At 38.6% G+C, this 72089-nt stretch overlaps 1 long non-coding RNA gene across 1 annotated transcript; it reads right to left on the bottom strand.

The window, feature by feature from the left end:
* Positions 1 to 15849: 15849 nt before the first annotated feature.
* On the bottom strand, positions 15850 to 51198 carry LOC102554462 (uncharacterized). The gene is made up of 3 exons (XR_360488.4): positions 50865 to 51198; positions 38156 to 38255; positions 15850 to 16847 (listed from the first exon to the last, which is right to left on the bottom strand). It is a non-coding gene; the product is annotated as an uncharacterized LOC102554462 (long non-coding RNA).
* Positions 51199 to 72089: the final 20891 nt, after the last annotated feature.

Raw genomic sequence — 72089 nt, 5'->3', positions numbered from 1 at the left:
ATAAAATTTCAAATCCAAGAAAGTGACATTGGTACAATCCACAGAGCATATGGCGCGGTGATTTCTGCTGAGGTTTAGTTTCTGTAGGAAACTTGGGACTCTGACTCCACAGTGATAGTTGACTGCTAAAACTCATAGAAGAATCCACTTGACATTATTTTCCCAGGGCGAGCTTGGTTACTCAAACTTGCCATCAGACTGTGCTGATATCAACCACTCCCACATTGTATTCCAAGCTCATCTTTCTCCTCCTCCTTTTCTATCACTTTCTTTTCATTTTTTTTGCCTCAATATAATTTCAGAATCACATAAAATTCACAAGAACTTTACTATAGAAATTCATATGTGTGTATGAATACATATATGTATGCACTTAGTGAAAGAAGAGACCAGGACGTCAAAGGAGAGAGGGGATGGGTATGTAAAAGGGTTTGAATAATGGTAAGGTAAGGGAGAAATATTGTAATTAAATTATAATCTCAGAAATGACAAAAACGACAAAAAGGTTGTAAGAAATTTACAGTGGGATTCTCATAAGGAATCCAGATTCTCCAAATAGTGACTTATTTTCATGTCTATTTTTCTCCTACCTCTTCTTCTCTATCACCATCTATGAACATATATACACAAATAGAAACACGTGCACGTAACAAGTCATAAATACTTCCCCTTCCTTCTTATTTTATAGCACAGAACTTTAAAAAAGCCTGGTTATTTCTTAAGTAAAGGGAATATTTACTATATACAAACATTGCATTCTCCTAGAAGAATACCTTTTTATTCTAACATAATGATACTCCGGTGAAATTACTACTAGAATTGGTAGGGTGACCCTGGATCCTGTCCGTCCTCATCAGTTAGTCCTGCCTTTCCTCCTCAACAGGACAATTAAAAACACAGTTCCTGGTGAAAAGGGGCACATTAGGAAGAGGATCTTCATTCAGTCCTATGCCCATGGTCTTAGTGTTGGCATTTGCTTCAGGTTATTGGGAGAACTATAGGTTGTCAATACTGTGTGAAGTTTCTTTTGGGGAGATCACTTCCTCTGGTGACTGGTGAGTATCTCTGGTATAGGTCTTCAGCCTTTTCCTTCTAGGAGGAAATGTTGGGGAAAATCCAATTTCCTGGCAGGAGGAAGTTGGGGGGAAATGTCACCTTTGCAGTAGCCAGTGGAATTTAAGAACCTCTCCTTCACCTGCCAGGAGGGTTATTCAGATAGCTATGAGGGAAATCAACAGCTGATTAGAAGGTTGGGATACTCAGTCTCAGCTCTGCTATTCAGGAATGAAAGAAAGGCTGGAGATTCCATAACTGTTTGTCATGCATACATGAAGAATACTTTGAATGGTCACTTGTAGCAGAAATGACAAGGCCACCTCTATCCAGGGGCCACACAACTGCAAAAGCAATCCCTGCAGGAGGACCTAACTGAAGACTGCCTGAGAGACCAAGGATTGCTGGCATAGACAATGCCAGCCATTTGAGAACTGCTGTTTAGAAGAGATGCTTTCTTGAGACCAATGGCACGTGGGTGGAGGGTATTAAAGGAACTTGCAGCAATGTTCAGATGAGCTTTTCTCACCTGCTCCCAGAGTCTGTGTCATTGACTCTGTAACTCCTCACCTCCAATCCCTCAGGGCAGGTAGAGTCTAGTCCAGGGCACAGGTATCAGTCACTGAATCACAAGGTTCAGGGAGCTCCTGAAGTACCTGACACATGGTATTTCCTGGAGTTTTGTGATCTCATGAGACACAGACCTTTAACAAAATTTCCCATCCCTCTGGCCTTATGTGGTTACTCACCTAATTGCTGTATGGGAAACAGATGAACACACATGTAGTGTTTCCTTGAGTTGTGTCCTAGACTAAACATTAAAATCAAAGTGGAGGTGGGAGCACCTGCAGTGATAGATGGCCAGTCTGAAGTATGGGCCCCAATCTGGGCCTGTAACAAGTCCCTGAAGTAGAGAGACAGTATGGTGGGACCGAGACCTCAGTTGATGACATCCACACTGACTCTCGTTAGCATCAGAACTGAGTGAAAAGTGAAATGCCCTGCCAGCCTTTCCCAGAAAACCAGATGACGGGAAGACAAGTCATGAGTGCAGACTTCCCTCAAATACTACAGTGTTTACCACTAAACAACAATGCTCTTTTGCTAAATCAAAAACAGTTCTAAACTGAGGATGCCAGCATTGAGACAATGCTATCATACACTCCATGGACTATTCAATTCTATCCTTTATAGCAAACATATTCAGTTATCGTGGTTATCATACCTATTTAATCTGCAGCAATTCTCAATGTTCCTTTTTCTTCCATGGCACTGACATTGTTTAAGAGAACAGGCTAGATAGTCTTTCAAATATCTATCACTTTAGTTTTGTCTGTTCCTTCCTGGTGTGTAGATTGAAGATACGCATTGTTAGCAAAAGATACTACCATAGAAATGATCCAGAGTTCTCAGAGCTTCATATAAGGAGAAGAAATTCCATTTGCTCCAGTTACTGGACATATTAACTTTGATCTACAGGAAAATATTGCTTAGAAAGATTAATGTAAAGTTATTTTTATTTATATTTGTTAGATGCAGAGCACCGAGCTCCTAACGGTAAATGCTCATCTGTTTCCTTCATTCCCTCCAATCTTTTAAGCATCGAATATTTTTTCTTGTACTTATTTATAACTGCACTACTAAGAACTGACCCTTATTATACTCTTCATTATATTGAAAAGTATTGTCCAATTTTTTCTTTGTATTCAAGTAAATTAATAGCCTTTGTCAGCAAGGATTTTTATCAGGTCCATCCTTGTACAATCTAGAAAAATAGAAGTTTCTCAATAGCTATTAATTGAGCAAGCCAGTCAATGAACAAATGAATTTTATGAGTAATAATGAAGAGTTATTATCGTCTCCATTTGATAAAGAATAATGAGGAACAGTAGTATGATTAAATTAGGACAGCAAGTTCCAAGCAGAGCAAACAATGAACACGATCAAGCTAATTTTATTTGAATCTAAGAGCCTGCTTCAGGTTAATAGAGCCCAAGAATGAAGACAGGGAAAAAACTCTTTATTATATCTAGATGTATTTATAAAGTATATGACAAGGTTCTCAAGACCCAATGGGGTTGACATTAGCCAAAATACCCAACAAAGGGCAGAGAGAATCTGTAGAGACCACCTCCAGTAGATATACATGGCCTCCAGTTAAGGGATGGGGCCACCCACTCATCTCAAACTTTTTAACACAGAATTTTTCCTGTCTAAAGGAAACAGGGACAAAAACTGGAGTAAAGACTGAAGGAAAGGCCTGCCAGAGACTGCCCCATCTAGGAATTCGTCCCATCTGCGGACACCAAATCCTGACTCGAAAGCTGATACCAAGAAGCGCTTGCTGACAGGAGCCTGGTATAGCTGTCTCTGAGAGGCAATGCCAGTACTTGACTAATACAGATGCAGATACTCACAGTCAACCATCAACTGAGCCCCAGGACCTCAGAAGAAGAGCTAGGGGAAAGAGCTGAAGGGAATTGCACCACCATAGGAAGAACAACCGTGTCAACTAACCCCACAGAGTTCCCAGGGACTAAAACATCAACCAAAGTTTACCCATGGCTCCAGCTACATATGTAGCAGAAGATTGCCTCATCTGGGATCAAAGAGAGGGGAGACCCCTGATCCTATGGAGCCTTGATGCCCCAGCGTAGGGGGGTGTTAGAGTGGTGAGAAGGGGGTGGGTGGGTGAAGGAGCATCCTCATAAAGGCAAAGGAGAAAGGGAATGGGATGGGCAGATCGCAGAGGGGAGACCAGGAAGGGGGACAACATTTGATATGTAAATAAATAAAACAGCCAATAAAAATTAATTAAGAAACTGAAAGTATGACAGCAGCGAGGTCTTACAATGTCAGCTAGTGAAACAATAATCTATGAATCTGCCTCAAATTAAAGTTCTCCGCAGTAATGGGTACTGTCTCCCACACAGCCATAGTCAGCTGAGGTCTGCTGATCTACTTTGGGCTCTGTTGATCTGGCTCTCAGCCTCGGACTGGATCAAGATATCCACTGCTTGTCTATTAGTCTTTGTATCAGCAAGCATTCTAAGACCAAAGTAACAAGAGTGACGTGCCATGCCACGCAAATCCTTCTCAAGGTTAATGCACACTGGACCTCTCTTCTCTCCACTATCCAGTGTGAAGTACTTGGCTAAACCTAGCTTGATTAGAAAAAGCAAAGCCAACTCCTGTAGGTACAAGAAGGCCATAGAACCTGAAAAAAGTAATAATGAGGTCAACTCCAGCAATACAAATGGGAATGGATATATGGGAATTTCAAGGGATAGAGTCAGTCTGAAAATGCAGGAGAGACCCCTTGGGACGCTGTGTGCCTGCCTATCAGCACGTAACTTTTCTTGGTCTCCTCCTCTTCACTCTCCATAACCTATGTAGTTCTTACTCCAAGTTAGTTGGCCTGGATATTCTACTGGATATTCACAGATGCACAATCTCAGGCTTTTAAACATTTTAAATCTCACCATTTATCCAACTTTGTAATTCTAAGAGTAAACACTAGAAAATATCGAATATACCAGGTGATTTTCCTACCACTTGAGATGGAGAGAGAATGGAGCACAGAGAGAGAGAGAGAGAGAGAGAGAGAGAGAGAGAGAGAGAGAGAGAGAGAGAGAGAGATTGATTTTATAAAAAAACAAAGTGGTATAAATTATATCTTAAGTGTTGACCAAAAGACTACATATTGATGTATTACCCCAACTGGGTGCTATTTGTAGCTGATTTAATCTCTAAGAAGTGGGGGTGTCCAGAAGCCATGGCAAAGGGGTGCCTGGAAGGATTAGAGGCCCAGAACTGGTTCCTCTTCCGTCTTTAGTTTCATGGCCGTGAGGTAAGTATCTTTTATGCTGTTAGTTATCCTGAGATATTCTTCCCACAACCTGAGACGTGAAAGCCTTGCTTTTACCCAATCATAAACCAAAGTCTCTAACACTGCTATACAGAATAAACCATTTTTAAAAGTTGGTTGTGCTGGGTATTAATTTATTATAATGACAACAAACTGATCAACCGCAAAACAGCCTCTATATAGTGATGCTTATTTCGCCGTGTATTTTGGGAATGAATTACCAACATATATTTAATGAGACAAATATGAAATACAAATGATATTTTCAATGACAAAACAGTCAAGTAAAACATGCAATAAATCCAAGCAAAGTTCATGAAAACCATAGATGTAAAAAATGGATAAAATATTTTTCCTCAGATATGGCCATGATTTAATATTTTGGCTCCCTTAACTACTAAAGCTATGGGCTGTTTTTATAGAAGTATGGATAGTCTGGCAACCAAAACCAAATGTTTAAGTCTTTAATGAGTTTATGTAATGAAGACTTTGCTTTCTCAAGTAGGCAGAGCAGGTCTTTAGGTCAAAGTGAAAACCAACCAAACCAACATTTGACTGTATTGGGATTTTTTAATTTTTATTTATTTAATGTATACGAGTGCTCTATCTACATGTCTGCATGTACACCTGCAGGCCAGAAGAGTCCTCATTACAGATGGCTGTGAGCCACCATGTGGTCGGTTTGCTGAGAGTTGAACTCAGGACCTCTGGAAGACCAGGCAGTGCTCTTAACCACTGAGCCACCTCTCCAGCCCAACAGTTTTTGTTTTTAACAAAGAGAAAATATTATTTCTACATCTGACAGGATAACATTTGAAAGGATAACAAAATTATTTACTGAATTATGAAACAAACACAAAGAGCTGAAGATTGCTTCTACAGATCATAAACTCCCCCAGGAAAGTGTTTTTTAACCCTCTGATCTCAGCATCCACCATAAGATTTGCTTTCAATTTAAAGATCTGCTTTCTGCTGGGATAACATTCTGTTACACCTATTATTACCAACCAACTTTTTTGTGGCCAACTTTATTATCGATGCTCTTTTTCTCAGTGGAATAAAGAATAGTGGTTTCAAAGCGGTTTTCATAGATAAGATTGGTCACCAGGGGAACTAAATGTGTCTGAGCATGTCAGATATTCACAGTCATACTTTTGGACCAGGTCCCTTAAATTCTCTTCATTCTTATTCTAAAGTGTTTCCAACTGATACCATAGCGTATGTTCACAGATTGACGTGAGACATTTCCCTAGGTTTCATGCTAGCAATTTGCATTCCAAACCAAACGTATCTCACCTAAATGTAATGGCAAATATTATGCTTGGTGTGTGAGGCAGGACACTTCTCCCCTATTGCTTCTCCAGCTTCTTTGCCTGTCTGAAAGTTAACACTAATACCAATCCTCTTCACCATATACTATAGATATTCTTTGGAGCCAAAAAAATCTCTGGGGAGAGTGTGGCATGAATCAGAATCGTCTGGTTCTCATTTGTAGGGAAAGAAATACATGGGCTTCTGGAGCCAAGCTTCAGACCTCAGAAAGTTTGTTTCTTGCTCTATCGTCTTAAGTTGCACGTCATTTGCAGGACGGGTTTTTCAGGTGCCAGGCTGCTCGAGAGTAACAAGAACTTTGACAGGCTGACTTCAAGAACTGGGCTGTGTATTGAGACTTGATTTCCACATTCATTCCTACCCTGCCTTCTCTCCCCTTGGTATTTTTCCTCTTCCTTCATTTCTCTCCCAGATATAATTACAAGATGTGATTTATTGAATAAGAGATTTTCCTATGCCTTGCTGAGCTTATGTTTTCTTTAAAATAGGATTTCAAAGTATTTTTTAATCACAGAAAGAGAATGTCTTGAGAGTTCTGCCATTTTCCAGGTCAGGATAAAGTTATTATATTGGATCTGTTTGCACTGTCTTTTCTGTATATCAGTTTAAGGTTGCGTAGTGAGATTATGTTCAAGGCACCATTATTTGATAGTCTGATTCTCCCGAGGCAAATCTACATATATGATGAATTCTTCTAGGTGAGACTTCTCATATAATGATGTTTTAAAATGAAAAAAGAAAACAGTAAATTTACTATTTTCGCCCTTTCATGGTGAAAATCATGTAGTATAAAATTGATTATCTCCACTCTTTTTAAAAGCTCAGTTGAGTAGTGTTAAGTATAGTCATGAGTCTATAAAAATTGATGTCCTGGACAATTTTATCTTGTAAAAACATTCAGCAACTACTCTCTTTGCCTCACCTCCAGTGTCTGGTAGCTTTTTCTGCTTTCTACCCCTCTGAACTAATTAATGACTTCAGAGAGGTCAGATATGAATAAGCATAGAATATTTGTATTTTCAGGGCTGATTACTTCATGTAGCTGAATGTATTCAAATTCTATTCGTTTTACAGTACATGACAGGACATGCCCACTTTATGGGCCAAGTAATGCTACACTGAATGCATAAAACATATTTCGTTTCCAAATTAATTAATTATTGGACTCCTGCTACCTCTTACCTATTAGAAACAATGCATCAGTGAATGGGTCTATAGAAGGATAAGCTCATAAAAAGAATGGAATTCATTACAGGAACTTAGAAATGTCATCGGCACTAAGTCTGGGGTAGAGCTTATCAACTTCTCAATAGGACAGAACACTGAGGACTGACTGGAGAGTTATATGTACCTTCGGTTATAAGTGTGACTATTCACATGGCTCAAGGCCATTCTTGTGGTTTAATCGGAAGTTGATGTCACTGAGGTACATATGAATCGTTAGTCTTGAGTCTTCTTTATCCACAGCAGCAGAAAGCTGACCTTTTGTTTCTAGGCCCATTGCCTACAGAGGGTATCTGAGTGTTTTACATGGACTCTGACAATATATACACAGTATATATAATGCACAATATATTAAATATTACATGTCACATATATATCATATCTATATTTACGTGTTTATGTGTATATATGCATATATATTTATAATATATATGTGTGTGTGTATATAGGTATATATTATATGTATATATGAGTGTATGCATGTATATATATATACATGTATTTATAATACGTATATATGTGTGTATATATATGTATATATTATATGTGTATGTGCATATGTGTATATGTGTGTATGTGTGTATATATGTATGTGTGTATATGTACGTGTATATGTGTGTATATATGTATGTGCATATGCATATGTGTGTATATGTATATATGTATACATGTGTGTTCGTTTATATATTATATGCATGTATTGTATTATACATATATAGTGAGAATGCCCAGATCACTCAGTCAAGTAATGTAATGACAAATGTTCAGAGAGTGATTATACAACTGTATTGCTCAAATCTGTTCTGTTGGTATGCTTCTCTGGACTATATACTACATTGAAACAGTCTGTGCCTTACCCAAGGAATGTCACACATATGTGACATCATCAAAACCAAAATCTGGCCTCTGTCATCTTTAAATTTTATTTTGACCCTGGTAAGTAATGTGCATGTCTAATTATACAACCTATGTAGCTTAAAATGGTTCAAATGGTATAGAAAATTGACATTACCAGGAAACATTTCTCTTCATGTCTCCTGATTAATTTCAAACTATAAACCACAAGTCAGTATGTTATCAAGAATGTCCATTTTTGTGTCTAGATAATACAAAATTGTCAAAGTTCTTTTCCGACCATGCATGTAGTAATAACCCATTGCTATTTGGAATCACGTTTTCTTTCATAGGGTAGCTGCACGAGGGAGCCACATATTTGAACAGGAAAAAAAAATATCATTACTGAGAATGCTACAATTTCTGTAACATAAATCAAGAAGCTGTAATGGGCTGAGGGAAGGGAGGCTTCTCTAAGAAAACAAAATTAAAGCACACTTTGAAGGCAGCTTGTGAAGGTAACCAAATCTGTTTATCCCTTCCATGAACCTCACTCGTCTGCTTGTGAGCTCTCTTTTTATCAGAAAACTAATTCCAGGTGTAACTTCTGCAGTTTGCTTGCTATCGCTGAACAGCAGGTAATGTCCTGTAAATACTACCTCTGTTATCTCGCTAATTGAAGGCACACTGCTCAAAAAGGAGCTGTGCTTACTTTCAAAGTAATTAAAAGAATCGTCTGAAAGGATGGAGATGGATAGCAACCCATCTGCTGTTCAGAAACACTGAATGACCTCAGGTTTCTGTTTCGTGCTTATGTATATAAATCCCAGAAAGCTCTGGACACAACAAATGCAATTTGTTTAGCTTATTAGTTATAAACACACACACACATTAGTTATAAATACACACAGAAAAACACTAGCTCATACACACGTATCTTCAATTTCCAAACTCCTTTTAAGTATGTATTTAAAGAAATGTCTCAAAGAGAAAATGTTTATATCTTTAGATGAAAGAACTTAAATCAATCACTAAAAATATACGTATTTTTATTGCTTGTCTTTGTTTTGAGATAGGGTCTCAGCTTGTAGGCTGGACTGCAGTTCAACTCATAGCTAACCTGTTGCCTTGGTCTCCCAGGTATGAGGCATAAGTCATGGATGGTAAGTGTGCTATGCTTAAAAGGGAAACTCCTGAGCAGTCCAGGACAGAGCAGGATGGAGGGGGAGAGGGGGAGAGGGGGAGGGGGAGAGGGGTAGAGAACAAAAATCCCAACCCAAAACAAAATAACAAAAACAAACCAAAAAACCCAAATCCATCAGCAATGACCTCAGAAATCCTTTCTGTCAAGTTACTAGAACTTTGGGGTTGATCATGGTATTTGAATTGGTTATCTGAATGCCCTACTCCCTTTATTTTAGAAAACTCAGTGTTTAAGAACTTTACATTGGGGGCTGGAGAGATGTCTCTGTGGTTACAAGCACTGCTGTTCTTCAGCAGAGTACCTGAATTCGGTTCCCAGCACCTTCATGGCAGCTCTGAACACTCCACAACTTTAGTTCTAGGAGATCCATCCATCACCATCTTCTGGTCTCTGCAGACGCTGTCCACATGGTACACAGACATCTGTGCACGAAACACAGTCAGATACATAAAATAGATATAAACAAATCATGAAAAATTCTTTAAATTACACAGAGAAATTCTTAGGAAACACACGTTGAAAATCACCCAGCCGATTTTTCAGGGCAGCTCTAATGAACTTTGGAGGGTCTGTGAACAGTCCGAATACTTTTCTGAGGGAAGGAAGGCATGCAGAGCAAATAGGGTTTGTACAGCTCAAAGTGTCTGTGGTGTAAATTACCAACAGCCAGAATGTGGTCTGTTATTACAGTTTCTTTAATGATCCTTTCAGCATCTGTACTGAAACATATATAAGGAACCTTCCGCATCAAATTTCCTTAAAATCCCAAGCTCATTAAGGACACTGCAAATCTGTCCTTTCAGATGATTTTAATGAGTTGTTTACAAATTCAAGAAATAAACAATAGCTACTGTGTCCACTGTTCCTGTAGTATATGCAGAAACTCTGAACAATGAATTAAATGCTGAGAGAGACCTTGTGAACGGAGAGTTCATGTGGGCATTAATGTATTCTTTCCTCTAACAAAGACTATCTTTGCCATCATTTTGATATAAACTAGAGGGTTTGAAAGCCTTCTCTGGACAACAAAAATACATAATAAAAAGCTAAATAAAAAAATAGGATTTTAATTATCAAGTTGTAACAACAAAACCAGCTATGCAGCATCCTTGTAGTTGTAAATAAGTGTTGCTGAGAATCTAGCCTGCTGCAGCCCCACTAGTATAATTCACCAAAGTCAAGGGTTCTGCTTTAGAACATTATCAAAACGCTGAGTGATTATATGAGCAGGACATGATATATTCCTAGGATAAAATACCTTTAATTAATTCTTGGTGTTATATAAAAAAATCAAGAAGGACAGACAGTAATATTGGGATTGGCCTTGTTTTCTGCGATCTAAACTTTATTGGTTCTTTTGACCTAAAATAGTCATTCCCCTGTCACCCGAAAGAAAATCATGAAAAAGAACCTCTTGGACTGTGTTCAATTAAGCCAGGTGTCAGAGTTATTTGGTAGAGAAATATAGTCCAACAAAACATATGTTGGCTTTCATACAATTAGAATCTCAAATTACATAAAAATAATTTGCAGGGAAATCACGTGCTTACCTGTGGAATAAGGCATGGGGCAGCTGGAATAAGACCCCACTCTTTGAATTATTTCTTTATTGTGAAGCATTGGGAGGTCTCAAATTTCTCTTCTAAATACAAATCCTTCTTGGATTGAGGTTTGTGTCAGTACATGAAAGCCTTTGATCTGCACCAAAGTTTTATATAGAACTCCAGCCCTCTTCTCACAGACTCAGAGATGCCTTCCTCTGTTGACCACTGACATTTACAGTCCTTGCCTCACTTCCAAGAATAGGATTTTAGCACTATGTCTGCCTGAGGACCTAATGGGAAGCATTAAGAAAATGCAAATTGAAATGACAGAGTGACATGATAGGTTGGGACTTTCTATTATCCTCATCTTCCACCAGAACAAAAACAACAGTCCCAGTCAATCCAACTAAGACTCACAGCACATTTCCTGTGCTATGGGCCTTGTGTTCAGAGCTTTACAATGGTTGCAGATAAATGAAAAGAGTTAATCCCTGGAATCTGCTTCTATCTAGAGCAGAAAATGCATCATGGAGATCTGACCAGCCGAGACAAATACTGTGCCTTCTCAGTATGTTTCTTATTAGAGAAGCATGAAATGATGTGGGGCTTGGAACCAAACAATCAAGACAAAAAAAAATCCTTCAGGTCCCAACAAAGGACGATACCTAGGTAGACGCCAGAAGAGACACTGAGAAGGAGAGAGTTGTGATGCACACATGTGGAGGGCTATTGTGACCTGACTTTTGCACACAGTGGTTCCTTTTTTAAAATTTTTTATTAGATATATTTCTTTACTTGCATTTCAAATGTTATTCCCCCTCCCGGTTTCCTGTCCATAAGCCCCCATCCCCTCCTCTCTCCCTCCCCCATACGGGTATTCCCCCCATACATCCCCCTTGCTGACCCCCCTCCCATATTCCCCTGCACTGGGGGCCAACCTTGGCAGGCCCAAGGGCTTCCCCTTCCACTGGTGCCTCAACAAGGCTAGTCTCTGCTACATGTGCAGTTGGAGCCCTGGGTCAGTCCATGTATAGTCTTTTGATAGTGGTTTAGTCCCTGGAAGCTCATACACAGTGTTTCTTAAAAGAAGTAAAATTCTTCCTTTGTTGTATCTATTTCTTCAGTAAGAAAGCTTTGGAAGGCTCCACCCAGCAGCTGACTCAGACAGGTACAAACACCCACAGCCTGACAGTGAATGGGGCTTGGTTATTCTTACAGAAGGAAAGGAGGAAGAATTGTGTGTCTTGAAGAGGATAGGAACAGCACAGGAATATCAACGCAGTCAACTAACCTGGAAATTTGGGGCTCTCAGAGTCTGAACCACCAACCAAAGAACATGCCAAGGGTGGACCTAGGCCTCCTGTTCATATATAGAAGATGTGCGGCTTGACCATCATGTAGGTCCTGAACAACTGGAGCAGTGGCTATATTCAAAAGCTGTTGACTGTTCATGGGATATGTTCTCCTAACTGGGCTGCCTTGTCTGTCCTCAGTGAGAGAGGAAATGCCTAGCCTCAAAGAGACTTGAAGTACCAGGGTGGAGGGGGATACCCAGGGGGCCCCACCCATCCAGAGGAAAGTGGGGAGAAGAGTGGAGGGAAGAATTGTGGGAGTAGATGACCAAGAGGGGGCAGTAAGTGGGATGTAAAAAGAATATGTAAAAAGAAGAGGAAGAGGAAAGAGACTGCCTCACATGGAAATTAATCCCACATGCAGTCATCATACCCAGACACTACTGGGGAAGTCAGGAGGTGCATGCTGACAGGAGCCTGATATAGCTGTCTCCTGAGAGGCTCTGCCAGAGCCTGACAAATACAAAGGTGGATGCTCACAGCCAACCATTGGACTGAGAACGGTGTCCCCAATGGAGGAGTAAGAGGAAGGACTGGAGTAGCTGAGGGGGTTTGCATCCCATAGGAAGAACAACAACATTAACCAACCAGATACCCCAAAACTCTCAGGGACTAAACCAACAACCAAAGACTACACATGGAGAGACCTATGACTCCAGCCACATATGTAGCAGAGGATGGCCTTGCCGGGCATCAATGGAGGAGAGACCCTTGGTCCTGTGAAGGCTCAATGGTCCAGTATAGGGAAATGCCAGGGCAGGGAGACGGGAGGGAGTGGGTGAGTGAGTAGGGGAACCCACTCATGGAGGCAACAGGTAGGGGATGAAATAGGGGGTTTCCAGAGGGGAAAGCAGGAAGGGAGATAATATTTGAAATGTAGATAAAGAAAATATCCAATAAAAAATGAAAAATAAAAAGTAAAAGGAAGAAAAAATTAAATTTTTAAAAAGAGGCTTTGGATTTCAAAGTCAAGATTAGACATTTGGACAAACAAAGAAAATAAACTGGAGAGTGTGGGACTGCTGAATGAAGTACTCAGTCGGCAGCTAGAACCAAGGAAGCAAGAGGCCAACATCCTTAATGTACAGAGGGAGGAAAAAGCCCTGGCTGGTTCCATTCCCTGGCTGCCTTCATGCTCCACGTACCTATGAAATCTCCCTGGCAAATCTTCCTTCTCCCTTTCGCCCTCCAGCAACACTCATAAACCTGAACTTCAACATATTTTAGGACTGACTATTTGGATGGAGGACGGAGTCATGGAAACAAAAGTGAGCATTGTTCTTGGACTACCTGGCCTTTCTGAGACGTCTTGAAAGGATCCCCTGAGGCAAATGAGAAAATAAGACAGGACAGGAAAACAACCCAAGGGTAAAAGAGAGAAATTAGTTTAAAAAGGCATAGTGCCCTAGGAAAATAAGAGTGCAGAGTGAACTGATTTGGGAAGGGAAAAAGAGAGTGTTGGAAGCCTAGGGACAGTAGGAGTTCCAATCTGGGAAAAGAGTAAAGAATATTTTACAGCTTTGTAATATTTGCCAAACACAGAGAGAATAGCCATTGCCTTCTAGACAAGAATCTAGCAATGCTGCCTTTAAGCAGTGGCTGTGGAATACATTTTCTTGGTTGAAAATTAGTTTATTCCAGCAAAGCTTGTCATTTGTCTGTTTTGGTTTCTTTTCTTCATTGAGCTTTGATAAAGTTGGAGATGGTGTTATTTCATAGAACCGTAGACGATGCCTGAGGAATCCAAGTCTTGAGATAAGGCCTAGACAGCTGCCAAAGAGTTCTGTGAAAACACAGGACAGAGGACAGTTCGCTCTCAAAATACTTAGCTCAGCGATGAATCCTTTTGTTTTAAACCAATCCATCACAAGAAGATGGAGTAAGGATTGCAGGCTGAGAGAATGTGTGACCAAAACAAGTAATCTATTTAAAATACCAACAGTCCGGGGCTGGGGATTTAGCTCAGTGGTAGAGCGCTTACCTAGGAAGCGCAAGGCCCTGGGTTCGGTTCCCAGCTCCGAAAAAAAGAACCAAAAAAAAAAAATACCAACAGTCCAAATTCTCCTAGTTTGACCGAACATTTATTACTGATGGGCATTTTTCATTAGTGATTATGATGTTTTCTCAAGACCTGTAGTACTCTTCTCTTATGATGAATCAATCAACAAACACACAAAAGAAGTCCTAAGTACTTTTAGGGCCACTAATAATTGACATGGTTTTATGTCAGTATTGTGTTTCTCAATAAGAAACCAGGATTTTGTGATTCCTAATCTAGACTTTTCTTTTTCAAATATATGTGGGATTCTAACAGAGCATCTGGGCAGTTCAGAGGGAGTAGTCCTCCAGACTTGACGGGAACTATAAGGTGCTTTAGCTCACAGTGCCCCCCACCTCCTTCCTACCTGTGCAAAAAGTACAACTAAAACCAAACCAAAATAAACCAATAAACAAAAGAGAAAGAAAACTGAAAACAAAACAAAACAAAACAACAAAAACAAAAATTCAAACCATTCACTTTACCTAACAAGGATTTCAAAACACATTTTTTTTTCATTGACAGAATTCTGGGAGTATATTTTCACATGCTATTTCATTAGTTTAATTGCTCTAAAACTGTAATGACCTTGAAATAATTTTAAAATGGGTTTAAAATTAACTTGTCAAATAAAAGTCCATGTTTAACCTGTTTTCTTTAATCAATGTAACTGCTTGTCCCCTAAGTATTAAAGCAGTTTTACAAGCGGTGGTGTGCAGATTCTCTTCCACTAATAATAGCCTTGATAATAAGTCATAAGGAATGGTGGCTAATGTGAGTTTAGCAGGAAGCCACAAAGAAATAAAACAGCAGATACCTTAAGTCTGATATTTCTACATTAAAATTCAATTACCACCTCTACCACCAGTTATGAGAAGCCACGATGGATACATACTAGTTTCCACATTTGACATCTTCTGGTTTTGCTGACACCCTCATTGCCCTAAGATATGATGATGATTTCAAGATTTCAAATGCTCAACAAGTCACGGTCATAACGATCATCAATATTCACAGATGTTAGTTCCAAGCCAGAAGGAAAAAAAGAAAAGACATAACGTTGCAGGAATATGATCTAATCAGTTGTACAAAGTTCTCAAAAACTAAGACTTTAAAAAAAAAAAAAGTCTGATACTCTTAGACAAGGCAAAGTGGGAGGTGAAGACTGGTAGATCCTTGGAGCTTCCTGGCCAGCTAACCTTGCCTACCTGGAGAAGTTTAAAATCAATGAGAGACACAATTTCAAACAAAAGGTAGACAGAACCTGAGAAAAAACACCCAGGATTTTCCTGTAACCTTCATATTGATACACATGTACTACTCTGAAGAAAATACACATGCACAGGCACAAGCGCGCGCGTGCGCGCGCGCGCGCGCGCACACACACACACACACACACACACACACACACACACACACCTCAAACCACAAATAGTTACTTATACAAGAGATCCCTTTTAAAGTAGAAATGGGACCATACTTGACAAAAGTGATGCGTTTACATAAAGATATCGAATTTGTTTAATGCAAGCTTAGTCCGAAATGGATACTTAAGTCATAAATACTCTTTTGGTCATATCCCTGTTTCATATTTGATTTCTTAGTAACATCTATAATCAAAAACAGTGTCAGAAGATTATCTAGAAGAACAAGAAATATTTCGCACAATGTCTTATCTTAGTTTTACATAGAAAGCAGAGAAGGAATATTTTCTGCTGTCAACAAGAATGTTCCAGACCAAAAAAGAAAAGCTCGTGGAGGGCAATATGCCTGTGTTCTTAAAAATAAGTATTGGGGTTGCAAAAAAAAAACTTGTCCTCCTTGTTTCTTTTTTAAAAAATTTTGAAAACAGTAATCCTCATAGCCTTTGCAGTTTCCTTCAACTTGCAAGATATTTCACATGTCTACCAAGCAATTACCTAAGTGATGTCACCATATTCTCACCAAAAATACCTCCTTTAATGCTTCAGGATGGTGCCACCTATAGTAGAAAGCCAGTGAAGTCACTCTGCTGTTGAAACTAGGCAACTTTCCCAAGTCTCTCTGATACCCTCCCAGGATGAATAGCATTTATGTAACTGGGCCCCTTCATTTTGACCCACTAGTCTCATGGTCTTTCCTTTCTCTCTATGACATCACCTCCCCAAATGCAAGCCACCACCCTGCAGGCTGTCCTTCCCTTACCTTGCTTTGCCTCTTCCATCAGCATTTTCCATCCTCTGTGTCCATCCTTCTTCAACCCAGAGCAATGAAAGCAACCTGGGAAGCCCACGCAACCCTCAGTACACAGTTGAAATACCTTCTCCTCTTTAAAGCTTTCTGGGACCACGTTATTTCTTGTTCTTTCAATGCTGCAGAATTTTGCTAAGCGGTAATCATGCATGGAGTCTTCCTGTTTCTGCCAACGAAAGTGAGAAGGATGGAGAATCTATTTCCTTACCCTCGTGGTGTTTGAAAGTGCTCTAATGCCAGACTGTGAGAGGGATCGCTAATGCCTAAGGAATCGGGCAAGTCATTTGGAAAATTGTTAATACTTGGAAGTCAAGTGCAGTAGCAGTTTTCATTAATGTAAATTGCCCAAACATTTTATGTAAAGACTTAACTTGGAAGAAGTCATTTATGAGAATAGCTGGTTTACCCACACAGTCAGGCAGAATCCCTAAAGTATTCAAAACATCACTGCAGTAATGGATGTGATTTTAATTACCTGAAAATTATTGAGTTTAAGTGTAACAGAATATGCCATAGGAACAATGGCATAATTTATTGATATTATTTAAATTATAATCAGATAATAATAAGGTATGGATCTAAATTTACAAATAATTCTGTAGCCTGTTCTAAATGTCATGATGACTAAGGCCAAATGGTGAGACTTAAGCCCAAGTATGTTGTCTGACCCATCTTCCTGTCATGATATAGCAGAGCGCTACAGTAGCTGATACTCATTCAATTGTCAATAAGCAGGTTTACAGGTGAAGACCATAGAGTACATTTCTATAACCTAAGGTTGCATTCATTCATATAGAAATCACTACTAAAAATGGCCACCAATCATATAGAATGTTGTTGTTGTTGTTGTTGTTGTTGTTGTTATTGTTGTTGTTGTTGTTGTTTGATCCGGGATAGAAATATTCTCATTTATGGGGCTAGGCTGGGGAAATGATTGGATGACTGAGAGTGCTTAATAGTTTTCCAGAGGACCCTAGCTTAGTTTCTAGCACCCACTTAGGTTTGACTACATTTGGGTGCCTCACAAATGACTGTAGTTCTAGCTTCAGGTGATCTAACAGACTCTTCTGGCTTACACACACACACACACACACACACACACACACATACACACACACACTCACATACAGACACACACACACACTCACATACAGACACACACACACTCACATACAGACACACACACTCACATACAGACACACACACAGACACACACACACTCACATACAACACACACACACCCAAAGAGAGAGAGAGAGAGAGAGACATACACACACAATAGATAGATAGATGATAGATGATAGATAGATAGATAGATAGATAGATAGATAGATAGATAGATAGATAGAGGCAAAAGTAAAAGTGGAATTAAAGCTAAATAAGAAATTTTTATGGAAGAAAATCTGAAATACTTATAATTTCTTCAAGGTGTTAAACTTTAAGAATAGTTATATATTTTGGAAATTATTGGTTACTAGTACACTGAATATGTTACTTGCAGTTATAAATACTATATGCATACATTTTACTAACCAGGAACATGATATCTTAGATAATGTACATCATGTACATAGTGTGTCTAATTTCTGAAGAACTTCATTTTTAAAGAACACAAAATTACTTACACTTTATTGTGAAAGCTTATAGGAATTCAGAACAATTAAAATTTTCTCAAATTTACATTTAGGCTCCTATACATTTCAAAAGCCATATATTTTATATTAGTTGTAAAATGTTCTAATTGGTATCATTAGGAAAGCTGTATAGTAGAGAAGGGAATGAAAGTGACCAAAACTCATTATAGAAAATTACCAAATATATATATATATGTATATATAAAGAAAAGTTGTATAAACAAAGCAATCCCCACTTACAATATGGAGAAGCACAGAGAACCACATGCCAATCAGACTAAGGCTAACCATCAGTTTGAAATCAACTGTCCAATGTCTGCTCGGAAGACAGGAAAGCAGTAGCAAAGCAAGTTGCTATTGTTTCTTCTTTATTTGAATGGCTGATGGAGCAGCCAGGACTTTAGGTAGCTGACTGTTGGCCTGGCACTCTTAGTTACATATACTTTTGTAGTGTGTACATGTATGGGTTAGGAAGGGGTATAGAAAATCTCAGAATACTAACCAAGAGTCATTGATGACTGGAGAACCAGAGAAGTAACATTTAAAACACAAATCCATAGTCCAGCCCTGAACTGAAGATGTGAGAGGAACTGCCAGGAACTTGACGGACAACACAAACACAGTCAAACCCACAGCTGCCTCAGGGATGAGCCAGCCACATCTGCCTGCCTCTCCAGGGTGCTTTGTGCACAGAGCATCCTTGTTTTGCCCACGGCTTATTAAAATTGTTGTCTGTCACTTCAAGTGTCTTATCATACTATAGAAATGTCACATTCTATACATCTTACTTCTTGCTCGTTTCCTTTTCTTCTGATTTTCCCCACGTAAAGGAAACTAATACTAAACACGCTTACTAAACCACTTCACCACTATCCACTGAGTACTCGAAAACTAATTTCCAACACAGAAACGAGTTTAAAACTTGGAACTCGCTTCCTGTGTCTGTTCCATGTTTGCCTCACAAGAAGCCTTGGAAAGTCTACTGCAGCCGAATCCATCAGATAATTGAAGCCTCTGAGAGGATGGTATTTTCCACATATCTCATTTTGGGCCAAACCCTAAAATTATCCAAACATTTACTTTTGATTTGCTGGAAAGATTAAGATGTTTCTTGTAACTTTGGCTAAATGCATCCCGTAGTTCAAACTTAAATTTTTGGCTGAAGAACTCAGTTTTACCCAAGTGATGCATAGTTTATAACCAAGAAAAACCTGTTGTAAACACTCACAGTCTTTTGGATTAAGTAAGCTCTTATAACAGTTTTTATCAGTGGGATTAATTTTCTAATTCAAGAAGCAAAGTTGGTATAAAAAATGAGAACTGTTTTAAGTTTTTCTTGAAGGGAGAACTACGTGATCTTTATTTTTTATCATTAACTGCAATGCCATGAACAAGAGCAGTTCCCCACCATTGAGTATCAAATTGAATATGATTTAGGAAACAAATAGTCTAAAATCAAAAGAATTTCAGCTCTCTCATGGGATCAATATTATATTTTCTAAACATCTTTTGGCTTCTGCCCACATGATAATAATTTTAGTAGAAATTTGTTATTTTTAGAATATAGTTATGAATTTATTGAGCCATTCATCATTAAAAATTAAAAATACAATAAAAAGAGCAGTGTGTCACTAAGAATCCGTACCTTAGTCAATCCACATCAGAGAAGCACTGCGAAGTAGTTGGGGATTAACACAAAAATTCACAACTGGACAATGTGCACAACATAAGAGACATTGAAGCACTCATTCATAAAAGAAATGCCTTCATTAAACTCCTACCTTCAAGGCTCAGAGACTAATGCAGAAGAGGAGGTAGAAACAACATAAGAATCAGAGATGATGGTTGATTTCAAGGACATAGAGTCTTCCATACACATCGGGGCTAACACACATGAGCTCACAGAGACTGGGGCAGCATGCACACATCCAGGATTAAGCCAGAAAGGTCCTAACTGAGCTTGAAATGCTCCAATGACTAACTGAGAAGCTATTAGCAATGGAAACCTGTAGCAGCGAGGAAATCCTTTTTCTCCAATGGCATGTCACTAGTATGTCAACCACACTCCAGAACAGGCCCCACGTCCAGGAGCAGCCAGCCACCATGAAACAAACCTAATGTTGTTTTGTTTGGTTGGTTTCTTCTGTTTCATTTTGTTTTGATTTTGGCAGATTTTGTCATACTGGTATTTTGATTTTCATTTTTGTGTTTCTGTTGTTTTGTTCTAATTTGTTTTAAATAATAGAGAGAAAGAACATAGAGTTGGGTTTGTAGAGAGTTAGAGAGGACCTGGGAGATGTGAAGAAGGGAAAAAATCATTATAAAAAGATCTAATGAAAAAACTTTAAATAAAGAAAAACTATTGAGTGAGAAAAACACCGGGTGTTATTTTTGATAATGAGCACTATTTAAGAATCTTTTAAAACAACCATCTAACATTAGCTGACTTCCCCAAACATTTTTGTACATAAAAAAATCCTGGGGTCCAAAATATCCAGAAAAAGAAATTAAGCACAATTAGTGTTTTATTACAAGACATGTACTGTTCTCCAATATGAAAAAGAGAGAAAAAGGCATGGTGATGTTCTGACTTAATTAATTTACATTCTCCTTTAACTTCCTCTCTCTAGAGATTTTTGTGTAATAATTAAGAGTGGAAATAAAAAGCCTTCCAAAAGCCACTATAAAAAACTCCTGTTTACTTTAATGGATTGGCATTTGTTTCTGTGACTCAGTAAATAACAAACTTGGAAGATAGGAAAGAAAAATGGCAAACTAATTACCCTAAAATCTACCATTAGTTTATTAAAGAGAATTTTATCAAGTACATTGGGTTATTAGCTTTTTTAATTCCTAAGACTGAGATAAACTTTATGCAAATCTATAAAATTATCAACATTTATTATGTGGTTTAATTTTCTGATCAACACCATCAGTGATAATGAACATCTTAAAATATGACTCAAGAAATGTTAATACTTTGATTATCTAATTATATAAAATGATATATAGTTTTAATTATATTTATCTCGTAAATTTCTCAGTATCATTCTATTCAATTCAGTACTGCATTTGGTATTACATTGGGGTGTATTTTCAAATTATAAAATGTTTCCATAAAGGTTCATCTTGATTTTCAGATTCCAATGAATATTTAATTCCTAAATATTTAGGCACATTTGTAATACCATGTAAAGTTGTTCTGTAGTAAGAAAACCAAATGCATTTATATTGAAGATAGTAATCGGCTGCCTCTCTCTGATCCATATAGATTGCTATGGCTTTTTAAAAAGCTTAAAACCAGGAGGGTTTCAAGAAATCAGAATTTTCTCATATTTGCTTTATAAATACTTAAATGGTGCTTTATTCAGCTGCCCAAATAGAACCTGAAATAAGCATATACAATATTAATTCTCTACACAACACATGGTTTGACAGGTTGGTATATGATAAGGACCATACCTTTTAGGTGTCTTCTCCTAAAAACCGAGTTGAGAAACATAACAATTCATTTTAATAAAAATTTTTCACAATGATCTTTGCTTTGTGTTTTGTTTATATTTATAGGAAGCCTAAGGGTAACAACAATAGATAATTGTGTGCAATTGTGCTTGGGCTAAATGCTACACTTGAGCAATTACACTGGGCACCAATGATAACCAGTCACTCATTTATACTCTAGGATATAGTCCTGAAAAATTGCACATAATTTTTGGTATACATTGTGATTGAGGAAAGAGGAGGGCACTGGTTGGTTTTGTCAATTTGACACAAATTAGAGTCACTAGGGAAGAGAGAAGCTCAGTTGAGAAATTTTCTCCATCAGACCACTCTGTACACATTTCTGTGGAGCTTTTTCTCTGTACACTGTTGACTGCCATCCCTGGGCAAGTAAACTGGGTGATATAAGAGAAGCAAGCTGAGAAATCAAGCGAAGTCAGCCAGTAGGCAGATTTCTTCTTGCTGTCTGTTTTGGTTCCAGTCTGTGGGATTCTGTTTGCTTTCTTTCTGTGGATCCCTCTACAATGGAGGGAAACCTGCAAGCCATTCAACCCCTTCTTCTTCCCAGTTCCTTTGGTCACTGTTTTCATCACAGAAACAGTGAATCAAATTATGATAGGACAGAAACAATAAAATAATTGACACAACAAAGTTATTTATCATTTTGCAAGGGTTATGGGCAATCAAGTAAAGGACATTTGGGAGCAACTTGCTTTTTGTGGTTATGGAAGATTTCACTTAAGAAACTAAGCTTTTATGCTGGGGGTTGGTAGATGCTTCTTTTTTATTTTTTATTGGTTTTTTAATTTATTTACATTTCATATGTTATCCCCTTTCCCAGTTTCCGGTCTATAAACCCCCTATTCCATCCTCCCTCCCCCTTCCTCTATGAGGGTGTTCCCTCACCCATTCACCTACCCCTTCCCGCCTTCCCACCCTGACATTCCCCTACACTGGGAGAGTCAAGCCTCTGCAGGATCAAGGGTTTCTCCTTCCATTGGTGCCCAACAAGGCCATCCTCTGCTACATATGCAACTGGAGCCATGCATCTGTCCATGTGTACTCTTTAGATGGTGGTTTAGTCCCTGGGAGCTCTGGTTGGTTGATACAGTTGTTCTTATGCTGATACATGCTTCTAATCCCAGAACTCCAAAGGCAGAGGCACTTTAATAACAGCCTGGTCTACAAAGGAAAACCAGGGCTACACAGAAACCCTATCTTGCAAAAGAAGCAAACAAAAAGAAGAGGAGAAAGAGAAGACAAAGAAGGAGAAAATAAAGAAGAAGCCGAAGCCAAAGCAGGAGCAGCAGGAGCAGCAGGAGCAGCAGGAGCAGCAGGAGCAGCAGCAGCAGCAGCAGCAGGAGGAGGAGGAGGAGGAGGAGGAGGAGGAGGAGGAGGAGGAGGAGGAGGAGGACGACGACGACGACGACGACGACGACGACAACAACAATAACAAGAAGAAGAACAAGAAGAACAAGAAGAACAAGAAGAACAAGAAGAACAAGAAGAAGAACAAGAAGAAGATTTTAGTACCAATATGAGGACAGTAGTCCTATGAATGTAAATATATTAAAATAGAATGGAACAAACAGAAGTTGAAACAGTATCAAGGTACCAGGGGATATTCTAAACTATTAAGTTTGATATTAAGTTTAATTGGTACTAAGATGAGTAAGATGGCCATAGGAAAGAGTGTATAGTATATTATGAAATAAGACCACTTATGCCTTCGATTATGAGATGGTGGTCTCTGAGTAGAAGAAAGGTATGCTTCGATCATTTTAGCAGGTGTATTCTGGGTACTAGTAGAAACAAGAGCATACTAACAGAGTAGCTCATCATGATTGTAATTTCTGTAATCTCAATTTAGGAAGCCGAGGGACATAGCTAATAAGTTAAAGGCTAGCCTGGGTTTCGTAGCCTTTGTTTCAAAAATATGAAATTAAGAAAATCTTGGAAGATGATGATTCCTCCCCTCAGGGTGTTAGCAGTGAAGGTCATGATAAACGCTCTTATACTAGATATATTTTGAAGACAGATCCAGTGGATTCTTAGTTGATTATGTATGTGGGAAAATTAAAAGGCTCAAGGAAGATCACAATTCTACAACTAAACAATGACACCAACTGAGGTGGGAATGGATACCCGTGGGTATGAGCAGATAGAGATTTGGGTAATTAAGAGCAGATGAGTCGAAATGTTGTTCTCTTTTAAAACAAGAAAACAAAAGGGTGACTTGGATCTCAAGTTCATTTTGCATGTATTGGGTTTAAGCTGTCGATACTTTTCAGACACATGACAGTGGCCCTGACGACTCTCAGATGGTTTCTATGACTCTATTTATGGAAGCATTATCCTGGTCCTCCCATCAGGACAAATTTACCTGACTCAGCTCAGAGAACTTTACAACACCCTCAGTTAGAATAAAAGGTCAAAGGCAGCTTTCCTGGGTGGTATAAGAGGCGAAAGTTATTTTAAATGTCAATAATCTCAATCCTCAAGCAGTTTGTCACTACCAATCTAAAGCTGAACAGAGGCAGAGGCACCTGGTACGTAGGTGTAATGAAAAATGATTTCCCAGTGACAAACTTGAAATATCTCACCATGAAGGGCAGTCAACCACACAGCCAAGTAGTTCCCTCTCAGAATAGCATTATTGAAATTTTATAATGTTATTTTTGCCTGCCTTGTCTTGAAATCTCCTCGGACAGCCACAAATCTGTCAGTCCCATTCTTTTGTGTATTGGTTGCATTGATTTTTCTGAAGGTTGGGGTTTATGCTATAGTGCGGTGGGGACCGAGGAGGCTACACAGAGAATACTAATCACAATATGGACACAGTTTAATCCGAATATTTAACCAAAATGAGGACATATCACTCAATAAAAACTTGGGTTTTTTTTATATTTCAAGTGTAAACATGAGTTTTAGAAGATAATGTTTTGGTATTAAAATATTGGGATTTCCAAAATACTGTGGTTGATGATGCAATTATATAAGACAGCATTTCAGAACGTCCAGGACTGCACCAGTATATTCAGTTCATACAGTTGCCATGGATACAGCAGATAGAGTAGATGTTTACTAGAGAGTTTCAGTTGGTTTTTCCCCCTATGATTCACAAGAAACAGAAAGTTAAAGAGTGTGGAAGACTGTTGATACTAACCATGGGAAAGGTCCACAAAAGTCTTTTCATATTCACTCTGGCTGTGTAAAATTACTTTGTGTGATTCACTAAAGAAAATGTGTTAATTTTTTTTGTTTTATAAAAAAAGAGTGAAAATTGTGGTCCAAAACCAAAGAAATAAATTGAAGGTAGTAATACAATTGGAGCAGTAGAGGCAAGAGGATCATGGCCCACCTGGGCTATTCAGGAAAAAGCCCTGTCTCCAAAGTAAGGAAGGGAGGGCACAAAAGAGAGAGATAGATAGATAGATAGATAGATAGATAGATAGATAGATAGATAGATAAATAAATAAATAACTACATTACACTGTATTAGGAAGCAACACATAAAATCAGAACATAGTAAACATTTAATCACATTTTCTGCAAGTTCTTAGCACAATGTCCAAGTCATGAGGTTAAATGACATCGGGGAGAAAAATTCGTGAGAGCTTCAGAAGTTTTTTTTTTTTTTTAAAAAGGTGCTCCAGAGTGTAAAGCATCCTTCAGTGGTCGGAGTGTTCCCTTCATGTCACATGCAGGGAACAAAATGACACCCCACTGGCAATAAATCTGTGGTTTTGATTTTAAAGTCCTATAGGGCAGGGTAATTCTCTTTGTGTGGCTCTGTGAGCAGCTCTGTGCGCACTGGAACATTTAATCAGTGCTACTCAATAATGAATATGGGGTTTTACAGCACAGAGGAAAATTGGCCCTGAGAGGAAAATATCTGACTCCGGGCGCTAAGTGCTCTCCTTTTTGGAGCTGAACAGCATCTTTCTTAGGCCATCACTGTGCTCAGCCTTGAGGTAGAGAAACACTTTCATTTACCTTGAACCATCCCAAGGTTAGGTCCAGAGATGACCAAAAATAGAACATAGATTACATGCTCCACCTCACTGGAAAACCTGGGAAACTAACACTGATTCTCCAAGGGTCACTCACTTCAGGCCAGTGTATGGGAAGGTCATGCTGCTCCCAGACCACCATGCGCAGAAGCACTCAAGGTCCAAGGGCTCTTAAAGACATCTTCAGAGGCAGTTGAAAGGATAATTCCCCTCTAGTATCCATGGCATAATTCCTTTTAGTACTGGACAGAGTACAATAAGCACTACATATCTGCTCATTAGACTCTTGTCTCCAAATGCAGTCAATAGCAAAATAAAGCCATCAGAGTCCAAGGGCAACAAGAAAATATTCAAGAAGTGGAGATGATGAGCCTTACCTGTGGGGCTGTCAGCAGCGTACTCTGTGTTTTCCTGGAGAGAATGAGTTCAATCAAGAGCCTCCCTGCACAACCACACTAAGGTTCAGTCTGGAGAGAATGCTTCTATCTGTTTTTAGATTGACTAGTCTAGAAAATGCCCAATATCATTACAGCTTTTTCATTTTTCTCTGTGTTCTAACCACAAATTCTATGTTTTCTTTTCTGACCTCTAACTCGTATAAATAGGACCTTTGAAAATGTCTTCATTCCAAAGGGTTAAGAATTTTTGAAATATTATTCAATGGATATGAAAAGGAACAGACATACAGAAAATATTTAATAGGCTATGTAAGCTACTGTTAGAGAGCAGAGTCACAGGTATTTTTCAGTGCCAATTTTGGCATTTGTGTGTGAATTTTCACTTTTAAACCAGCACACTCCTACAAAATAAATAAAATTTCTTCTTACTAAAATTGCTCAGAGAACCAGTTTTTTTCAATCTTGTACTATTTTTAATACCAATTAAAAACTGATCACACCCAGACAAAATTAGTAGAGTATCATTTGACATTTTGATATATACATATTTTGTGCATACACACAGTGACCAGGAAACCCACATGTATTAAAACCTACCAGAAGAAGGAATATACTTCTTCCTCACTCTTAGAAGCTCATAAGTGACAATGGGATTCTACATGGACATTCATGCAAGAGCATCAAAGTGACACATACACACACAAACAGAGAGACAGAGAGAGAGAGAGAAAGAGAGAGAGAGAGAGAGAGAGAGAGAGAGAGAGAGAGAGAGAGAGAGCCTTGAATCAATTCAATTCCTACAATTCTAACTGGCAGAAACTAAGTTATAAATGTTGTCAGTTAATTGAATGAATTAGTTTACCTACTTGAAAAAAGAGTGAACATTTCCTCTACAATTTTGAGTCATTTACATTCAATCAAGCTCTCAGACAGCTCTTAAATGCAGAACCAAACTGTGATTCTGTGATCTCTGGCTCCTAGTTTGCTGTTCCTATCTATCTACTCATTTTAGGAGCCAGTAGGCCATGAGTATAAGAGCTTACTAGAAACAAGAAAAAGACACAGAAGGAGCCTCTGCCATTTGGGCTGTCCTATCCAAGAAAGATATTACAGTAAACAATTTTGTTTTATGTGGATATGTGCCACAAAGCCTGTTTCTGTTCTTTCTTTCTTTTCATTGAAAAAAAATGTCATACAATGTATCCTCATCTTAGTTGCTATCACCCAATTCCTCCCTGATCTTCCCAATATCCCACCCAACTTCATGCCTATGTCCTCTCTCTCTCTCTCTCTCTCTCTCTCTCTCTGTGTGTGTGTGTGTGTGTGTCTGTGTGTGTGTGTAAAAGGCGAAGAAATAAACCATAATAATAAAAAAACTATAAAAATTAGATATACATACACACACAAAACCCAAACCCATAAAATCACAAAGTTGGAAACCATTATATAAAAGGCAAAAGGCCAATATGGAAAAAAGAATCCAAAAAAAAAAAAAAAAAACATTATGAGACAAAAAGTCTGCAAAAATACCATTAAGTTTTCTTTGTGTTGCCATTTATTGTTGGTCATGGGGCATATTCTTAACTATGGCTTACATATCCAGTGAGGCTCCTTCAGAGAAAATTAATTTTTCATTTGCAAGGAATGGTAATTGAAGATCGCTTCTTGGTTAGGGATGGTAGTTCCTATGTCCTCTTTCCCCTCTTAATGCTGAGAGGCCGTCTGTCTTATACCTGTGGAAGCCCTGTTCATGCTTCCACAGTTTTTGAGAGTCCGTGTGTATATGGGTCACATTGTGTCTGGAAGACACTGTTTCTGTGGCATCATCCATCACCTCCAGCTCTTCACATTGAGCAGCTACCAGAGGACTACCTGCTAACACTAAACAAAAATCACATCTCTCTGCTGAATGCCATTCACTCCTCCAATCCTGGGAGATTTATAGCCCCCTTTACACTAAATAAAGAAGTCTTTTCATTATCCGAAACCTTGACAGGAAAGAGAGGTGTACAGTGTTTGAAAGAGAAATTCTGTTCGCTTTCTCTGGCTTTTAAAACAATTGCAAAAATCAATGCAAAGGAAGGGAAATCTAATTTGCTTGATCACTTCAGAGGCTCCGCTCATGGCCTCTTGCCTTTGGACTTTAATGAAGCAGCACATCTTTGAGGACACAGTCTCCAATACCCAACTTCCAACAACCAGGCCTCATTTTACATTCTCACCAACTCGTAATAACACCATAACATGGAGACCAAGCCTTCCACATACAGGAATGATGGGAACCACAAACAATATTCATAAAGGACTTCAGATATAACCACAATACTCGGGCTAGGAACTCTGGATTTTTGCCATTCTACTGAGATACCCATTAGATAGATGGCTCAGTTTAAAGTACATTAGTTACATTAAGTGGGATAATTAGTGGTTGACTAAATAACTCTTTTCAGAGGGCATGCAGTTTGTGGAATCGCGCTTGATGTTTTTTTAACGCTCAGGCTGTTTTTGTATCTAGCCTCATTTTCAGCCCTCATTCTCATATCAAATGAGCCAGTTAGAACTGTGCCATCTCTGCAGTTCAGTAACTAGTAGTCATGGAGTCTTCTCATCACACATGCTAAGCACATATTTATTACGTCACTCCTGACGTGACTAATAGCAGTATTTACAGTCATATTTTCTGAGAAAAAGATAGGAGCCACCTTGTGCTGAGAACCCTTTGCTACAAATTCTCTGTTGAAAGTTGGGTGTTCTGGGAAACATCCCTTAGAAGGTGGTTAGGACACAGGCTAGTCCTCTGTGAGAATTCGTTCTACTAGCATCAGTGGAAAAGCAATGAGCATGGAGGAGGGGGGAGAAAGCTGTGGAGCTAAAATGATCCATCATCATTGTCTCAGGCAGGGTCAAAGTGTCTCGGAAGCTACACTCTCATTTTTATTAGCCATTAGATATGGACTGCCACTTGGAAGGAACTGACCTTGAGCGCAGTGGCTCAATAAAATGATATCTGAGAACATTTGCAAATAGGGACTTGGTTCTGACTGTTCTAGTAGCATCTGTGGCGCAACAAGTCCTAACCTGACAGCATATCTGTGCAGTAGCCAAGACACTAACCATCATCCTGTAAGAAATGGAGTCCATCTGGATTGCATACATGGTTAAGAAGGGGTTCTGAGCTGCTCCAAACCTGAATTCAAAATCTGCACCTAGAGAACCAGGAATGGTCAGGATGTCTTAGTAAGTTACTGAGAATGGTAGTAAAAACAAATCAGTAACCCTTATTCCACTCCTTATATCCACTATTTAGTTTTCTACCTGTGTGGGATACTGTTATTTAAAACTTTTAGTGAGAGCTGAATGCTACATCTTTGATAGATTTGTGGTCCGTTCTCACCAAGCATTATCGCTAAACTTGAGCTTCATCTGTGTTATTAGCAGACTCCCTAATCCTCTAATATCTACAACTCAGGACTGCAGTACGTAACATGATGGATTGTATGGGACCCTACAGGTATTATTTAATCATGAATGTGCCCCAAAGGCTTATATGTTAAACACTTGGTCCACAACTAATAGCCCTGTATTGATAGTTGTTATCGATCCTTTGGGACCATATTCTAAGTAGCAGAAAAGGATTATTGGGGTAAAGCTTTGAAGAGGATACCAGCCTGTATTCAGGACCCCACTGTCTGGTTCTTGATTCACCAAATATAATAATGACCTACCACAATCAAAGCCGTGAAAACCCTATGCCTTTCCCAGGACAATAGACTGAATCAATGAGCCCAAAACTTTCAACCATTTCTCCCTTCCTTTCTTGTCTCTATCAGGTATTTGATCAGAGCAAGAGAAAATGGAACTAATATATGTACTTCAAATATAATTTGATATAAAGTAGAAACACTTACCTGATATCTAGTGTCCTATGGAATTCTATGCCTATAAATCAGGCCTTCTATCATTTCCCAGAGGAAGCAAGACAGCCCAAACATGGACTCGTGCCTACCTCCTTAGAGAAACAAGCAAACATGTCTATCATGAGGAGAGGAAAATCTGTTCTCAATGTGACTACCGGACTTCTTGCAGTATGACACCAAAGTCACACTGAGGACCTTTGTTGTTTGTAAGTTTGACATCTGGTAAAGAGAAACAGCTTCACCAGTCTTGGTACATGGAAGCCAACCAGTACAATTATTCCACAGCCACCATTTTGTACTTCAACTTATGGTAGAATTGCTGTGGTTATAAATAGAAGTTAGCTCATACCAATTAAACAAGTTTTTTATACTTATGTGTTTAGTATGATTCCTATGGTGGATATTCTCATAAATTTTGTTTGTTTGTAGGGTTGTTTGTTTTGTTTTGTTTATTTGTTTGTTGTTTCTTGCTTGCTTGACATCTCAGACTGGTACTCACTTTGTAAGCTGGCACCAGATCCTCACCAATCCTCCTATTCCAGACTCCTGACCACACTGGGATTACAGACATGCATGCACCATCCAAAAACATATCAAACTCTCTTTCAACCATTTTACAAAACAAGACCCACCAGATTTTCCGCTCACTGAACTTTCTTTACATGCTCAAAGAATAAAGAGACTCTCAGCTCAGGAGACCCTCTCAGGCTTTTCCAAACCTGTTCTGGAAAGCTGAGTTTTTATTTCTCGTCCAGAAGACCAAAACCTCATCATGGATTTTAATAAGTGACTTCACAGATTTTTATACTTGTATACACTTTCATATGGCCACTCGCATGCCTTTTTCTGACACTACCTTATTGCAATAGCTTAGCCTTTTCCCCAGGGATTTCTGACTAGTATTGCCTGCCCATTTGCGACCACTCATGCACTTGGGTTGCTTTCTCTGGTTGCCTGAAGCTTTGCCCAGTGGGGAATATTTCCCACACCTTTGTCTTCCAAGAGCACTCTTGAGGAAAGCTGCTGTTGCTGTCCAATTGGAACCACCCACGTTCCAACTGCCAGTTTATGAATCAGTCGTGGGTTTTTCCTTTTCATTCATATATCACATATTTATGAGACAGCCCAACCGATGTAACCTAACCCTACCCGGCCACTCAGGGGACCGAGTGTGCATCATGGAGGAGAACTTTTGTTCTGTGACTGCACGTAGCATTCGAATCTGTACTACCTGATCATGAAGTTTGCTTGTATCCTTCTCTCTGCTCATGTTAAAATGTGAAAATATTACTTCTGGCCTTCTGTAGACTCTTTACAATATCCACCTGCCCCAGTTCCAGACACTTGTCATTTAATGTGTCATGGTCAGCTTCTCTGTTTATATCAGGGCCTAGCCATAGGCAGACATTGTTTTTCACATCATTTTCTGCTACAGATGGCTTGGCTTTACTGCAGACCATTGGAGCTTGCTGTTTTCTCATTGGAGTCTGTCATATATTTCTCCTAGAATTCTGTTTTGGTACAACAGAACCTCTAACATTACAGGATCTTATGGAATGTGTGACCCAAGTGAAGGGAATACTTGTTTTAGTTGGAAACTGCTATCACACTCTTTGTGCAGGGACCCATTCTGAACTGTCAAATTTTGTCACTATTGCATGAGCCAGATCATTGTATACAGGTGCTAGTATGAGGTCTCCAAACCTTGATAAGGTTTATGAAACATTGTCTCATCTTCATGCCGAACCATGAAGATTCATCTGATCATATCTTTTACATTTTTAAAATTAGCATTCATGATAATTGATCATTTACATTTTCAGGACACCCAAAGTATTCTGAATATAACAGTAAACTTTTAGAAGTTGGTTTAACTATTTAGCAGAATAATAGTCATAAATTCTCTCTTCGAGCCTATAACCTGCCTTGTCATGGATTTATGGCACTGTCATTTATTATCATTAAACCCATAGATAAATGTATTTCTCAACTCTTATCAAAGAAGTTTTTTGTTTTGCATTTTGATAGTGACAGACACAGAGATGAACAAATAGTCAACATCAAGAGAAAAAGAAACTGAAGAGGGCTCAGGTCTAAACTGTATATGCCTTTTAACCCCAAGGCTCAGAGATCATCATGGGAAATGGAACAGAAAGATTGGAAGAGAAAAAAGCAATGGGTAACTACAGTCAAACAGTGTATTCAAGACACAATAAGGTTTGAAACCACAGAGGCTGTGACATATCTAAGACCTATACAACAAGAACAAGGTGGATAAAATCCCAGCATGTGTTGGGAGGTGGTCACAGAACTGGATGCTTTCTGAGGTGCTGTCGTTGATTGGTGACTGCTAAGAGAGGGAGTCAATTTTTTAGTTTTAATTTAGATAACCTTTTATTATTCACTTTAGAACCTCATCACTGTCCCTCCACCACCACCCCCTCTTCTCTTTTGAGAGACATGTCCCTCCCTCCCCTGCTCTGGCACATTAATTCTCTCCCAGTGGCACTTCTCCCACTGAGGACAGACAAGACTGCCGAGTTAGGGGAAGAGGGTTCCAAAGACAGGCAACTGCTTTGGATAACCACTGCTCCTGTTGTTTGGGACCTGTAGAAATAAATATTATAACATTAATCCCAGAGGGAAGCTCACTGCTTTATGTTCCCCAATGAAAGACACACATGTAGCCTTTATATTCTAATGTGCCTTAAACAGCACAATAGCTGGGCCACTGTCTAAACTCCACAAGGTTAATCTCGAGTTATTATTAATACTAGCTCTATTTTGGCTACTCTGAATCCAGAGGGCTGCCCAACTCTGGGTCATGCTCTCCTGGCTCCTTCGCATGGGGCCCATACCTCTGTACTGCACTCTGGTATGGCTTCTCTCGGGGGTGCAGATCTCTCCCTTTCTTCTCCTCCTGGTCCCAAGGCTCATAATCCTGAAATCCCTCCTCTGTCTCTTCTGCCCAGCTATTGGCTGTTGACATCTTTCTTTACCAATCAGAACCAACTGGGGGCTACTTACAGACACTCTCATAGGAAGATTTTTGGGAAACATAATTAGCATTCATAATACAAGCAGCTACAGGAACCTACATGAAGATTGAGCTACACGTCTGCTACACAAGTGTGGTGGGCCTTGGTCCAGCCCATGTATGCTCTTTAGTTGATGGTTCTATCTCCGAGAGTTCCTAACAATCCAGGTTAGTTGACTTTGTTGATCTTCCTGTGGAGTTTTTGTCCCCTTCTGGGCCTCCAATCCTTACCTCCAACACTTCCCTAAGAGTCTCCATGTTTCATTCAATGTTTGACTGTGGGTCTGTGCAACTATCTGAGTCTGCTGCTAGATGGAGTCTCTCGGCTCCTGTCTGCACGCATAGCAGAGTATCATTAATAGTGCCAGCGATTGGTGCTTACTAGTGGAATGGGTCTCTGTTTGGGCCCATTGTTGCTTGGCCATTCCCAGATCCCTGCATTTTGCGACAGGTCAAAAGTTTTGTGGGTTGGTTGGTGTTCCTATTACTCTGCTGAGGTTCCTGCCTGCATACAGCGAATGGCCTCTTCAGGTTCTATATCCCCACTGCTATGAGTCTCAGCTAATGTCACCCCCATTGATTCTTAAATGTCTCCTCTATCACAGGTCTCTGGCAGGTGCTCCAGATGCCACCCTCCTCCTACTCTACCAGCTAAAGATTTCATTCATTTTTATGGCCATCAGGTCAACTCCCCTGTACCTACCCACAACTGGTCCTGAACCCCCCTTTCTTTCCCCATCACCTCTCTGGTCCAGGTTCCTCTGCCTCGTACAACTGTTTTATTCCCCCACCTAAGTGAGATTCAAGCATCCTCACTTGGGTCTTCCTTTCTGTTTAGATTCTTTGGGATTGTAGTATGTACCTTTTACTTTATGGCTAATATAATATGTACTTATAAATGAGTACATACAGTGCATGTTCTTTTAGGTCTAGGTTACCTCACTCATAATAATATTCTCAAGCATCCATTTGCGTGATATCTTTGTTTTTAATATCTGAATAGTATTCAATTGTGTGGTTGTACCACATTTTCTTTATCTACTTCAGTTGAGGTACATCTTGGTTATTTCCAGTTTCTGGCTATTGTAAATAAAGCTTCTATGAATATAATGCACTTGGGGCCCTTGTGGTATAGTAGTAGGGCATCTTTTGGGCATATGCATAGGAATAGTATAGCTGGGTGTTTAGGTATTAAAAAGCCAGATTGATTTCCAACATTTACACTCCCACCAGCAATGAAAGAGTGTTGCCCTTGCTCCATATCCTCTCCAGCAGGTGCCACCACTTGAATTTTCCATATTAGCCATTCTGCATTCTGACTGGTGTCAAATAGATGCTGTTTTCACATCAATTCTGTTAGCCTGCATCTTTTTGTGGGAGAATTGAGTTCATTGATGTTGAGAGGTATTAATGACCAGTGACTGTTACTTCTCATTTCTTTGATGTGAGTGGGGTTAGTGTGTGTGTGTGTGTGTGTGTGTGTGTGTGTGTGTGTGTGTGTGTATGTGTGTGTGTGTGTGTGTGCGTGTGTTCCCTTTTTTTGCTATGATAGAATTACTTTTTTCCTGTGTTTTCATGGATTCAGTTGTCCTCCTTTGTTTTGTTTTTTTTTTCTTTTTCTATTTTTTTTCAGAGCTGGGGACTGAACCCAGGGCCTTGTGCTTGTTAGGCAAGCGTTCTACCACTGAGCTAAATCCCCAACCCCTGTTGTCCTCCTTTGGATTAGAGTTTTCCTACTAGAATTTTCTATAGGGCTGGATTTGTGCATACTGTTTAAATTTGAATTTGTCTTGAAATATCTTATTTCCCCATCAATGGTAATTGATGGTTTTGTTGGATTGGCACCTGTGGTTTTTTAGAGGCTGTAAGGTATCTGTTGAGGTCCTTCTAGCTTTTAGAATGTCTGTTGAAAATCAGGTATAATTCTGATATGTCTGGGTTTCTATGTTATCTGACCTTTTTCTCTTGCTGCTTTTAATATTCTTTCTTTGTTCTGTAGAATCTTGTGTTTGGTTTATTATGTGGCATAAGGATTTTCTCTTCATGTCCAGTCTAATTGGTATTTGATTCTTCTCATATGTTTGTAGGCATGTCTTTCTTTAGGTTGGGAAGTTTTCTTCTATAATTTTGTTGAAAATATTTTCTGGTCCTTGGAGCTGGTCCTCTCAACCTTCCCTATTATTCTTTGACTAGGCCCTTTCATGGTATCCCATATTCCTGGATATTTTGTGGCAGGAACTTTTTAGATTTAACATTTTCTTCGATCTATCAATTTCTTCTGTTGTATCTTCTGTGCCTGAGAATGTTTTCATCCATCTCTTATATTAGGTTGATGAAGTCTGCATCAAGTTTTCCTGTTTTCCATCCCCAGGACTCCCTCAGTTGGTGTTTTCTTTATTGCTTCTACTTTCATTTTCAGGTCTTGAAGTGTTTTATTTATTTCCTTCGCCTGTGTAATTGTTTTTCCCGTGTTTATTTCAGGGGTTTCTTGGTTTCTGTTTAGAGCCCTCTACCTATTTAACTGTACTTTCCCATACCTCACTAAGGGTTGACTCATTTACTCTCTAAAGGCCTCTGTCGTCTTTATGAGATTGGGTTTAGGGTCATTTTCTTGTGCTTCGATTGTTTTAGGATATCCAGGACTTTTTGCAATAGGGTAGCTATGCTCTGAAAGTGTCATACTGCCCTGGGTTTTGTTGATTGTGTTCTTTCATGGGCCTTTAGCCATCTAGGTGTTCCTGTTGTGGTATGTGATATGAGGGGACCTAACCTCAATGATCCTGGTGTGGCAGTCCTCTGATGGATACTCTAAGGCTGTATGTTTCTACGTCAGCAGGTCTGATGAAGGTGGGTTAATAGGTAGTGGGAGATCGGGAGATCCATCAAGAATAGAAGACTTCTTAGGAAAGCTGGGGATGTCTCCAGAGGGCTCAGAGGGCATCGAAAATGCAGGAAGGGAATGTAACCTGCATTCTTCAGCATCCTTAGATGTGATGAAGGTGATTAGAGAGGTATCAGGGTAATGGAATCTACTGGGGAGAGCAAGTCGCTTAGGGTAGATGGGGGTGCCCCAGAGGGCTCATCAGGCAGGGAAGGGATTCTAACCAGTACTCTTCTGGATCTCCATGTCTGAAGAAGGTGGGTAGAAATGTGATCAGAAAATGGAGTGAGAGTCAATATTTTAAAGGATTATGAACCCCTAGTAGGCTAACCTGGTAGGTGGGCCTATATCCATGCACATACTGGCAGCACTAAGTGAACTCATTATGCTAGAAGAAAAACAGAAGACATGAAGTCTTTAGGAAATAGTGGGGAGAAATTGGAGGAGTGGGAACAGTAAACCTACATTATATGCATGTATGAAATTCTTCACCCAATAAAGAGGAACTCTGACTCTTCGTGAGCTTTTGGTCACACTCTCTGCAAACCGCGTGTCTAAACTAGCTCTTCAACATACTTGCCCTGCTTTCCACACATCTGATTTGATTAGCAGGCCATGTGTATCAATACTTTATCCCACTGAATTTCAGACAGCCTGTACCCTTTCAGATTCCACTATGACAGAGGGAGGATAGTTTCTATACCTCTAGGGAAAAACAGTAAAATGTAGTTCTGTACATAAAGTACAAGCTTTCTGACTTTTCTTTCTGATGAGAAGAGGGAAATGTCTACAAAGTCAAGAATACAGGCTAGTGCTATAGGTCATATAATTTAGTTCTTGTAAAAGTAGAGGCTGTGTCACAGAAGCTTCTCTTGAAATGCTTAAGTTCTTTCTGCTTTCTAAGGGCTTCATATCCTGCAGATAAGAAAAATGGCATGCAATTCTTCTCTGTCTTTCCTCACCCTGGTATGTAAGCATAATTTTATTATTTTTGAGGTGTGTGTGTGTGTATGTGTGGGAGTGGACAGAATGACTTTCAAAGTATCTTCTCTGGTATTTCCACTACAATATCTTTTTACCTATAAGCAAATGATTTACTTTGAGACTGTAATATATGTCGTTCTCAATGAGCATTGAGAAAAAGCTTACTTACTCTCACATGTCTCTGTGACAGTGTAGGCTTACTCTGAGCCTAGCTTCTGAGGCTGAATGTCACATGATAACTGCCTCCTTCTTTCTGCAGTGCTAGTCACAGTGCTCTGGTGACACTTTAGGCTCTTGTTATTTGCAGCTCACTTCATTGTGTTAGATACTTTGTGAATAAATAGCTATACGTGCTTTGGGTAAAAGACAAAATTATTATCGTACCTCTTGCCTTGATGGTGTAGGATCCTTGCTATTGGAGACCGCACTTCTATTTAAAGACGAAGTTTAAGTTTAAAAATCTAGCTCAGGTTCAGGAATCAGGCATCTTTTTTATCATTGGGGCCTGGGAGGCATCAACTGTCCCACCCTTTTAAAGCTAGTATACTCGGTGGATTGTTGTGCCTGTTACACATTTTCCCTTATTTTTGCAACAGAATTCTCACTGAGAAAACACATGAGTCCCAAGCAATGCCAATCAATACCGCCTTTAGACAATTACAGGAGGTTTAGTGAAAAGGGAGATGGAAAACAGACTGATTATTTCTGAGGCTGTAGTTTCACAGAGTGTTAGCGATCATTCCCAAAAACACCTTAAAGATCATCATTAAAAACAATCACCAAAAGATTATACTGTAAGAGGAACAGTAAATGCTAACAAAAATGAAGAAACTGAAAAAGACTAACGCAGGTGTAATTCTGTGGGAATTGACAACCAGGGAGTGGGACTGCATGTTCAGTGGCAGTGTCTTATGCCCTTCCAAACATTGCTGCATCTCAAGCAGTGTCTATTATTATTATTATTATTATTATTATTATTATTATTATTAAATCAAGAAGTAACTCTAGGGCATGGAGTGATGCTTACTTAGTAAAGTGCTTGCTGTACAATCATACCAACCTAATTTCAATATTCAGCACCAATGTAAAAACATCTGTACAACACATACCTGTAATTGGAACACTGGGAAAATGGCCACAGGAAGAAGACTGGGCTTGCTTGCCAGGTAATTTAGTCAAATCTGTGAGCTCCAGATTCAGTGAGATACCCTGCATTTGAAAATAAACAGGAAAACAATTGAGGAAGACATTTGATGTCATATTCTGACCTCCCAATGGGATTGTATGCATGTGCTCATGTGCTCAAACATACATATGTGCTCACACAGAGTTACACACATGAAATAAAATAACATCGGTAATAAACAATCTCTGATCATAGTGAAATAGCTAAGTTTGTCTCCCAGTCACCACTGAGTGGGGAATTGTGCCTATTACACATTTTCCTGTGAGTAGTGTGGTATCAGCCTCTCTAAACTGTATCATCCACAGGGAGATGACTTCTTGACCTTTGCCGGGAGACCACTATGACTCCATAAGTAGAGAACCAGATAGGTTTCCTTGGAATAACTAGTGATGTCTTCACTGAAACTAATTCGATCTGGGCAGAATCAAAGTGTTAGTCAAACAGGGTAAAGAGCAAGAACAGTGGAGAGTGGGATCTTGGAGAAGTTTAAAAAGAAGCTGGGGAGATCAAAAGGAACAAAAAGTGAGCAGAACCTGGAATCGCAAAGTGAAGCTGGAAGAAGGTGTCCAACATGGCACTGTTTAGAACTCCTTACATTTTGCCTTTTTAGGCATTTTATCTGATGCTTTGGATCTCTGTAGATACCTTTAGGAAATTTCATTTGCTGGACAGTTAGCCTGTTTCCTAAAGTTTGCAAATATCCTGTTCTATTTTAATGCTCTCCTAAAGCATTTATTCCGGGCTGTGTATTGTCCACAAAAACCAATTAACACACTCCCAAATCAATTTATCAAGTATTTAATAGCAAGACTGGATAGAATACGATTGAAGGGGGATTTCGTGAACACACGGTTTGTCATTGGGTTCCTAAAAATAACTTCAACTCATATTTTAACCTCCCTTAAGATTGGGGTAAAATCCAAACTATTATTGTAACAGCAACAATAACTGGCATTAGTGTAGTGCACATGTTTTTACAAAATTGGCTCAGAGCCATCGCTTTACTAATTCTTTCAATAACTCTCTGAAGGCAGCTGAGCATTACCAAACAAATTCTTGCTACAATATTGATCTGACTAGGGAAAATGCAAAAAACAGTCATTTATCCTTGTAATGCTGATAAGAAAACCTAAAATGGCTAAGGTGGCTTGTAAAATACAAAAGTTTATGCTTTTAGCTTAATTTTTATTTTCATTTTTTAACATTCCTATTAACCTTGACTCACAAGATCACCAGGTTTTTCTACTCTCAACATACTCATGCTTTTATTTTTCTTATCTTATAGAAACTGATCATTCTTTACACAAATATGGAAAGATCAAAGTGGATCATTTAAATCTCCTGACAATCAACATCTATTCATGTAAAACAACCAAACGGCACTGAGTCACCATGTCCAGCCCATGCTCCCATGGCTCCCAGAAGTCACTATATGTCTTCTTCCCATTCAATGACTCATCCGTTGTTCTTGCTTGAGAGAATAATACTTATTACTCTAGGTGAAGACCACTTATCCCAGAGGCCACATCAGGATATGCATATATTTTTATTGCACTTCCCTTGAAGTTCTAGAATTTAGATCCATTAAATAAACCAAAAGAGCATACATCATTATAATAACTAAGTCTAAATTGTTCAGTCAGCTCATTTAATGTATTCCTAAGAAGAAAGAATCAAGAAAACCTGTTTAGAAGACTTAAACCCCAATGTATGCAACTATGCCCAGATTTGTTAAAGATGCCATGATACAATGATGGCTCATTGAGTCAAAGTATTCTCTAGACAAGACTGTCAACTTGAGTTATAATCCCTTAGAGCATACATTACAAACCCAACGAATTAGTTCAAATGGATCTGTCATTCTAACATGCCCCTACAGGGATATGGGTGACAGGGACAAGCATGTCTCTAACTGGAGACACTGTCTCAAGCAAGATAGAATGTTGTAGACACTTGATGGTTGTTTACTGACCCACAGACCTATGTGTACCTCCACACACACAAGCAAGAACACATAACCACATACATTCATACATCAAACACACATTAAACTACATAAGTAGTTAATATAATGGCAACATAACTTTTTATTTCCTACCATCATGGACTGACTACTCAATCTGTGAGGCAAATAAACCTTCTTCAAGTTGGTCTCATCCAGGTGTTTAGCACAGCACCAAGAAAAGACAACCCATGTGTCTGTCGAAAAACCATTGTGACTTTACATTTCTATTCCTTGTTTATTAAGGAACCCACAGTGAACTCAGTTGTATTTCACTATAGACAGGGATTGCCATAGCCCCTGCCTTGGGGGCTACTGAACAAGGTGTGGGATCTTCTTGAGTTTAGAAGCCTTTCCCTTCTACACATCCTCCCCTTTATTGAAGGCTTCAGACTGAGAAAACACGATGTTCCATATTTTGAAAATGTCTAAGAAATATGTGCATGTGTAGATGAATTCTAAGGCCCCAAGGAGCACAGAAACAGCTTTCTCCTAGGAGGTTGTATTTCTCATTTCTAACCTTAAAAAAGCTAACTTTTCAAGACACTGCTCAGGTTCTGGGGAGTGAGCTTATGTTTTCTGAAGGTGATAATGAGATACTTAACTGAAGTCTTTATGGGAATATTAGCTCTCAATAAATTCCTTTTCATTGTCCCTTTCAAATTTTTCTTTTATTTGTTAGTATCTTATTCTTTGTTTTTCCAATCAAAGATAGACAAATTGCCAGGTAAATGTTGTAACTATCTCCTTGTATGTAAAGAGGTATATTCAGTTATAGCATGACCCAGATAAGATACCTTTCAATGCAAAAGAGAAGAGTTTAATTAGCATACCAAATACACTATGCAAAATGTTACTGTAATTATTTCAATTAATTTGGCAATAGACCAGGGTGCAAAGTGCAAACTAAATCTTATTACCATGTCTTAATTCAGGTCCTTCCCAAAGCAAGGCTATTAATTTATTAGTCAATGTAAACTCAGAGATACAGGGATGGACAAAAGAGAATAAGAAAAGAAGTTGAAAAACAGAAGGCAATGTTCTTTTCTTAGTATCATTCATTTACTTTGTATTAGTGAGAACTCTGTCCAGTGCCTTACACATGCTAAGCAAGAACTCTACCACCAATCAACATTTCCAGTACTCTTTTTCTGTATGCTCATTTTGAATTAATTTATAACATTTAATGAAAATATACTTTCATAATTTTTCCTCCTGCTTCAAACTCTCCCTTTCATAGGCCTTCTTGCTTACTCTCAAGTTCAGGGTCTCATTTTGTTTGTTCTCTCTCTCTCTCTCTCTCTCTCTCTCTCTCTCTCTCTGTGTGTGTGTGTGTGTGTGTGTGTGTGTGTGTGTGTGTGTGTGTGCGTGTGTGTATTTACTATTACCTATATGTATAATATTTCAGGACTGACCAGTTGGTATTGAATTATCAATAAGGGAGAATATCCCAGAAGGTTAATTCCCAATCCCATCTCTTGCTTTCAAGAGTCATTGTTTGCATGTACTTTTATTTTGTCCTAAGTTGTGGATCCATAAGAATTCCCTCTTCCACATTACCATGTTTATTAGTATTAGTATTGCCATTTGGCTCAGGCCTTATTCACACAGTCATTTTGTTGCAGTATCATGAATTCTTTGTATTTTCTAGAAGACTCAATCTCAACACAGTTCCTGAATCTCTAGCTCTTACATTCTCTCTTCCTCTTTCTGATCTGTTTCCAGAGCCTTATTTATGGGAAATGTGTTGTAGACATATCAACTGAGGCTGGGCTCTTCCTGATAATTTGTTCTCTGAATTTTGACCAGTGATGAAGAGTGTCTCAGATTCCCAGTCTGATATTTTCATTACTCTACAACTCAGGTTGGGGTTATAGTTATAATCATCCTGCCACTGAGCCCAGATATTATTCACTCTTGATTGTTCAATTCCAACATGTATTTGTGTTTATAGAAATCTATGTATACCCAGTGGTGATTAGCAATGATTCACAAACATACACATACATACCACACGGGGGTGGGGTGAGGATACGTCTAGTGGGAAGTAGATTATACTTAGATAGGAGGAGTTCCCCTGTCTTACTGCTGTTAGGTAACTATTTACAGTAATGTAACTATACATTTCAAAGAGGCAGAAAGTATTTGAAAGTTTTCACCGTAAGAGAATGGCCGGAATTTGAGAAAAATAGATATATTTCACCTGATTGAAGAAGCTGATGTTATACTTATTCATATGGATTTTATATTCTTGTTTAATAGCTAAAAATAGACTTTGGTTTAAAAAGCCCAAGGCAATAGTAATAATTTTGATAGCATCAAGGCATACCACTTTTCATCTTTCACAGTAATAAAATGATTAATATTTTTCAAGTTTCATGGAATCAATAGACTTGGATTAACCTCAGATTTAAAGCCAAATAGAGAATCTTTTCTCCTTTTCCTGCATTTACTCAGAAACCTGTGCTCTTTGTGCATGTGAACATGCACATGTGCACACATGCAAACGTGTGCTTGCACATACAAACACACACACACACACACACACACACACACACACGAAAAAAAATCTCTTCGTAGTATGAATGCAATGCATAGGAAATCATACCTGCAATATTTGTAAGGACAATGTGTGATATCTATTTGCCATAAGCCCAACAAAGTTTCTGAAGAAATTCAGTATCTCATATGTGCACACCAAGAAAATGATTTCATTGATAGATTCAATACATCTCTGAATAGAAAGCTAAAATTAGAATCAGATAGAAGACTGCAAATAAATTCTGTTGAGACTCTGGACTTGCTACACTGCATGATCTTACTTAAACATTCTAACTGGCTCTTTTACTATTCAAAGCTAGCATATCTGTACTTACACTTAGTAGTTAACACTTAACCTCTCTTCTTGTGTGTTTTTTTCAAATAGTGAAGCATCTGGGAGTCAGGCATCAGCACTGATTTGCCTGATTTGTAACAATCACGTCTGCTCTTTGAAAGTTAGGCTTCTCTACCCCAAGGCTAGATATGATCTAATGGTTTGACCCCTCTTGCATGCTTCCTTTCAAAGATAGACAGCAATACTCTTTCATTACATCCATAATTATGACCTAATTTTATAGAGAATTTGCAGACAACATGTCTAGAAGGAAAACCACACAGATTAATAGGTATGATAAAAGATTATTTCTGCAATTTGTTTACTACCAATAACATGATGGGGGCAAAGAGCAGTGTGATGAAGGAGGGGGTTTTGAAGGAGTAATAACCAGATAAATGGACTCTTTACCTGAAATACAACATAGAGCAAGGCTTTATGCTCCTCATAACATCATTGGGAAGGCGCTGTGTTAAGTAGCATAAGCAATCTTTCCTTTGGTTTTCTGAACAGTAAAATCTATCTTTGGCCCTATCCTTGTACTTACATCAGATACATGCTATATTCACAAATTTGTTTACTCCCTTTTGGCCTTATTTCCACTGGAGCAGTGTTGGATGAAGGAAGATGTGTGGACTGAGGGATGGAGGAATATGATAGGGTAATTTGACAAAATTCAAGGATAATTAAATCTGAAAGCAAATGGGACTCTGAGTAGGAGCCTCACTTGAAGCAATCGCTTCCTTGAGTTCTGTTCTGCACGCTTATTCTTACTGGTTAATATTCCAAATGGTTAATGACTCTTGAAAGTTCTCACTCAGAAACTTAGCAGATCTACCTGAGGAAAAGTTCAGTAGATGAGGAGGGAGGGATCAATAAAAATCAAAGTGTGATACACTTCAGAAAGAGCGAAGTGCCTGGCCATGAGTGAAAGTCTTTAGAGGCAGGGCGGGGTTGGCTTCTAAAAGGTGGCTATAGTCCTGTCTCCCTTGTTTCAGTGAATTTCTCCGTTCAAAGGGGCAGATAAAGTGGTGTTGTTTGTTGTTTTGAATATGATAAATATATTATATGTCACAGCATAGTATTTCTCTGTGTATTTCAAAACACATATGTACAGCTCTTTTGTAAGACAGCTAGAAGGAAAAGAATTAACACTAATTCAAGAATTCCAAGTTGCTTGCTTCTATCTGGTGTGCTCTGAAAGGAATATTTACATCTATTGTCATCTAAAGGGATACAATGAGGGATGATTCCATTGAGGATTATGTATTAACTCCTACTCGTCATTCCATGTCTTTTTCTCTAGAAAGGTTTTATAGGACAATAATCTAAGAATTTAAAAATATGATCAAATACCTAATTAAATAGAACTATCTATGTCTAATGTAACAAAATTTAACAATGTATGAAGGATGCATTTTATAGGTCTTTGATGTTTGCAATTTTTGATTTTCTTATTTCTCACATAAATTTGTACTTTCATGTCATGAGTACGGGATTATATCTTAACTATTAATGTTTCCTGGACAGCACTAACAATGCCGGTTATAGTTACATCTCTGAACCTAAGGTTAAGTCCCACCCTCCAACCCCAATTAGAAGGCCAACTGTAATAAATGAATTAAATGAAGATTTATATGTCTATAAGCAGATAGACATATATATTTAGATAGTGTTCCCATTTACATATTACTTATGCTTTCATGGGATAGATGATTCCTAACGATATTGGGAATATCTTCAGAAAGAGCTAGAAGGTAACAGTTCTTAAATTCTTGTGAATTTAAATGTAAATAATTGATATGCAGGATAATTGATATGTGACCCTAAAGGGGTCACAACCCACAGATTGAGAACCACTGAGTCTAGAGTCTAGATTGTAATTTTTTGTTTTTCGTTCTTTGGTTTTTCATCAAAGTTTTTTTTTGCTTCTTTTTTTTTTTACTTTCTTTGTTTAAATCAAATCTCCTCCATTTTGTTGCGCAAACTGACACGTTTTACTTGTATAGACTCCCTTGAACTTATAATGTCCACAAGACATTAATAAAATAGTCTTGAGTTTATTTTCTGCTTTAAGTGTGTGTGTGTGTGTGTGTGTGTGTGTGTGTGTGTGTGTGTGTACTGTGTATGTATGTATACTTGTTGGCTCCCTTTTAAGAGCCCTTACACAAATCAAATCTCTGATGTAATGAAGATACATCTGGTGTCTCTTGATGTATCATCCTAAGACCTAAATTGAAAACCTAAAATTCTCTGTTCTTTATTTCTTCTATTTGACTCTGACTCTTAGAGAAGAACAAACACATCTTAATCCTCTGGGGAACCAAGATTAGATTCAAAATATTTCTTAAAATAAGGATATGGGAAAAGAGGATAAGAATACATTGGTTCAACTTTTACCACCAATACAATGTATTATAGTTAACATCCCCCTATATACCATAATGCTAATTTAAAACCTTAGGTGATCAAAGAAATGCATGAACATGGTATAAAATGGCTCCCCAACTTCTGCACAACTGCACTGCCAAGAACCATGATATCCTATTGCAAATATCTGCAGGTTTTATACAAGCGAATCCACCATCATTCATAAATGCCTATGTATATGCTTTTTTCTTGTCATTTCAGACATGATTTAAAACCATAGAAACATCCAGTCCTTCTATTCCTGTTCTCCCACTGTCATTCATAAAGTTTTGGTCTTGTGTGGCTACTATATGGCATAATTTTGTAACCTACTTTATGGCATACAAGTGATGATCATGCATCGTTATCACTAGTGCAGTTTAATTTGTCAGTATGTAGCCTTCTTACTAAAAGTGAGATCCTGGTGTCATTGGAGCTTCTAGAGTAAAATCCTGGCACCTGACAGCTTTCCAAATCCAGGCTCATCTACCTGTGTTCAATAGATCAATTATGGAGACAAAGTGAAATCAATAACAGTGGGCTTGTGGCCATAGTAGGAAGGGAAGCAAATAAAGCAATCCAATGACTGGCATGTTCATCTTCATGGTAGTGAACTGAGGTTCAGATTTAAATGGAGGACAATAGCTGTGTATAAATTAACAGTCCTGATCACTGTGTGTTATGTTTAGCAATTACAAGATAGACTAACACATTTTCAGAACTATGCATAATCTCATCCAAGGAAACAAGTTCTGCCTCCTTTGACTGACAGCAAGAGTTTGATTCTTTTTTTTTTTTCTTTTCTTTTCTTTTTTTCAGACCTGGGGACCGAACCCAGGGCCTTGCGCTTGCTAGGCAAGCGCTCTACCACTGAGCTAAATCCCCAACCCCAAGAGTTTGATTCTTTACTTCAGTAGCGTAAGATTCTTAAGGAAATCCTGATTCCTTGAGGTTCGTTACTTCAATAGTTTGATAACCAAAGATAAAGGAACAAATGTCTCTCCTTAGGATAACTTTGCCCCTGCTGGGATAGGTACACTGTGTTAAAGTGGAGAGGTAAAGTGTTTTTTATGTGACGGTAGAACTTAAGAATGTTACTGTACAAAAAAGGTAGCTTCCCAAGTTGGAAGCCACAGTGAGGGATGCTACATAAAGAATCAGTAGCAAACACATGTGAAAGGCAGGAGCAGGAAAATGTCACACATGTTAAGCGGAGAGAAGGGACAAAAGAAGCAATTTCAAAAACACAGAAGATGGATATAGAAGATGGATATCTTTGAAGCCAATTCAGGTAACCAAGCTTCCTTAAGCAGGGCCATTGCAGGGCTACAGGAAGGAAAAGTGATTTTTCTTTTTATTAAAGCAACTAGAAACCCTGGAGTATTTAGCGGGGTATGACATCTGATCAGGGCAAAGAAACTATGATAATTCAATGCAAGAGCTGTGTGATGCTCTCTCTGAACATCAATTTATTTCTCCTTTCTTTTAAGGACATAAGTGAAAGGTGTCTTGGCCCTTATCACTCTGTTCTCCTTGCAAATAATTCATCACATAAGTTTAACTTGTGCTCCTAAAAATTGCTCTTTAAAGAAAAATATCATAGCTCATTAATTCATAAAATCAGTGAAATCCTAGACACCCTTATAATAAAGGGGAATTTAATTATTTTATGCAAAGCATTGCCTTTTAGTTCAAATAGATAAGCTTTAATGTTACTGTGATTTGTCAGAAAAGCATCCATGTAAAACTATTGAAATGAAAAATATCCTAAGACCACTTTTATTTATTTTTCCTCATTTATCATGTCAAGTGTTAATACACATAATTAACATTTATGAAAGGCCATTCAAATTCATAGCAAAAAGGGTCTTATTTTCGCTAGGAAGAACTTAACTTCCTATCATTCAAATAAATCTCATTGTGTCTTCTATCAAGTGGTTCACACTTGGCTCAATTTTATTGTCTCTATCTGGAGTGCAAGTTGATTCATATGACAAATAGCTATTATTATATCTACAAGCCTCAGAAGTTAATAGTTTTGCAGTGTGGCTACGTAGTGTATTAAGCATCCCTAAGCACAGACATTGCTGACTAAGTTTTAAGACAACAGACAAGTATGAACAGTGCCTTGAAGTTTGGTAACCGGTCAAGAGTTCTCAAGACAATAATATCCTCATTGTGTAGCCATGGGACTCGAGGCAAAGCTTCCCTGAGATCTCACATCTGACAAGAATTCTCATGCAAACATGAAATCTGCCTAGTTTTGGGGCTGGAGAGATGGCTCCGTGGTTAAGAGCACTGACTGCTGTTCCAGAGGTCCTGAGTTCAAATCCCAGCAACCGCATGGTGACTCACAACCATTTGTGATGAGATCTGATGCTCTCTTCGGGTGTGTCTGAAGATAGCTACAGTGTACTTATAAATAATAATAATAATAATAATAATAATAATGATAATAAAGTCTTAAAAAAAGAAAGAAATCTGCCTAGTTTTACTCTCTCTGCCTGTAGTTAGTTGGTCCACATGACAAAATGTTCCAGTTCAGCTGAGGAATGTGAATGCAGAGCTTTCTGTGGTTTTTGATGAATGATTTATGGTAGTTTGAAGGCAGGAGCTGGGCTTTTAAAAATTTGCCCTTTACACTTTATCATTAATACTTGTGACTATCACATTGTCACACAGTCTAAAGAGCCAACTTAGGGAAGCCAAGCCATGTGACAAATCCGAAAGAGAAAATGTGTGTAGCCTCCCACATCTTCCAAATCATGTTTCTACTTTTGTGGGCTTGTCTTACATTCCAGGATCTTTAATCCATTTGCTTGTTTTAGATGTCATCCTTTGAGTCCCTTGCTTTTGCAAACGTTGGTCAAAGAAAGAGAAACTAACCTGGTCAAAAGAAACACCAACAAAGGGAAAGAAATAGAAAATCATTGAGTCTATGGATTCGAGCTAAATTTTTATTGATCGCTGGTAGACAAAGTACATTTTTAAAAAAAAACAGAGTGAAAATAAGAAAAAAATTGTAGACCACGAAAAGGGAGTGACTTCCCTGTGTCTTCTATTAAATATCAGACCTTTGATTAATTATTGAGAATACACTTCCTGAAGCCACACTGTAAGATTTTGGAAAACACATATACGAGTAGTGTTCTGTCTACTCCTGGAGTTTTGTTTGCTTGTTAACAAACTTCAAGACAAAGGAAACAGAACTGTGTCTGATATATGTTTCAAAACCCCCATCCAGCCACTGAAGAATCTATCTTGCCTTGTTACATAGCTTTCATTCTTCTGCCAAAAACATTAAATTTAATAACTTTTCTCATTCTTAAAGACTCTGCAAAATGAGCCATAACCAAATATATATTTTTAGAAGAATCCTAAAAGTCCAAGGAAGATAGAGAGATAGTGTTTTATTGACTCATGAATTTGATAATTATTTATTCTGTGCTACCACACGAATGCCAGAGAATATGGTTGTGATCAAGAAGAGGTTAATCATTTTAAGTACCATATATTAAGATAGTGTATAACATATGGTCACATAGCATGGTATTCTTGTGGGACCCCTAACAGCAGGAATGAGGAGTATCTTTTCCTCCTCTTGGGTTGTCCTATCTAGCCTTGATAAAACTTTAAAGTGGTCAGTGAACAACATAACTCCAATGTATAACAGGTAGTCTTGAAGAAAGTAAATCGGGAATACAATTTTTTAAAGCGCTAAGAAAAATACTTTTAATGAATTATTGGAAAAGGATAAATAAAAAGAAGGCAATTTCTCACTGAAGAAAAGCATCAAGAATCCAAATGTACAAAGCATGGAAGAGCGGGTTCCACTTCCTAAGGCATCCGGTTAGCAAGCTTTCAGTAGCACCAGCAGGGGCTGTGATTGGTTAAGAAGAAATTAGATTCTGCCAATGCCCCACAGTGAACAGCAGAACTGGGGACTGTTTTCAGGTCATGTTCATTCTGGAAGTTGTGTGTATGTGTGTGTGGGGGGGCGGGGGTTGGTTTCTGCCTGAAGTGCAGAAGCTGTTTCCAAAGCCACTATTGAAGATACTAATGAGAAAATATACAGAGGAGAAAACTGAGTACAGCTGACTTCCAGAATAAAAGAATGGGATCTGTAGGGATCAGTAGAAGGGATCTGTAGTGGTCACAAGAAAATATAATAAACAGGTTATGAAGGACCTGTGTGCAATAGGTTGGGTCTCCACTTATGGCAAGAGTTAAAGTGTGTTGTTGGGAGGAAAATGGAGAACTTGCAATAATTTTGGGTGAGGGGTTTCTCTGGTATTCTTTGCACTTGGAATGCTGAGGCAGGATGGTCAGATGTTCAAGGCATGTCTGAGCTACATAAGATACTGCCTTAAATGCACAAGAACTTGTAGTAATTCAGATGTGACAGTTTCCCAATGTACGACCCCTTCCCTTCAACATTCAAATGTGGTGACTCAAATGTCAATCACCTCAGTAAAGAATAGACGCTCCTCTCTTCCTGTGGGGACCTTTTGCTAAGCTGTGCAAAGGGAGAGTTTTCTCTCATCTGTTCAAGGGCGAGTTTGTATTCAGCCTGCTCATTTCTTCCTTGGCTAATTGCTCTATGTTGCTTTTATGACTCTATGTATCTTGCTATTGACAATAGGCATGAATCCAGATTGCTTCTCGTGTTCTTCAAGCTGCCATCAACAAAAGCATGTCTTACAGAGAGTGTTTAGGAAAAAAAAGCAGAAGGCTACTTTCTTTTGTCAGCAGTTTACTCCCAAATCATTCTCAACAACACACACACACACACACACACAGCCTGTCAAGAATCTGTGGCAAAGTCAGTTTTTTCTATTATTTATGTCAGCACAATATGATTCTTTCTCTAACAGCTCACTGTTGAGATCAAACCAGAAAGTACTTCAGAGATGTAGGGAATCATACAATGATCTTCTTAGAATCCATAAATAAGCTATTCAAAGAACCAAAGGCATATCAATGAAATTTTCACAGTTTTAGAAATATTTTCATGCATTGTATTTCCTGACAAGATCATACAAATATGATCTTGTCTCTAGGGCCTGTAAGTGATATAATGTAAAGGAAAGGCAAACATTTGGCATGAATTTTATTTTTTTGTTTTTTCCCAAAATGTGCTCAAACACATCATGACATCAATTTTGGGAGGAATTTATGGTTTCATAATTGAGCATAGTAAGACTTGAAAAGGAATTCAGGTTTTCAAAAAAGGACTAGGTGTCTTTTACAAAGTAAAGAAAGACAAGGAGATATGAACAAGTGAGTTTACACACTGATATATTCAGTTCAGGTAACACAGAGAGAAAAATCTCTAAAGCCCCTCACCTGAAGTTCAGCTGACACGAGGACTCCACTGGAGGAAGAGTGTAGCTTCTACTTTCCAGATGCACCACATCTTCTTAAGACCAGAGAGCGTTCCCCAGGCATACCATACACAGCTTCCTTCTAGGCTATTCTAGGCTGTCCACTAAAGAAAGGCTTTTAATTCCAACTGAGAGTAAGCAGGTTGATAAAGCTATTTTGGTTCATGATCCAAGAAGAGAGGAGTAAACCGAAGCACTGAGTGGCGGAATCATTATGTCTTGGTGTCCACACTGGATCAGTCATTCCTGAGACATTTTGGCAATCTACGCTGCCATCTTTTAGAAGATGGACAGTCCAAGTGCTGCGATGCGTAAGTGAGCGGGGGCAGTCAGAATTTTGCAGTTGTGTAAGCATCAACATTTCTTAGAAATTATTTCAAAGGACCTTATTTATCTTGCAGATTTTTCTGGCACAGTTGAATTGTGTATCTGTCTTCCTCTCTGTCAAAAAAGAATTTTGGTTTAATAAACTAAATTAATGACCTTGAGCAGAAACATGCAAATTGGTTTTAACTGAGAGCTTCCAACAGTTGAGATATATTTCACTGTCTCTGGAGCATGGATTTATAAAACAAAAGCACCCTGAGCTGTTTTAACTACAGGAGCCAGAGGTTTTCTCCACATTTTCTCTAAACACACAACTGTCCTTTAAGGATTTTAAGAATTCTGAAGGAAAAGTATAACACCACAAAGGACAAAGGCATCTCTTTAAGACCATGTTCTTTATGTATGGTAAATGGTTTTAAAGTTTTCTTCCATCAAAATGAAAGGAGAATTATTAATGAACTCTTGAAAATACACATAAGGAGAAGCAAGCCCATGTTCGCATTTCTCATCTGGCCTCAAAGAGAGATCATTTGGTCACAGCTTGCAGCCAGCCACTCGCTCCACCATGGAAAGAAATGACCTATTTCATTTTGGTGTTTCTCACTAGAGATAAAAATATATAAAAGTTTAAAAGGTGGTATCTATTTGAGTAGATCTACAGAAAGAAATCACTATAAATATAGAGGCATATGTGTGTGCTTAGCTTTATAAAAACATATATACATACATATTATAAAAATACTTTTCATGAGCATGAATTTTAGATAAAACTTTACATACTGAAATTCTATAAATACTTTATAATAGATTTCTGAGAGGAGATGTAATTTTAAGTATAATATTTTATTAATTCTTGAGAATTTCATGTGCTCATTTTCATCCTCTGCTCCTTCCTCTATCTCATCCCAGGTCCATTGCTCTTACATTATCCCCTCAATTCATACCGTCTGCTTAATATGTATCTATACATGTATGTCTGTTATGCATCTATTATAGATATAAACTTATACAAACACATGTTATCTATGCCCATCACGTTCAGTCTGTTTACCAATCTCCTCCAGGGTATGGAGCCGTCCACTGCAGCAGGAGCCAACCATTCCAAAAATTAGTGGGTCTCCTTCTTAAGAAATGTTCATCTCCCCATTGCTTCTTGGTTAGGGCAGATATTGAGAACCTCGTGTAATTTCATGCAAGAATACTGACTGCCTTCATCCAGTGCAAGCTTCAGAAAGGTAATACAGGTGTCATGAGTCTGTTGTGTCCTGAAGACACTGTTTTGCTCCAGTCCCTGCCATCATCTTCATCTTAAAAATATTTCTGTTTCTTTTTTTCCCATCTTTATTAAATTGGGTATTTCTTATTTACATTTCAATTGTTATTCCCTTTTCCGGTTTCCAGGCCAACATCCTCCAACCCCTCCACCTTCCCTACTAAATGGGTGTTCCCCTCCCCATCCTTCCCCCCATTATTGCCCTCCCCCCAAGAATCCCGTTCACTGGGGGTACAGCTTCCCCTTCCACTGGTGCTCTTACTAGGATATTCATTGCTACCTATGCAGTTGGAGCCCAGGGTCTGTCCATGTATAGTCTTTGGTTAGTGGCTTAGTCCCTGGAAACTCTGGTTGGTTGGCATTGTTGTTCATATGGGGTCCCAAGCCCCTTCAGCTCTTTCAGTCCTTTTTATGATTCCTTCAATGGGGGTCCCATTCTCAGTATAGTGGTTTGCTGCTGTCATTCACCTATGTATTTGGTGTATTCTGGCTGTGTCTCTCAGGAGAGATCTATATCTGGTTCCTCTCAGCCTGCGCTTCCTTGCCTCATCCATCTTATCTAGTTTGGTGGATGTATATATATGGGCCACATATGGGGCAGACTCTGAATGGGTGTTCCTTCTGCCTCTGTTCTAAACTTTGTCTCCCTATCCCCTCCTAAGGGTAGTCTTGTTCCCCTTTTAAAGAAGGAATGAAGCATCCGCATTTTAGTCATCCTTCTTGAGTTTCATGTGTTCTGTACATCTAGGGTAATTCAAGCATTTGGGCTAATAGTCACTTATCAATGAGTGCATACCATGTGTGTTTTTCTGTGATTGGGTTACCTCACTCAGGATGATATTTTCTAGTTCCATCCATTTGCCTATGAATTTCATAAAGTCATTGTTTTTGATAGCTGAGTAATATTCCATTGTATAGATGTACCACATTTTCTGCATCCATTCCTCTGTTGAAGGGCATCTGGGTTCTTTCCAGCTTCTGGTTATTATAAATAAGGCTGCTATGAACATAGTGGAGCATGTGTCTTTGTTATATGTTGGAGCATCTTTTGGGTATATGCCCAAGAGAGATATATCTGGGTCCTCAAGTAGTGCAATGTCCAATTTTCTGAGGAACCTCCAGACTGATTTCCAGAATGGTTGTACCAGTTTGCAATCCCACCAACAATGGAGGAGTGTTCCTCTTTCTCCACATCCGCGCCAGCATCTGCTGTCACCTGAGTTTTTGATCTTAGCTATTCTGACTGATGTGAGGTGGAATCTCAGGGTTGTTTTGATTTGCATTTCCCTTATTACTAAAGATGTTGAACATTTCTTTTTTTCTCTCTCTCTCTTTTTTCTTTTTTTCGGAGCTGGGGACCGAACCCAGGGCCTTGCGCTTGCTAGGCAAGCGCAATACCACTGAGCTAAATCCCCAACCCCCTGAACATTTCTTTAGGTGCTTTTCAGCCATTCCTCAGCTGTGAATTCTTTGTTTAGCTCTGAACCCCATTTTTAATAGGGTTATTTGTCTTCCGGCAGTCTAACTTTGTGAGTTCTTTGTATCTGGAATAACAAAAAACATAGGATAGCTAAAACTATCCTCAACAATAAAAGGACTTCTGGGGGAATCGCTATCCCTGAACTCAAGCAGTATTACAGAGTAATAGTGATAAAAACTGCATGGTATTGGTACAGAGACAGACAGATAGACCAATGGAATAGAATTGAAGACCCAGAAATGAACCCACACACCTATGGTCACTTGATTTTTGACAAAGGAGCCAAAACCATCCAATGGAAAAAAGTTAACATTTTCAGCAAATGGTGCTGGGTCAACTGGAGGTCAGATGTAGAAGAATGCAGATCGATCCATGCTTATCACCCTGTACAAAGCTTAAGTCCAAGTGGACCAAGGACCTCCACATCAAACCAGATACACTCAAACTAATAGAAGAAAAAGTGGGGAAGCAATCGAACACATGGGCACTGGAGAAAATTTCCTGAACAAAACACCAATGGCTTATGCTCTAAGATCAAGAATCGACAAATGGGATCTCATAAAGCTACAAAGCTTCTGTAAGGCAAAGGACACTGTGGTTAGGACAAAACGGCAACCAATATTTCTGCCTCTATTCCTGAGTTATTCCTGGACATTGGGTAGGAATGTGGTTGACCAGTTACCTGACATTCTCTGTCACTTATTCTCTGTCACATCATTCACTTAGATGGGTTGAGACTTTCTATGTTAGTGTCCACCATCTATTGGGCAAGGAAATGTCTCTGTTGAGTTTAGATAGCTTTACTCATTTATGGGCAGAAAGATAAATTTAGAGATTGTTTGGTACTATGTCCATTTAGAAGACTTAGAGGAGATTCACTGTTGGGACCTGTGAACTCCTATGGTTATAGGCTCTTGACCAGATTTACAGCAATAAATAATATATTTGCTCCAGTGGAGCTGCCTTATATCCAAACAACCTCCTCTTTTACACCCATGAAGAGAACTTGCCAAGAATGATGGGAAGGGAGGTTTAAGTGGAGAGATGGATGGGAGGATAAGAGGAGGAAAATGAGGAGCTAATTTATTATTAGCTAATAATAAATACATTTGTAAAAGGCATATGGAAGTCTACTATTTTATAACTCCATGATTAAATAGTCATATAAGTGTTTAGTTACAGTTATCCTTATATCTGGGGACAATATGCTTCCCAGAAGCCATATGCTGAAAAAAAACCCCGTGACAGGTATGAGACATCTCTCAAGTTCATGGTCAGAGGTGTGCAGAGATCATCCAAATGATGCAGGATACTGTCACTGATCTTGGTTTCCCACCAGAACTTTGATGGAGAAACTCTCTTGCTGAAGACAGCACTTACATCAGTCACAAGCAAAAAGAAACCGAGTTGGTACAGAAAATCATCACCAGCCTTACACAATTGTGTAGTAATGAGAACACACTTTAAAAGAAAAATAACTAAGATATGTATCTCACCAATACTACATATTTTACATGTGGGTTAAAAATAAGGTTGACACCTGATTCTGCTTAGTATTCTGAACATAATTATTCAGATAGTGAGATAGCAGCATCAGATTCTAAGTAGATTGGAGTATTGTCCCTGAGTTTCTTTCCTTGGCTTTGAATTCTCAAAGATCCAGCCCGGATAACAAGGTAATAACAAGGCCAAGCTGCTATCATTCAGGGGCAGCTTGAGTGTAACTGCTGGTGAGCAAAGAAATAGTTGTTTTTATTCTTGGTAAAAGTCAGCAGTTTCTGAAGCTTTGTTTTGTTTGTTTGTCTGTTTGTTTTCCCCTCCCACTCACCCCAACCCAATCACCCCCTCTAATGTTAGAAATGTCATTGTCCACACTATTTCTGAACGTCAAACCTGACACTGTTTCTGTATGCCAAAAACTGAAAATAGAGTAACAGAAAATAAAGAATGCACCATATGAATGGTACAAGGTGTACCTCAGAACCCACTTATGTACTAATTGGGGAGTTGGGTGTGTAATGGTGGTTTCCATATTTGAGAAAACATTCTTGACTACAGTTTCTTTATGCATCTATTCTTTGATAAACTTTTACATGTATACAATGAACTGTTTTCACCTCCATCCCCTTTCCCCACAACTTCTCAGGGATGCTTGCTCAAGACCTTCATATCCTCTTTTTATTTTAATGACCCACGAAGTACAATTAATGCTGTCCATATGTGTACAGGTCACTGGAGCAAGGCCAGTCACCCTACCATCCATTCCCATTAACTCTCCTGAGTCAGCCATAGGAACTTCATAAGCTCCTCCCCCTCCAATGCTGGAATTTTAGCTTGTTCCGGTACCCAGAAGTGCTTAGAGTATGAGTTCAATACATGCGAAGTCTAGAACAACATCGCACATTACTGCTACCCAAGTGTGGGCAAAAATGGCACAGTTAAAGTTTGAACTTTATGAAGTCAAAGAAGATGCTGGTGGTGGATAGAGTGGAGCCTCATTTAGAGAGGGACTGAGAATCAAGCAGAAGAGCCTTGGGATGATAATTTGTCAAATAAAGGAAATTCAAATCATCGACCTAATTTTACGACAAGTGATATCATATAATATTTCTGCTTAGTTTCTGCCTTGTTTTATTTCACTTAATGTTTTCTAGATTCATTTGTGTTGTCATATATGATATGATATTCTTCTTTATAATGTCTGAAAGGATTAGAGTATATTCATATAAGGTCTTTTCATCAGCTTGCTTGCAGATGGACACTTTGGCTTGTTTTATGTCTTCAGAATGGTCGTGTAACCAACATGACATCTCTTCTAGATAGTGTCTATATTCATTTGTATTTAATCTCAGTAGTGGGATTACTGAACCTATGAGCATTCTGTTGATTTATTGGCCAACTCTGTTTGCCATGGTGGCTGCACTAAGTTACACTGTCAGCAGCAGTTAGAAAGGCTCTACATATCCAAACCAACATTTTTCTCTTCTTTTATTATTCAAACCTAATCTCATGCACCCTCTCTCCTTGTGACTTTAACTTATAATTATTATGAAATTTTCTTATACCTTCTCCCACCGTTGTGTCTCCTTTTTACATGTACGTGTTTTACCTTCCTTTTCGGATACTCTTCCCATGCCCTATGTAGGAATGTGCTAGTTAAATAGATTAATGATTTAAATGTAAGCCTTGAAACTATTAAAATTCATAGAATGAAACAGGAAGTGGGAATCAGTACAATCACAATGCTCTACAATGATGGCATTAAAGATGAATTATAAAACATAAACGATAAAAGCAAACCAAACAGGACATGCATATTGTGACAGTTCTGTCCAGCCAAAGAAATAATGAATGAAATGGAAAGACAGTTAAGAGAAGAAACCGTGTACAAGTCATACAATCAAAAGAAGCAAAAATCCAGAATACATAAAGAACTCAAACAACTTAGTAGTCAGTAAACAAATTATCTGAAGAGATTTGTCTCAAATGAAGTTATCTCTCTACTGGGGATTCTGATATACACCATGTGAAAAAAATATTAGCCCTTCTTCATTATTGAAAACTTGGGATTCTAATGGTACCACAAAATCAGAAAACCTTGCGACTCAAGCAAGGTTGTACCAGGACTGCAGGTCCTGAGCAGGGGATGCCAAGAAAAGTATGCATATGGATGCTAGAATGAATGCAGGGTCATGAGGGGCAGATACAGACAAAACACTGAACCCTTTGTGAGACCAGCAAGGAAAGGAACATCTTCCATTGTTTATGAGGTCCTCTTTACACAAGTATTTGTTAAAAGCAGATTACAGGCAAAAAATATACGAGAAGTAGCTTTCTAGAAATTTTGGTTTAGATTTATACTATTACACTTCTCATATTTTCTAAAACAGCAAATTGTCATATTTTCCATAAAGGAATGGTTAAGGATAAGCAATAATTAATGGACACATTATAAAAATATAATCAGGTATGATACACATACACACACATACACACACACATATATATGTATATCAACTTTTTACACAGTTGTTAAGCTCATATTGTACAGTTTACTTTCATAATGAGAAGATGATTACTATTTCCTGAACCACAATAAATACTAATGAGGATAATTTGTTTATTGCACTTTCTATTATTTTCATGTTAGAGACGACAAATGGAAGTCTCGTCTATAATCAAGGCAAAAATATTTGAAATGGTTGAGATTATTTGGTACTTTAGTGCTCATTCTAAAAGGCATATTTAAAAATTAAAGGCCACTAATATGCAGATCTAGAATAAAAATAGACCTTTCATTATTAGTATGGAAAGTTTCTATAATTGAATTCTAATTAAGTTATTTTAAATGGATATTTCAAAGCCTGAGTGGGTGTTTTAATCATGCACTAATACATGCAGTTGATGATGTCTTTTCTCCTATTAGATTTTCAGTGAATTGAAACTTTGATCAGACTTTCATCTGTCATTTCTTTGTACGATTTTGTCTTGTCTTTTATCTCCAGCACAAGCATCCTGATGGCTTCTTTGGTAAGACCAAAGACCGAGAAACAAATCTATAAAGCCATATTGTGTGGCCTCAAATCAAATCATCCTCCATTATGAATCTTCTCACACTAGGTCTACATTTTCTAGGATACTAAAGATTATTTATGACCCAGAAAACATAAGATTGCCATATGATAATCTAAAGCAAAAGAAATTTCTAAGAACTCAGATCCTTGTGTTTAACATATGATCTACAGAAAACACATCAGCAGAGAAAAATGAACTAGCGAATTCCAAGTATTCTGCTCTTCAACAGAACTATAGTCCCTAAATGACCTCATCCTTCATTTTTTACTGAGTATCTTATAGATTTCATGGTTGTATGTGCTCCAGATGTCTGAGGAAGAGATCGGGATGAACAAAGGAGATTCGCCAAGAATGCTGTAAGCCCTGATCTTATAAGTGTCCTTTTCTAGTAACATTTGCATGGCTAGCCCATAAACTAGACCTCTGCCTCTAAACTATGTTTAAGATATACGTGGTAGACTTCAGTTTCTCATGACTGCTTCTTGCAACCTGAAGGAGCTGTAGCAAATCTCAACTTCACTTGCTGATTTTTATCCCAAGTATTCGTGACATGGGTGGAGTCCTCTTCATGGCACTGGTCAAATTGGTTTCTGCAGGGTAGCACAACCATGTTTTCATACTTAGACACTGCAGTCTACATTGGCATTCTGATGAAAATATACTATTGGTAGGAGGCGATTAGATATTTAGCTTCAAAGCATACGAAGAATGTGTGTGGTATCATAAATCTAAGCTTCAGACTCCATCATGTTATTCCAACAGAAAAATGTATAGTGTTACTTGGTATGACAATGATTTTAAGGGAAAAAATCCATAGACATTCTACCCAAGGTCTAATTATGCTTTTATTTGGTGTGTGTGAAAGTGGAAAAGTTTCGAATGCTTGCCCAAGTCTCAGTTTCTTAGCAATTATATGATATTCCTTATTTATTGACCAAAGGCAGTTACTGTTTTGTGAACTATGGTCTTGGAAAGCACCCAGGAAATCTTACCTTTTAGTATCATTGATTATAGACTCAAACAATTCTTATCACATGTGTTGACATGAGTCACTACCAGTTAATAACTTTGAAACAGTTAATTGCAAGTAAAAGGCATGCTATGAAAATATGAATAGTCATGTCATCTTTAGAATAGGTAAGTCTGAAAATATATTCTGTATACATGTCATAAATGGAAGAGAAAACCTTTGAATTGAAATCACATCTGATCAGTACCACTCAGTAAGTTTTTATTTCCTGCATCATTCAGGCATTCTTTTTCATGCTTCTCCTTCACCAATTCTACAAAGGATCTCTGTAAGTTTGATCTTTTGACCTTTAATTTCAAACTTCCTACATGCCAAGTCTGTAATGCCTACCAGCCATTCATTAACCTATTTGTGTTGTCTTACTTGTTTCTTATGTCTTCTTTGGCTTGTGAAAGTTAGTATCTTCATTTGCTCCAAACAAATGTTTCATCATGCTTATAAAAAATTCCTGCACAATCCATATTAATGCAATACAATGTTTTGGCTGGTAAGATGGGTCAGTAGAACAAAGTGCTTGCTACTGAGACCTGACAATCTGAGGTCAACCCCAGGATTCCATAGTAGGAGCGAACTGACCTTCTGGGTTTCTCCTATGCCCTCCACATATATGTCATGGCACACATATGTCCGTATAGGCAGACTCTATTACATACATACATACATACATACATACACACACACACACACACACACACACACACACACACACACACACTAAAAATAAAGCCAGGTTTAGCTCAGCCATTGAAAAGATTTAATACCAGCACAAAGTCCAGAGTAGACAAAAGTATATGTAGCAGATTTAAAATTCAGAAACAGAAATTACCCAACATAAGTAACCACTCAAAATCAAAATTAAGTTCCTAAATTATTTGTGAGAAATTTAAGTTAGACATGATTGAGGTCGAGGTCAGAAAGTGTCTTGAAGAATCTACATGTATCAGTTACATAAGGCTTAGCAGCGGTTTTACAGCCATTCGTGTTACATGACCAAAAATACACACACTCACCAGCAGATATCACTTTATTCTTGATCAAAACCAGTAATCAGAGGCTGGCATTGTAGCTCAGTGAGAGCGTGGTTGTTTAATGTGCATAAGACCTTGGGTGTGATCTCCAGCATTACAAACAGTAACAAATGACCAGCAGATTACAATCTCTTTAAGAGGGAAGCAGATCTTTTGATGGCCATCTTCAAGGATCCACATTACCTCCTTAGCTTAGATTTTTGTCCCTAATTTGCCTGTAAACTCTAAGTTTGACTCTAAATTACATCTGCTAAGAATCAATACCATATACACCCAAATTTACTTCTCTTTACTCTCACTATGCTAGAATAATTTACTTCTATAAATAAATACATAAGCCCTGGGAAGAGAGGTCCATTGGTAAAGTGTTTGCCTTACTAATAAGAGGAAGACCTGAAGTTCAATCTCCAGAAACTATGTGAAAATATGAAATTCAAGATTTTTGTCTGGTCTCTATATACAACTATATACACACAAACACAAAAATGTATACTACTATTATATATGTGTATAATTACAAAATGGATATTTGTGATAATGTCCTTGGGATTAAAAACACTAGAATGAGTGGTTTAAACAAGCAATTTATCTTACATACATGGAGGTTGGAAGCTCCAGACAAATGTCCCATGGTCAGATGAGTAGGAGCCCTCTTCCTGGTTCACAGATGATGTTCGTTACCATAACTTTATGTAATCTGTCCTGGGCATATGCATATGGAAAGAACAGAACACAACCCTTCTTCCCTTTCAAAACCACTGATCTTATACAATTAATATTGACTTATTGCTTCACTTAATCTTAATAAATTAATAACTAAAGGCCCCATTTTCAACCCTATAATATTAGAGACTAGAATTTAATATATAAATTTGGGAAATATGTAACACCATAGCATCTAGCAATACCATTATTTACTTATTTTAGATTATTTTAGTATATGTAAAATACCTTAATTATTTCTTTCCATGTGTATGTGTTCTTTTTTTTTTTTAGATTTTATTATTTTTATTTATTATATATAAGTACACTGTAGCTGTCTTCAGATACACCAGAAGAGGGCATCGGATCTCTTTACAGATGGTTGTGAGCCACCATGTGGTTGCTGGGAATTGAACTCATGACCTCTGGAAGAGCAGTCGGGTGCTCTTAACCGCTGAGCCATCTCTCCAGCCCCCGTGTTCTTTTTTTTAATTAGATATTTCTTTATTTATATTTCAAATGTTATTCCCTTTCCCGGTTTCCTGTCAATATGCCTCCTATCCCCTCCCACTCCCCTGCTTCTATAAGGGTGTTCCCCTCCCCATCTACCTTCCCTTAATTCCCCCCCCGACAATCCCCTACACTGGGGGTCCAACCTTGGCAGGACCAAGGGCTTCTCCTTTCATTGGTGCCCAGCAAGGCCATCCTCTGCTACCCATGCAGTTGGAGCCATGGGTTAGTCCATGTATAGTCTTTGGGTAGTGGTTTAGTCCCTGGGAGCTCTGGTTAGTTGGCATTGTTTTTCTTAAGGGGTTGCAAGCCCCTTCAGCTCTTTCAATCCTTTCTCTAATTCCTCCATCAGGGGTCTCATTCTCAGCTCAGTGGTTTGCTGCTAGAATTCCTGTCTGTATTTGACATGCTCTGGCTGTGTTTCTCAGGAGAGATCTATATTCAGTTCTTTCAGCATGTACTTCTTAGCTTCTTCAATCTTATCTAGTTTTGGTGGCTATATGTATATGGGCCACATGTGGGGCAGGCTCTGAATGGCCATTCATTCAGTCTCTGCTCTAAACTTTGTCCCTATATCCCCTCCTATGGATATTTTTGTTCCCCCTTTAAGAAGGAGTGAAGCATCCACATTTTGGTCATCCTCCTTCTTGAGCTTCATGTGGTCTGTGGATTGTATCTTGGGTAATTTGAGCTTTTGGGCTAATATCAACTTATCAGTGAGTGCATACCATGTGTGTTTTTCTATGATTGGGTACCTCACACAGGATGATATTTTCTAGTTCATTCCAATTGCCTATGAATTTCATGAAGTCATTGTTTTTGATAGCTGAGTAGTACTCCATTGTGTAGATGTACCATATTTTCTGTATCCATTCCTCTGTTGAAGGGCATCTGGGTTCTTTCCAGCTTCTGGCTATTATAAATAAGGCTGCTATGAACATAGTGGAGCATGTGTCTTTGTTATATGTTGGGACATCTTTTCGGTATATGCCTAAGAGAGGTATAGCTGGGTCCCCAGGTAGTTCAATGTCCAATTTTCTGAGGAATATCCAGACTGATTTCCAGATGGTTGTACCAGTCTGCAATCCCACCAACACTGGAGGAGTGTTCCTCTTTCTCCACATCCTCACCAGCATCTGGTGTCGCTGGAGTTTACGATCTTAGCCATTCTGATTGATGTGAGGTGGAATCTCAGGGTTGTTTTGATTTGCATTTCCCTGATGACTAAGGATGTTGAACGTTTCCTTAGGTGCTTCTCAGACATTCAATATTCCTCACCTGAGAATGTTTTGTTTAGCTCTGTGGCCCATTTTTAATAGGGCTACTTGGTTTTCTGGGCTCTAACTTGTTGAGTTCTTTGTATATTTTGAATATAAGCCCTCTATCAGATGTAGGATTGCCATTTTGGTTGCCATTTTGTCCTAATGAGTGCCCTTTGCCCTACAGAAGCTTTGCAGTTTTATGAGGTCCCATTTGTCAATTCTTGATCTTAAAGCATAAGCCATTGGTGTTTTGTTCAGGAAATTTTCTCCAGTGCCCATGTGTTCAAGACTCTTCCCCACTTTTTCTTCTATTAGTTTGAGTTTATCTGGTTTGATGTGGACATGTAAAATACCTTAATTTACAATAATCAACCATTAGGTCTTTCTCCTTACTTTTAGTCCGCATCAGACATTCTCTCTTTTACTTCTAAACATACCTCAATAAGCATATGAGGATTTTTTGAAATTGTGTTTTTCTTCTGGCTGGTTTAGTTCCCACATACAGTCTGTCTCAGCAGCCATTCTGTGACCCCATGATGTTTGAGTGCCAATTCATTTCTCACGTGTGTGTGCCTGTTCTATTTTTTAGGTGAATGTGTTATACTTTTGCTACTCAGTCTTCTCCAGCATCTAAATTTCACACTAAGATTCCTAAACCTGTCTTCTTTGTTCACTCCTTTGAGAGAAATGCTGTGCCATGGTGCTGTTCATGCCTATTCATGTGCATTTCCACAGTGCTCTGAAACAGAGCTTCACGTGCGACAGAACAATGTCAATTCAGCAGAGGAAAAGAGGTCCTTTGTTTCCTTCAAGTATGGTCGTATTTCCCCTCTCTCCCAATTTGTTTGTCTGTCAGTTTTGTATCTTACCGGTGCATCACATCTGCTACCCTTTCTTGCCACTGAGATTTCTGGTGATACCTTCTTAACACCCCACATCATGACAATTAACAGCCCTACATCATGACAGTCAGTACCCCCACATCCACTATCATAAGTGTGACTGCATACAGCCCTCTACCCCACCCCCACCAATGTGTTTTTGGCTTTATTCCCCTATTTTCACCACTAAGTGACCTATTTCCAGAGAAATGCTATCATCCTTCTTAGAGCCCAAAGACCAGTTATTAATGTCTATTTGGAAAGTTTCCCTGACCCCAATGTAGCTTTTTAGCAAAACTGAGTATGTTATCTTAATTTTAGGCCACAAGGTTTAGACTCCTTTGAAAGATTTTTTAATAAAAGTTATTGCACACTTTTCTATAGTAAAACAGGCCACCATTATAATGCCAGACCACTAAGATTTCTGGTTAAAATCTATGGTGTAGATCAAAGATGTTAAAGAAGCTTAAACCAAACACCAAGTTTAACTGGTTCTGCAATTGTGGGGGCACATTAATCAATAACATTGAAAAGAGTAAGAAACTGCTGGCTAACTTTCAGAATATTGTGGGTTTATTTAAAATACTTTGATAAGCTGACTCTGACCTTCTCTTCTAAAGTATCATTTATCTGATCACACAGCCAAAGTTGAAGTGAATCATGGCATTGTCTCGAGGATGTATGATTAATACTGAGCAGGGTCAGTCAATCTCTGTTTTCTCTTGACTTACAAGATGCCTAGGTTTCTAGGCCTAAGACCTTCAGCACCCTTTTTTGCCATGGGAGACACAGGCTTAAGAGAAACTAGCCTAAGTAATAATACTGGACAGTTGCAAACAGAATGAGGTATGGCCTAAAAGGAGAAACAGAATGAGGGAAAGTTTACTTCCAAGGGATATCTAACTATTCTTTCTAATGGTTTTTGTCCTTTCATCACTTACAGTCTATGGGCTAGCCTGGAGAGTAGGCGTCAAATTGATCTCCCGAAACACATCCAACTAGACCCACAGATTATGACTTTATTTGAAATGGAGTCTTTGTCTCTGCAGATATAATGAAGGCTAAGACATAAGAACACAGTACAGGCAAGAAGGAGGGGAGAAGATTGGGGAAGAGAGAAAAACGAAGCTCAGACAAGCCAAGGACTGTGAAGGATATGTGAGCATCCACATAGCCTAAAAGCAGCTGGGCTACAATTCTTGTCTAGAATAGCAAGAAGTAACATGGCCCTGCTGGCCCTGTGATGTTAGACACCTGCCTTCAAGAACTGTGAGAAGATGAATTGGTGTTCTTTTAAACTACCTTCTTTGTGATAATTTGTTATAACAGCACTGGGAAACAAAAATGCTTCCTAAGTCTTATCACCTGTTCTTGCTTGAACTAGCATAAGCAATGTTTGGTTTTCCTAATAAACAAAATGCATTTCACTAAGAAAGATGATTTATAAATAATAGAGTTATTTTACTGGAAGAGCTTAATAATCATTATATTTAAATTAAGAATATTAAATATATTGTTCTAATAAAGGTGAAAATATTTAATGAAATACAATCTTTGTAAATAATATACAGCTGTGCAGTAGCCTCCTCACAGATATATTGTGGTTGTTGGCCATAAACTCACCATTCAGTTTGAATAGATGCCTACTATCCCCAAAAGGAAAGATTCTTACATGGACTTAATATTTTGAAGCTTTATTTTTTTAGAATATCTGTGTTAGACAGATTTCTAATACTGTGAAAAAAATCTTAGAGAACTAGAAAGATGACAAGTTTGTTTTAGTTCATGGTTTCAGAAAGCTCAGCCCATGGTCAATGGCTTCATTGTTTTGAGTCTACTGTAAAACAGAATAGCATGGAGGAGAAGCTTGTGGTGGGAAAAATAAAATCTGTTCAGCTCACTACGACTGAACAGCAGAGAGAGAGAGAGAGAGAGAGAGAGAGAGAGAGAGAGAGAGAGAGAGAAACAGAGACATAGTAGAGTCTGAATATCCTGCCCAAACCATGCCCACTATATGATCTACCCTCCTCCCAGCAAGCTCCACCTCTTAGAGGTTCTACAACCTCTGATCACTGCCACACTGGTAAATACACCCTTAATATCTGAATCTTTTTGGAAACAATTAAAATCTATATCATTAGATTCATCCACAATAAGGAATCACCTTATCTTAACTTACAAGACCAAAATGCAGCAGGAATCTGCAGAATGCTAAATGTAAAAGCCACAAGACACCAAAAAGCCTGTAGCAAGAGAGGTGGATAAGCTGGAACCACCACACAGTCTCTTACTCGCCAGCAGTCTATTGGTATTTTGACATACACTAAGAGATTTTTGCCTTCCCATGAAGGAACATAGTATAGTTCTAGAGATAGACTAAATATCTCTAAATAGGAAATCCTTAGGTACAACTCTGTCTGTTTCCAGGCAAAAGTGAAGTCTCAGAAAAAGGACATGAATCCCTATGGCTTCTCAGTAGTTAAGGAATGACTAAGGTGCGTAAGTTCAGGAATAGTAAGTGGTATTTCATTACTTTGGAATCCACAACCATGCAGAAGAGAAAGGAGGGTAAAGAAATCCAAACAGCAGCAAAGCCAAAACACTACAAGACGTTAAAAATGTAGTTTTGTGGTTACTGAAGGAAACCCTCAGTTATATCTCTCCAATCCCAAAGTGGATAAGAAGCAGAAGTGCATATTTCTTTGGAAGGGTGCGTTGTCTGTTCAATAAAGTCAGAATAATCAGAAAATGAACCCCAGCCCTGCCCTCCTTTGTATTTTTCAGTTGAGTTTCTATATCTAAGCAGTGTCACACATCCACAAGTAAATTAATTCACACAAAAATAGTATGGGATTTATATAAACTTTAAGGCATTTCTTGAACCTACATATTTGGTCAGCTGGGTCACTGATTCCATTTTCAGAATGCTGATAACGAAATTCATATATTTAAGCATTTAAAAATAAGGGAAACCTTGTCTTTATTTTTTCTTCTCCATGGCATTTCTAAAGGGTGTAGGCATTTGGCCTCTAATTTTATTTTCACTTCACTGCTTTGACAACTGAACTGGATAGTTTGGCATTAACGAGAAAGCACTGTGAGTGGTTGAAATATAGTTTTTCCTTTTCTTAAGGAAGCTTACAAACTCTGGTTCCTTTCCTACCCAGCTATCCCTTTTGGTTGCGTTGACGGGAAAGGTCACACAGTGTTGTGAAATGAGGTAAATTTAAAAGGAGAAGGTGTATATTTATCTAGTCCCGTAGTCCAGTGGTGTAGAGGCAGACAGGCAGGATACTTCCAAAGAATTCTTCCTTCTGCCTCACACTAGCCCAGAAATGGCCATGAGCTGACACTCCTGTTTTAATATTCTTGCTATTAAAAGTGAAAGTCGTCTTTCTTCCTAAGCAGGGACATTATGTTTTCTGTACTTCTGGTAATAGATTACTTCTAATAACCTCTCCAATCTGGAATGAGTGTTCGCATTATCCAAGAATGTGTTCCTCCATGCCAGACAATGATTTTTATCAGCTTTCTGACTACTGCTATGTCTGGAATGTGTTCCTCCAAATCACATCTTGGAACTTCATCACCAATTGGATAATGTCAGGAGATAGACCATTTGGAGGACGTGAAGTCAGGAGATCATCAGTCCATGCGTAGGATTGATGCCCACATAAAAGAGGCCAAGACTGTTTGGAAATAGCACTGTCTGTGGTATTTTCTTGTAACAGTAGACGAAGACAGATGATGGCTGCTCAGGCCACTAAATCAGAAAGTAAGTGGGAACAAATCAGTGCCTACCTCCAGTCTCTTTGCAAACAATTGTTAGGTGAGATTTTTAGGTTACAAGGCAAGTGAATGCTCCTTCTTACCTCCTGTGGCTGTGTCTAAGCTTGCTGGTATTTCTCACAGAGAAACAGCCACCTAGACTGAAATCCCTGACTTCTTGCAAGAAAGTGTTGAACACTGCCAAAATCTTTACTTATACATGGGGAAAGAAACAGGACCTTGAGGAATTTAGAGTCCAAGAAGAATCTATTATATGGCTATGTTTATAACCGTTTGCAAACAGTGCATCAACGTTTTGTTTTCCAGGGAAATGAAGAAGAAATGGAACCAGGAAAGAAGGGAGGTGTTTGGGTTGGGGAGGGGGACTGGGAAGAGTGGAGGGAGAGGAAACTGCAGTCATGATATAACTCATAAGAGAAGAATAAGAGAGAGAGAAAAAACATATGACAGAGCACCATATGTCTTCCAGAAGCATCTTTACATGCCGAGCCCATAAACTGTGGATAAATTATAATTGTGTTGGAAAAACACACTGAACAGGTTAAATATCTTTCCTTCAAAATAAGCAGAAATCAATGTGAATTAGGGTTGACCTAACCTTTCTTTTGGCAACAAGACCTCATCAGAGCTGCGTGGCAGCTCCGGAGTCTGTGACTGAGGTGCCGCTCAAATGAGCACAAACAAATGATATGATTGGTTCTCCCCGATGCTCTGTGCAAGGGCCACACCAAGGGGCCACATGGGGGACACCAGCCCTTTGAACGCCGACTTCTCAAATGCTACAAAAATGTCCCAAACATCCTCAGAGCCAGAAAATACACATATAAATACTGGAATCAGGGACCTCGATTCTGATTATTATTTATCCCCAGCTGCTTTCATCATACTTGCTTAGGAGCCCCTTGACCTTATAGCATAAGAATGTATTTACCCCTACTGTTTATCACATTTCTCCATCATTATGGGATACCTATCTAGCTGAATGCATTTGGATGGTTCTATTAAAATGTAAAACTGGCTTCAGAAATGTCAAACAATATTACGGAAATGGTGAAATGAGAGAATGGGGGAGGGGATCAGCTGTAGTGAGCCCTATATCCTCTTTTCTATGTGCCAACAGTTAGTTATTTTACAGAGTGCTTTCATTGGTGATATGGAAATGTCACTATTTAAAATGAACATGCACCGTCCCACAAAGAAACATATCAATTTTGGGACAGAGGTAAAAGAGCATCGACTGAGCTGTCAGATTGCTGAATTCGGTGTGTGTTTAGTATCATCTGAATTTCCAACGGAGGGAGGATTGCATGTCGTGTATAGTGATGATCTTCAGTATCATCCGATATAAATTCAATCCGATGGTATACCTTTAAACCAACAGAGAAATGAAAAAGAAGCCAAAACCAAATTATAGCAACAATGCAGAAAGATACTGTTTTCATCAAATAAGGAACATGAGCAGATGTAGGTTACATTTCAACTATAACTTGAGAAAATAATGAAAAAATAAGTAAAGCCTTTGGTGCTAAAGAAATGCAGAGCCTTTGGTCTTTGTAACTAATTTTAGGGTAATAGGTGAATTTCTCAGCATTAGGGTATTCTGTCCCTCACTATGGAAACTAGCTGCTTAGCATGGCAATTTCTGAAGTATTCCATGTCTAAATTTATATGAAGTCACACACTCAGATTTAAAAATATCAGAGAAGGGTCAAAGTCGTGTATGTGGAAACACTACTGATTACTTGAATAGCATTTAGTTTTCAAGTCTAGCTGCATTTACACATCATAGCTACTTCTAATTCCCAGATCAGTTTTCACGTGTGTCTTCTCCTCTCTTCTGTGTCACCAGAAGTCCATAGGATCTGCGCTGTTAAATATCCACTCAGTGGGGAAATTAAGACATAGAAAAGTTTAGCTCAAAAGTACAAGGTCTGATTTGTCTGGAGCTTTCTACGTCAAATATGGTGTTTATTCTTTCAAGTAAAGCAGCTTATCCAAGGTGTGAGAAGCAAAACTGACTTCAAAATGATACATTTAATGTATTTTAGTGCCTCAAAATAAACTTCAACAAACCTGGAAAGTAGAAAATAGGGGAAAAAACAGGGGTGGGGGCAGCTGGAATGACTGAAAATATTACATTGTAAAAATCTCTCATCTTTGAAAAAGTGCAACTAACTGTACCACTCTGAACTCCCAGGGACTAAACCACCAATCAAAGAGTATGCATGGATGGGTCCATGGCTCCAGCTACATATGTAGCAGAGGACGGCCTTATCTGGCATCAGTAGGAGGGGAGACCCTTGGTCCTGTAGAGACTTGATGCCCAGTGTAGGGGAATGCCAGGGTGGTGAGGTGGGAGTGGGTGGGAGAGGGAGCACGCCTTAGAGGCAAAGAGGAGGGGGGATGGGATGGGGAATTTGTAGATGGAAGACCGATAGGAGGGATAACATTTGAGGTGTACATAAATAAAATAACCAATAAAAATAAAGAAAGAAGGAAGGAAGGGAGGGAGGGAGGGAGGGAGGGAGGGAGGGAGGGAGGAAGGAAGGAAGGAAGGAAGGAAGGAAGGAAGGAAGGAAGGAAGGAAGGAAGGAAGGAAGGGCGAGCACATACACATGAGGAGGGACTGTCATCAATGCTTACTGTGAGAATAGTCTGGTACAGGTAATTACTCTGAAACATGTTTCACTAGCAATTGTAGCAGGAATAACTCCTATAAAAAAAAAAAAACAGAACCCAACATAGAGCAAACCATAATACGCGTGCAACAAAGACTCAAGTAATTCTTTAGGGAACTCTGAGTTTAGTTCCTGTACAGAGCCATCTGTAATTGAGGTATGATAGCAGGGCTTTGTATAGAAAATTTGATCTGCACAGATACTGAGACCTATAACAGTCACTATATGACTACTTTCTGCCAAAGGCCATTTCCGTAGAAAGGTACTCTGCTATAAAATGGCAACGCCCCTACATCATGTCCAGAACACAGTGTATCTCCTGGTTATGTGGAATCTCTTTTCTCTTAGCCACCCAGGACTCTAAAATGTGTGTGTGTGTGTGTGTGTGTGTGTGTGTGTGTGTGTGTGTGTGTGTGTGTGTGTTTTTAACTGAGCTGTCCACTTGCTGAATTAAGACTGTGTTTTGTGTTTTGTACCACTGTAATTACTATCTCTGTAAACTATAGAACTAGAAAAACCTGTGGCCCCTCAGACCAAGATATTATTTATTCTAACTAGGCTTAGTAATTCCCACAATCCTCAAGTGAGTTTTTTTAAGCATTGTGACAGTTTGAATCTGAAATAATTCTCATAGGTTCATGCTGGCTCCCCAGTCTGTGCCTCCAATTCAAAGGCCATGGAACCTTGTGGGAGGTGACCCTGAGTAGCAGAAGCTGTACACAAAGGCAGGTCTTTGGAAACTGTAATTGTCCTTAATTCCAGCCTGCTTTCTACTTCCTGGCAACCACCACATGAATGTTCCCACGTACATTCTCACTGCTGGGACCTGGAATTCTGTGATATGCCTTACATCGTATGATGGGCTAGAACTGTGAGCCAAAATAAATCAGGGGGATTTATTTAGCCCCGTCAGATCTTTTATCCCATTTTATCTTTATAACAAGAAAAGTAAGGAATGCACAGGTTTTCTACAGATTAAGAGTTCTCCTGTTTATAAAGTACTGGGGATTAGCAAGGATACTTTTTACCCCAAAAGTGTGTGGATAAATTGCATAGACTCCAATAGATAATTAGCGGGACTATCTTATACTGTAGAAGCTTGAATGCATTCATCTTCTAGCTTACATCTAATCCCATAAGCCTTTCTGATCATTTTATCTTTTTTACCAAAATCATTCCGTGTACAAACCATCCGGTCATTATTATTAAAATCCCACTATAATCTGTGTAATAGGGCACCCAGCTAGGGACCCGATGGATTAAAAGTTACGTCAGTGCTGACTTTGCCCTGTTCTTGTACACCCGTCTCTTAGATAATACGTAAGGCAGCTACAACAGGCAGGGTGACACAGCAGTCGCATGATAGGATGGTGTCTTGAGTGTCACCCTGACTACATTGAGGGATATTTATGGTATTAGGTAAATTACTTCAAAGAATTGCCAGTTATGCTTCCAGAGAAGATTAGTAATGACATAGGCAATCAAGTCGGAAAGCTGTATGCTAAATGTGGGTGTTACCATAATCAGCATCTCTAAAGGGCTGGCCACCATCCAGAAGTAAAGATCATAAGAAGGAAAATCACTTTCTGATGCTTGGTTGAGATTAGCCACTCTTCAGTCCAGAATTCAGCCTTTTACCTGCCACCTTCCAG

The sequence above is a fragment of the Rattus norvegicus genome, chromosome 16 (genome assembly GCF_036323735.1).
Source record: "Rattus norvegicus strain BN/NHsdMcwi chromosome 16, GRCr8, whole genome shotgun sequence".
Classification (NCBI taxonomy): domain Eukaryota; kingdom Metazoa; phylum Chordata; class Mammalia; order Rodentia; family Muridae; genus Rattus; species Rattus norvegicus.
This window is presented reverse-complemented; position numbering and strand designations above follow the sequence as displayed.